Below are 72,089 nucleotides of genomic sequence, written 5' to 3'. Positions count from 1 at the left end.
TGAGCATTTAATCACTTACACTGTGGGCAAAGACAGAAGCTTCTCCCTAATGTCCTGAATTATGTAAAAACTCCAGGATGAAGTGGTGAGGGACCCCCTTTAAGGGTGGTACTTTAATTTCCTTTCTTCCTGATAGAAGGGATCTTGGAATAAATGAAAGTTGATTTAATAAAATAAAAGAATGTGACATTCCACACACCCATATTGTATAGTAAAATCCAAACTATACATATTCTTAGAAGTAGTAATGAAGAAATTGGTATTTTAGAAAAGTAAGGAGCTTACCCAAACTTAGTAGAACTAGGACCCAGCTCGTGATTTCTGATCCAGCATGGTCCACCCTGACTGTATTTGTTCTTAATGTTGACATTAGACATTTGATATCATTTCTAATGAATTAATATCTTAATGATTCATATTCACTAGATCAGGGGTCTCAAACTCACGGCCTGCGGGCTGCATGCGGCCCGCCGAACAATTTTGTGCGGCCCGCAGACTAATCCACGAAGTTCAAAATATTTTGGATAAAATTAAGTAAGCCTAGGGGCCTACTTGTATTTTTCATTTCTCTAGCATCCTAGCTAGATATTAGCTTAGTTAACAGCAGTTGTGATGCGAACTACAGTTTCTGGTTGTTTTGTGACACTGAGTAAACTGCATGTACGATTGTGTTTGTTGTACTGATTTCTTTTTGTTTTCAACTGCAGTGAGAAAAGTGTTGCGTAACAGTTGCCTTTTGTAGACCTAGTGCGGCCCGCCTAACGGCTGTGATCTTGCTCTGCGGCCCACATGCTGAGTTGAGTTTGAGACCCCTGCACTAGATTAAATGTATATGTGGACAAGTCCTGCCGGGGGTGAGGACGACAGAGACCAGGTTCAGTGACGCAGATCCACTTTATTCAGGAAGTAAACTAGCTTATATACATGGGTTCAGACAATAGGATGTTACAGCGTGTTCTTCATAGCCAATGGCTGAAAAAATCAGGGAGCTGCGTGGTTGGTGCTAAGTCACTTCCTTAAAGCGGATGAGCTTCCTTCCTGGGTATGCCCAGGAGGCTTCTGGGAGCTGGAGTATTCTCACAGCATTGCATCAGCCACAGCAGCTAGTAATGTGCTCTGCGCTCCACCCACATCTATACTTGATAAAAATATTATTGTGACAAAGAAGACAGATATATTTATAAAGAAACTAAATATACAATAATATCTGAAATAATATTTATGCACAGGAATTTTTACTAGGTCTTCTTATAAGGTAAGGCTTGGAACAAAAAGATGAAAGGGATGGATTTTTATCCTTACAATATGCTTAAAATATGAAGTGGTTAAAGGCAATTAATAAATGAAAAGAAAATAGTGCATGGATACTCTCAGATAAGTATTTGTTAAACTTAGTTTTGAGATAGATATGCTAAGTTAAACCAAGTGTATCTCCAAGATAAAGACACACATATCTCTAAAACTTTCTAAACCTCATAACTCTTTCTCACAAAATATCCAACAGGACTAGTATAGATGAAGAAGAACTTGTCACAGTTTTTTTTTTGTTGTTTTTTTTTTTTTGTATTTTTCTGAAGCTGGAAACGGGGAGAGACAGTCAGACAGACTCCTGCATGCGCCTGACCAGGATCCACCCTGCACGCCCACCAGGGGCAACGGTCTGCCCACCAGGGGGCAATGCTCTGCCCCTCCGGGGCGTCGCTCTGCCGCGACCAGAGCCACTCTAGCGCCTGGGGCAGAGGCCAAGGAGCCATCCCCAGCGCCCAGGCCATCTTTGCTCCAATGGAGCCTTGGCTGCGGGAGGGGAAGAGAGAGACAGAGAGGAAGGAGGGGGTGGGGGTGGAGAAGCAAATGGGTGCTTCTCCTATGTGTCCTGGCCGGGAATCGAACCTGGGTGCCCCGCATGCCAGGCCGACGCTCTACCGCTGAGCCAACCGGCCAGGGCATTGTCACAGTTTTTTATATCAATCATGTAAAATAACTGAGGACCACTCTTTAATTCCCCAAAAGTAAAATAATAACTTCCTAAAATAATTATTAAGAAAATAGTATCAGAGATAAAATTACTTAAACTTCAACCCATAATAATTTGACATGACAGACTTAATAAAATGTTTCTTTAATATTAGTACCTATAACATATTGATAAAGCAGTAAACAAGAAAAAAAACATTAGCACTATATTTAAAATCTTATTTGATATTCCAAATAAAAAAATTTTAAATCCTATTATTTCAGTTATCGTTAATAATAATAATTGACCTGAGACACCCATTATAATTAGTTATCAGTGCTTATGGTGATTTCACTGCATTTAAATTTCCAAAAATATGTTTGATTTTAACATATTTTGACAATCATTTCTTATGTTTTATGTTACACGTGGAGTACTCATTCAAACAAACCTTCAACAAGTTGTTATTCAGTTCTTATTAAACACAAAGTATTTTTATAAAGTAAACCAATCATATGTCTGTTTAAACATAGAATAATATTTGTTAGGGAAAAGAAAGAAAACTTCTCAGATAACATTTAAGAAGGTTGATAACAAAGTAGAAGGGTGTTAGCCATTTTCTGTATTTTACTTAAACTCTCTTCCTAGGATGCCAAGATCACCTGATCTCAACCAGCCAAAGCTTGGAATTAATGCACTTCATTCTATGGGCTACCACTTTGAAGTGATAAACCTGATAATGAACCAATGCAGATTATCTTTGCAGTAGAAGTTAGAGGATTGGAAAAGATGAGCAATTTTCTGGCAATCTGGCGGCTGCTCAGAGGAGCTAGAAGTTTGGTGGCGATTGGTGTCATTTGCTGGCAGTTGCCAACCAACTGTGCATTACCTTGTAGAAGAAAAGAGTTTGGGATAGTGGGAGAAGGGAGTGGTTTATATATAAAGCAAACTCTTATAACTTCAGAAGATCAAAGCCTGAACCAACTAGGCGAGAAATGTTCACTTAGAGGGTCATCCAAGAAAAGCTATCAAGGGGAGTTACAAAGCTTGCTAATTCCATTTGAGATTTGACACTAACCAAGAAAAAAAAAAATAGAAACCAAGGGGCCTATTTCCAAATAGTTTAAGAGAATGTGTTACATTTGTCTTTCTTCTGTGGCAAGCACCAGCTATGTGGCCACATTGCTCGAAGACATATGCCTTTTTACACACTGGTTTATCTGAAAGGATGATTTCCTAAGTAGAATAGTGATAATAATTCAGAAAGAAAGTCAGAAAATCATGACTCTGATTACCCAATGAAGACTCAGAACCATAACAAAAAAATTTTTAGTAAAAAAAAGCACTTTTGTAAGTGTGCGCAGAAGAGAAAAAGAAAACAAAATAGTCCCACTAAAGAACCACTGACATACAGGGATCATACGTAAAGAATAATTCTTATTTTTAAGAGAAAGATGCTTTCCTACAGAATCTGCATATAAAAGTTCCTCAAAGAACATTTGCTGAAGGAATAAATGGCATGTAAATAAGGAGGAACCACTCCTAAATTCTAGACAATTTGATGTGCTCTGGGAAAAATAAATATATGGAAGGTGATTGACATTGTCAAATTCTCATTGGACCAATGGGCCAATATTGAAATGTGTTGCTTTTCTAAAGCACTTTTCCTGGAAGTAGCAGCTCACAAGAACCACTGTCCATTCCTTTTGGTATGAATGAGAATCGACAATACTAATGCAAATTAAAACCACAATGAGATATCACCTCACACAGGTTAGAATGGCGCTCATCAACAAAACAACACAGAATAAGTGCTGGTGAGGATGTGGAGAAAAAGGAACCCTCCTGCATTGCTGGTGGGAATGCAGACTGGTGCAGCCTCTGTGGAAAACAGTATGGATATTCCTCAAAAAATTGAAAATTGAAATGCCTTTTGACCCAGCCATCCCACTTTTAGGAATATACCCCAAGGACACCATAGAATGGTTCCAGAAGGAGAAATGCACCCTCATGTTTATAGCAGCATTGTTCACAATAGCGAAGATCTGGAAACAGCCCAAGTGTCCATCAGAGGACGAGTGGATTAAAAAGCTTTGGTACATATATACTATGGAATACTACTCAGCCTAAGAAATGATGACATCAGATCATTTACAATAACATGGATGGACCTTGATAACATTATACGGAGTGAAATAAGTAAATCAGAAAAAACTAAGAACTATATGAACCCATGCATAGATGGGACATAAAAATGAGACTCAGAGACATGGACAAAAATGTGATGATAACAGGGAGTGGGATGGAGGGGTGGGGAGGGGGCGAGGAAGGAGAGGAAGGGAGTGGGGGGAGGGTAGGGGCACAAAGAAAACCAGATAGAAGGTGACGGAGGACGATTTGACTTTGAGTGAGGGGTATGCAGCATAATCAAAGTTCAAAATAATCTGGAGATATTTTCTCGGAACATATGTACCCTGATTTATCAATGTCACTGCATTATAATTAATAAAATAATAATAATAACGTTAAAAATATGAAAAAAATAAAATAAAATAAAGGGGAAACTCACGCTAAAAAAAAAAAAAAGAAAAAGTAGTACATATAATGGCCTGACCTGTGGTGGCACAATGAATAGAGCATTGACCTGGAGTGCTTGCTAAAGTCTCTGGTTTAAGACCCCGAGCTTGTCAGGTCAAGGCACAATACGAGAAGCAACAACTACGAGTTGATGAGTTGATGATTACTGCTCCTCCCCTCCTTCTCTCTTTTTCTCGCTTTCTCTCTCCCCTCTAAAATCAGTAAAATAAAAATTAAAGTAGCCTGACCAGGCTGTGGCACAGTGGATAGAGCGTTAGACTGGGATGCCGAGGACCCAGGTTTGAGACCTTGAGGTTGCCAGTTTGAGCATGGTCTCATCTGGTTTGAGCAAAAGCTCACCAGCTTGGACCCGAGGTCTCTGGCTCAAGCAAGGGGTTACTTGGTCTGCCAAAGGCCCACGGTCAAGGAACATGTGAGAAAGCAATCAATGAACAACTAAGGTATCACAAGGAAAAACTGATGATTGATGTTTCTCATCTCTCTCCATTCCTGTCTCTCTGTCCCTATCTATCCCTCTCTCTGACTCTCTGTCTCTGTAAAAAAATAAAAAAATAAAATAAATAAATAAAAGTATTCAGTAATACACATAAGAAACAATTTATTTGGAAGAGGACCAAAAAGAATACAGATACTTCTAATCTCAATTCTTTAATAACTATACATAGAGCTTGAAAAAAATAAAGTGAAAGTGAGGTTTTATATACTGACTCTAAGTCTTTAGAATAAAACTTAAAATTTGTATAAGATAATGTAAATGTTTGCATTATGTATAGAAACAGATATTTTGGGAGAAAAACAGGTAGATTGGTGCTATATGTCTAAAATTTATCTTATTCCAGGTAAGGGATACATAATCTGACATATTATAGGTAATAAATACATATTTACTGAGTAGAGAAATAAGAAAAAAATCAATAAAACAAGTGAGATTTTAAAATATTAAAAAACAAGCTAGTGAAAGACGTTAAACAAAAAAAATTCAAAAAAGTTAATTTAAAAATTAAAATATAAGTGAGAAAATATTTGACAAAATATATCAAAATACTGAAAATCAATATCATTGGGTAGTGGAGCGTAAACAGGAACATTAAGAGATATGTTAACATATACTAAATCATCCAAAAGAAAACAAAAGTTTAAAACATAAGATAATTGAAATGAAGAATTTAAAGAAGGAAAAGGAAAAAAATAACTCCAGACAAGCCATATGTATCCATAGGGAATTTCTAGGGACAGTCAAACTTCCTGGATTAATACTTTGCAGCTGAGGCAGCTGGTGTTTATTCTTCCAGGGTGGGAAACAAAGGGAGAAAGATACATATGTGATCCTTATGCTTTTCACCTTTATATTTGTGCAGAGAGTCTCACATCTGATCCATCATATCTCTGGTGACTTTATCATTTTGTAGGAACCACTGCAGAGGAGCCAGGGGTATTGTTGATTCCTGTGCTTGTACTGCTGAATAGTAGTAAGACAGTAAGGCCACTACCATCACGATGACTATAATAGCATGTCCTCAGAAAACTCCTCAGGTCTCTTAGATCCCTAAGAAAATCAGTACACAGTGTGTAGAAATTCATGATCAGAAACACTGAAGCATACTGGAGGTTACTGACTACAAAGAAAACAAAGGATTGATACAGGCTATCTGACCAAATGAGGAACCTTGATGTTATACTACACTAAGATTGCCAGGGAGTAAAGTTCTAGCAGTAAGGAAGGACTCCAACTCAAGTTGTTAAACCAAAAGCGTCGGCCTGGCCCTGGCCAGTTGGCTCAGTGGTAGAGTGTCGGCCTGGCGTGCAGAAGTCCCAGGTTTGATTCCCGGCCAGGGCACACAGGAGAGGCACCCATCTGCTTCTCCACCCCTCCCCCTCTCCTTCCTCTCTGTCTCTCTCTCTTCCCCTCCTGCAACCCAGGCTCCATTGGAGCAAAGATGGCCCGGGGGCTGGGGATGGCTCCTCGGCCTCTGCCTCAGGCGCTAGAGTGGCTCTGGTCGTGACAGAGTGATGCCCCGGAGGGGCAGAGCATCATCCCCTGGTGGGCAGAGCCTTGCCCCTGATGGGCGTGCCGGGTTGATCCAGGCCGGGCGCATGCGGGAGTCTGTCTGACTGTCTCTCCCGTTTCCAGCTTCAGAAAAATACAAAAGCGTCGGCCTGGCATGCAGGAGTCCCAGGTTTGATTCCCGGCCAGGGCACACAGGAGAGGCGCCCATCTGCTTCTCCACCCTTCCCCCTCTCCTTCCTCTCTGTCTCTCTCTTCCCCTCCCGCAGCCAAGGCTCCATTGGAGCAAAGTTGGCCCGGGCGCTGAGGATGGCTCTGTGGCCTCTGCCTCAGGCGCTAGAATGGCTCTGATTGTGGCAGAGCGACACCCCAGATGGGCAGAGCATCGCCCCCTGGTGGGCGTGCCGGGTGGATCCCGGTCGGGCACATGCGGGAGTCTGTCTGACTGCCTCCCCGTTTCCAACTTTAGAAAAATGCAAAAAAAAAAAAAAAATTAATTAATTAAAAAAAAAACGAGCATATCAGACAGGTTCTTATGTTTTCACTTCACTCATGAAGAAGACACAGAAATAATAAGAAAACGTTATGCTGCTGCACAGACGAGAGTTTGTTGTAAAGCTGAATGAGAATGAGTGAGCGTGGTAGAAATGGGGCATGTGAACAGAGACAGTTGATTTCAAATTTTGAAGAAAGAATAATCATGACTTTATATCTTGAGATTCTAAAATGAAAGAACTCAAATAGAGTTTAGAATCTTTATAATGCAAGACTAAATTATCTGCAAAAGGAAGAAATCAAGGAAGTACCTAAGAAAAATGGAACCTTAAAAAAATATGTTCAGAAAGAAAGAAAAGGGACAAAACAAAGAATAATTTTTCAAATGTTCATTGCTTTAATAAATGCGTCATGAAAGTCATAGCAAAATGACATGATTTTCCCCAAACCTGCAATTAAGAATAAAATTAAGAGAAAAGCAGAATAATGAATGAAATAAGTCATTTTCAGGAAGAACTCACTTTAATTGATAATCTGTAAATATGAAGGCTGACTAGAGTGGCCTTCAGAAAGGTGTGTCTGAAATGTGATTATAAATAACAAAAGCTTAAACCTACCCAACTAGATGCACTCTAGAGAGCTGAATATGTTACTAGAAGGTGATGGCTGCTCCATACAGAGCTAAAACATTATGGCGCTAGAAACCAGGTGCTTCTCACCCTGGCCATAGCTAAATTGGTGAATGTCATCCAGAAGCACAGAGGTTACCGTTTGATACCTAGTCCGGGCACATATAGGAACAGAACAATGTACCTGTCTCTCTGTTTCTCTAAAAATTAATTTAAAAAGTTAAAAAACAAGGATTTAAAACATGTTCATCATTCCTAAAACAAAACGAAAACAAACACAAAAAAGAAACTAAGTGCTTTGACATCCGTATGACTCTTCTGCTCAATGCCTTCCTCTGATTGAAGCATTTTATCTGTCATTACTGTTCCTTTACAAGTTTCTTACTATTGTTGTCCATAAACATTTTTGTTGTTGTTGTTGTTTTTTGTTTTGTTTTGTTTTGTTTTGTGACAGAGACAGACAGAGTCAGAAAGAGGGACAGATAGGGACAGACAGACAGGGAGGCAGAGAGAGATGAGAAACATTATTTCTTCGTTGCGGCTCCCTAGCTGTTCATTGATTGCCTCCTCATATGTGCCTTGACCCGGGAGTTACAGCAGACCGAGTGACCCCTTGCTCAAGGCAGTGTCCTTGGGCTCAAGCTGGTAAGCCTGGCTCAAACCACACTCAAGCTGGCAACCTCGGGGTCTCGAACCTTGGTCCTCCACATCCCAGTCCGAAGCTCTATCCACTGCGACACTGCTTGGTCAGGCCTTAAACATTTTTTTTTGAAATGTATTTTATTGATCTAGTACAGTGTTTTTCAACCACCAGTCACAGACCCATCCACCAGAAATTTTGTGTCATAGGCAAGAGTTAATTACCCTGGTTTTGTATAAAGGCTATAGACCAAATGATCTTAGTTGAATTCGGTTATGCTCAGGGTGACTTCTGTCTTAGGGATCCCTGAAATAATTCTCTTATTTTCACCAGTCTCCAAATGTAAAAAAGTTGAAAACCACTGGGCACATGTAGAAGTATCATTGCACTCAACAGACCAAGATGAAAGCCTTTATTTTTCTATTTATCAACTGTGTAGTCTGAGAGTGAGTTACTTAACCTAAGTTAAGTAAGGTTGTTATGAGCAAATGAAAGGGTATGTGTGAAAATATTTTGAAAACTATAAAACACTATCTTGAGATCAAGCATTTTTACTTTAATTTTTGTAATTTTCTGAGTTAGATATCTATGATTTTAAAGGATTGTTTTTAACTTTCATAGCTGAAGTAGATAAGAAACATGTTTCTATAATGTGACCAAGCCTTATGCATAATACTAAATATTGGAATTTTGCAGACCTGAGTCAAGCTGGGTATGGTCTATGGCTGCTGTGACAACGTGTTTCTGTGCCCATTTCTGAAAGGAACCTACCTGCAATGTGGGTTGGCCTTCTCCAAAAATTAATTCCTCCCCACTGAATGCTGGCAGAAGCTGAAGAAATGACTTTATGTCACTAAAGGCACACCAAGCATAAGCTACCTAATTAATAATTTTCAGGGTTGTTTTCCTTTTCCTCTTTGCAGATGTTGAATGGAGTGGTTCTGATTAAGCCATACCACATTGTGAGAAATGTCGCTTCACAAGGGTGCTACATTCTGTATTTTCTCCCACTTTGATCCCTGCTCATTGTCCCCTTTGATCTCTGAACAGGATGTACAAGGTTCACTAATCAATGCTTTCCCTCATTTTGGTTTCTTTGTCTATTAACTGTTTATATTTAAATCATTGACTAGAATAGGTGAATATGTATGACCCGTGTCTTTTTTCATTTGGTGTTTATGTCTTCAAAAGACAAAAGGAATAAAGAGCCTTCTAATTTTCAACCAAACTTTCATTAAAAGCACAGTGAAGCAGAACTGCAGATAGGATGCTCATTCCTTTCTCTTTGAAAATTTGGATCACTTTCTAGGGAGTATGTGAAGAAGTAGAATGGAAAATTAGTTCTATTGTTAACCCATCCCCAACCTGTGCAAACTAGAACCCAAGTCCCTTTCATCTCAGATGCTGATAGAGAGAAGCAGGCTTAGTGATGAAGCTATGCCATTAGTGTCCACTTTCCTAATCACTGAAAGGTTCCCTCTCAGAGATTCACAATGTGCTTAGACAGGTAAGAAGGCCATCACTGAGAAAAGAACCCAAAAGACAAGAAAAAGAGAAAAGCCTAAATACTCAGTGTCAAATGATGAGCACAGAACCCGGTAAGTGTCATAGAGCTTAGGAAATGGAGAGAGAGCCCTGAGAGCTGGGGGGGGGGGGGTCGGGGGAGACTTCTCAGGGGAAACAGGCTTTGTTGGGTCGTCTTTATTCCAGAGACTGTGCAGAGTTCCAGAGATGGGAAAGCAGAAGGTGCAGGGCCAGGCTGGTCAGAGGAACTAAAGGGTTGTTCCAAAGACTGCCAAGCAGACACTTCCAAACAACAAATAATCTTTAGCTATTATTTTTAACTAGATATGGAAAAATAAGCGAGTTACTGTAACCACTGGGAGCTACAACTTTCTTTAAGGATGGATCGATTACTGATTACTCTCAAATTTGTATATATTAAGTAAAAGAACACATGCTCTTACTGTCTTTTCTCCCTCTTTTTTTTTTTTCTTCTTGATTTTATGAACTTGATGATTTCAATGGTAATGTTCCAGACAATTGTCAAGGACTGTTTCCAATACATGCAGATATTTTTATACTATTCGTACTCTTCATTAACATATGAAAAACCAACCCTTGTCTAAAGGTGATAAATCTGTTGCTATCCCCCACCTTCAAATTTTTATTAGAAAAAAATAAGGGCAGATGTCAGCAGTCTTGAATTACTCTATGAAATATCCTGTTTTCCATATGCCCTCCATCAATAAAAGCTCATCAAATCAGGCATGGCAGGTGGCTGATGATTGGACACTTTCACCTTTGATTCTGCACACCTACATTCAAAGTAGTCCTTGAGGGCCCTGGCCGGTTGGCTCAATGGTAGAGCATTGGCCTGGCATGCAGAAGTCCCGGGTTTGATTCCCGGCCAGGGCACACAGGAGAAGCGCCCATCTGCTTCTCCACCCCTCCCCCTCTCCTTCCTCTCTGTTTCTCTCTTCCCCTCCCGCAGCCGAGGCTCCATTGGAGCAGGGATGGCCCGGGTGCTGGGGATGGCTCTGTGGCCTCTGCCTCAGGCGCTGGAGTGGCTCTGGTCGCAACAGAGCGACGCCCCGGAGGGGCAGAGCATCGTCCCCTGGTGGGCAGAGCTTTGCCCCTGGTGGGCGTGCCAGGTGGATCCGGTCGGGCGCATGCGGGAGTCTGTCTGACTGTCTCTCCCCGATTCCAGCTTCAGAAAAATACAAAAAAAATATACAAAAAAAAAAAAAAAAAGTAGTCCTTGAACCTTAACCAAAAGAAAAAAAAGTCAAACTTTATTGTTCTATATGAATAATTGTAATAAAACTACTTAAATTTTTAACTTTCACAAAATTACAAAAGCATTGTTTGTTGGATATTTTGATTATGAGATATAAGTGACACTTGGACCTTATAATGTTCAATTACATGAATTTTCAGATGAGGAAACTAAGTCTCAGAATGGTTACATGATTTGCCCAGAACCTGTTACTAATTAATTCCTAGGTTCTTTATACTGTGCTCTTTCTTCTGAATCAAGTTGTCCTTCTTTATTAAACAAGAGAGTTATATTGCTACGGGTTTATCCAGCATTTAAATGCTATAATCTCCTTCTTTGTGACTCTTGGATAAATCAAAGCCTAAAAAGCAGATGACAGAATTCTAATTTCAGTTTGTGAAGGACCACACTGGACTGGTCCACTGTGGTTCAAATGTTAAGTGCTAAATGGCAGAGCCAGTTAATGCCCTGGTTGTTTGCCTTTGGAAGTAAAAATATATCTGTCGGTCTCGGCCAAGTTCCTGTGGATATTTGTCCACATCCCTAAAATACCACACACATTTGGCAAGAATGACAGATTATGTCAAGCAAGGCCTAGATCTTGAATAGCAAGAGTATTTCGAGTAAAGAACAACATGCAATGGCAAAGCTCTCATTCTTAGGTATGCCATTTACCTTCCTAAATTTCTATAATATTCTCTTCCTCTTTACTTTTTCTGGCTCTCCCTACCCTCATTCCAAACTCTACAAAATTGACTTCCCTCTTATGTTTTATTTGAGATAACAATTCATTGCTTTTTCTTCTTTCTCCTTTTCTGTATCTTCTAAATTTTCTCTAAAATGACAATATATATCAATTGTGCTATTTTTCTTCTTTCCATTATTTCTTTCCCTTTCTCTTCCTCTCCACTAGTTCTCTATATGAGTATATATGTGTGTGAGCATGTATGTGCATGTATATGTGTATGCCTGTAGGTATTTGTTAGGGTTTATTGGATTTTCTCGGTAGTTACTTTGGTTTAGCAAATGCGCAATTCCAGAGCTGCAAATTGTCAAGAAGAAAAAAATATGTGCCTGGTACTATATCTCATTTTGTTGTACCTATTTTTCCTTCTTGCCTGAAAAGCCATAACTTTGTCAGGCCTCCTTGACTGGCCTTGCTTCAACTCTCCCAATTCATTATTCATTTGATAATTTGTTATTTAATTCACACTGTGTGTCAGTCTCATGCTAAATGGGTCTTCTTCAGAAATGTTTCTATTCTCCAAGTTCATGATTTTTCAGGTGTCTTCCTCAAAACACTTACTTAAAAATAAGTGCTTTCTGGGCCCTGGCTGGTTGGCTCAGTGGTAGAGCGTCGGCCTGGCGTGCAGAGGTCCTGGGTTCGATTCCCGGCCAGGGCACACAGGAGAAGCGTCCATCTGCTTCTCCACCCCTCCCCCTCTCCTTCCTCTCTGTCTCTCTCTTCCCCTCCCACAGCCAAGGCTCCATTGGAGCAAGGATGGCCTGGGCGCTGGGGATGGCTCCTTGGCCTCTGCCCCAGGCGCTAGAGTGGCTCTGGTCGCAGCAGGGCGATGCCCCGGAGGGGCAGAGCATCGCACCATGGTGGTCAGAGCATCGCCCCTGGTGGGCATGCCGGGTGGATCCCGGTCCGGCGCATGCGGGAGTCTGTCTGACTGTCTCTCCCCGTTTCCAGCTTCAGAAATATACAAAAAAAAAAAAAAAAAGTGCTCTTTGGAGGAGGGGAGACTTGGGTCATCAAATAAGTTTAAATCAACTGAACCCAGTCTGATTCCTGGTTCCAAACAAAGTAAAAAAACAAAACCTACTATTAAAAAGTTTTTCTACAACTGGAAAAACTGAGTGAATTGAGTCAAGTGGGTATTAGAACATATTAGAAATTATTGTTATGTTTTTCAGGTGTGATCATTATAATATGGTTATAAAGAAAAATAACCCTATTCTTAGAAAATATAGGCCATGTTTAAAGGTGAAATATTTCAAGTATTATGATGCCTAAAACTTTATTTCAAATGGTTGTAATATAATAAACAAATTTACCTTTTATATCTACAAGTAGTATATTTACATAAACAAAATATGGTTCTGGAAAAATACTTATATATTTAAATACTATATACATACTTATATGTACTATGAATAATAATATATTATCTATAAATACATATTATACATTAATATAAATACATGTTCATAATATATGTTTATTAATGTAAGTCAGTATGTATATTATACATATAGTATATAAATATATATTTGGCATAATACATACATTTATATATTAGATATGTCTATAATATATGCATATGCTATATAGCTGCATATAATAGAATACAAGTATTCTATATATGTATATCATATAAAATTAATGCATAAACATAATATCAAAATGTGTAGTTTTTTTAACTGGATAATATATCGTTTATATAAATACATCAGTAAATATATAATATAAACCCACACAAAACATGGCTGTGAAGATTAAGTAAACATTTTTATTTTCTGAAATACATCTACTTATTTTTGCTAAAACATTTGAAAGTAGGTTACATGCTGGATTCTGACTAGCTCTGGACACATAGCATTTATAGGTACTGGGAAACAGTTTGTGTAGTATGAGGAAGGGAGTGGGGCTAACTATTAAAGAGAGAATCTCTTCATGGATAACTGAATTAATTTTCAAGGAATGAAAATGCTCTTACCCATTAGACTTTTTGATTCAGAAGAGAAAGACCTATTTGTGAGGGGGGGAGGGGCATGTTGTTAGTAGACCCAATTTGGGGACTTCTAGACTTCCACAGGAAGTAACTCTCTCCTTACCGCACCCCTTAAACTACTGCTTACAGGGAACGCACTACTAATTGCAGAGTGGTAAAGGTTGGGATGCATGATGAAAAGGTTTGTTTTTAGAAAGAAAGTTCCTTATGTCACTTACGTTTTTGTGAAAGATATTTCTGATGCGGGCAAATGAGCCAGACAAAGGCTCCAAACATCTAGAATGTAAAGCAGAATTCAAATGTTAAATGGTCATCCGAAACAAAATTCCAACAAAAGCAACCTTACAACATGTCTATGATAGTAAGGTGCTGCAATTTTATTTTACCTTTTTTTTTTTTTTTTTCTTTTTAGTAGAAGGAAGAGGTTGGGAACATACAGCTTTAGGGAAAGCAAGGTCTCCGAGGTAGTTTCTTTTTTGAAGACTTAGGCAAATGATATGACTTTAGTTAACTACCTTTGTTTTACTGTTTATGAAATGGAGATAATATCAATTTAACTGAGACAGTTGTGAATTATAAATTACTTATAAAAGTAATTATAAACTACTTTGTAAATACAAAGTGCTATATAAATGTTTAATAATAGTCCTTTGAATCACATGGGACCCTCTAATAGAAACTTATTAAAGAGTTCCTGTTTAGCTTGGATTAATTCTTTAAAAAAAAAAAATTTCCCCTCACATGAAGCAAGGTTCTAAGACTCAGAAAACAGCTACACAGTTATAGAATATTTTCATGAATCAGAAAACATGAAATCCATGGATTGTGCTCCATCCTTCCTTGAAATATGTTTTTTTTCCTAAAACAGAACTGAAATTAACTTCAAAATGGGTCCCGCAGTCTTAGGAGGAAAAAGATGATTAGAAGACTTAGCACAGGATCTATCTCCCTGATATTTCTTAGAACCCAAGAAAGTGAATTAATGGGATGGAACTAAAGCACCCTACTCATTGGCACAGAGAAAGGGGACTCAACACTCATATAAGCATGCCTATAAATTCTCTGTTCATGGAGTAGGTGGCAATAATTTTAGCATTTCCCTTTGTAAGTTATTTGATTTAATCCTCACATCCACCATTTGAGGGAAACATTATGTTTCCCAAATCCTAGAAAAGAAAGTTGAGGCTCTGAGTAGCCAAGTAATTTACTCAACTTCACGTGGACAGTACACAGTTGATCTAGGATGAAAACAGGTTTTTTTCTCTGTACAAAATTTCTTAAGATGAGAACATAATTTAAAAACTAAACCACATAAATCAAACACTAACCCATGGAATGTGCAAGCTTAAGACTCTTCCTTTGGGCATTGTTGATAATGAAATATTTACAATCTTACCTTTCCAAATAAATCTCGGGAGAGGCATAATAAATATTTCTTATGGAATATATGTGAATACACTGGACAAAAGAGATGATTCACATCTCAAGCAAGACAGTACAAGACAGCGTGAGATTTCATTATGCTACTAAGAATGATGCACAATTTATTTTTGGAATTTTCTATTTAATATTATCACACTGTGGTTGACCTCAGGTAACGGAAACCTCAGAGAGTAAAACCGCAGGTAAGGAGAAGACTACTGTAATGCATATAAGTGGAAGAAAATACATAATTTTTTATATCCAATTTTCTCTTTTCTATTCAGAAGATAACTCATCAAAGTGAAAAAAAAGTTAGGAGAGTATAGAAATCTAAAATGCAAAGAAAGTATAAAGCCCAATAAAATGTGTTTAATTTTATGAACTCAGATGAGTCACACCCAAGATATTGAAATATTTTTGAAATAAAGTAAAATTGGAGAAAAGCCAAAGACTAGTGATGGGCAGATGTTATGTTTTTTTTAAAAAATGGTACGTATCTGAAATTGAAAATATCATAGTTTCATAATTTTCAAGCAATTCTGACAAAGTTACTGTAATTAAAATCTTGGTTTATAAGCTTACTAGAAGCAAATATAGATTTGTTAAACATTATATCATGCAAGGTAGTGATTTTTTTATTAATAGTATTATTACCATAGAACAGTAAATCAAGGAAATAATGTTAATACAATGAATCTTGATTTCAACGATACAATGATCAAAGTTAAACATTGTTTTGTGGAATGCTGAAGATATACTATGACTAAGGAGCCAGAGTATATGATGCCATGTCCCCATATTCACTATATCTGGGCAAGATACAGATGTAATTGGAGTGCAAGAATTAGTGCACCTTGTGTGCAAGGCTACTCTGCCTTCTACCTCACAGGAAAAGGTGCCCCTTTTTCAAGACACTTCAGTGCCATCTGCCTGAAAATAGAATAACTAGAAATCCATGACAACTATGACCTGCTAGAACTGTACAAAGCCTGTTGTGTATAATCATAAGCAGATCCATTGTGTGTTCCTTCAGTCCAAAACTCTAGAAATCAAATGGCAGATACTGTCAATTTATCTCAGTCCTTCAAGCTATTTACTAAATGAAAACATTTGTTTTTTTATCTAACTCAGTAGGCTCCAAACTATTCATTTCTGACACTTTTTCCCTCTTCTTTTCCAAATGAGAGGAGAGGAAATAGAAAGATCGACTTCCACATGCACCCCAACAGGGATCTACCAGGCAACCCCTTCTGGGGCCAATGCTCTGCCCACTTGGGACCATACTTGCAACCCAGCTATTTTTAGTGCCTGAGGCACAGACTCCACAGAGCCATCTTCAGTGGCCGGGGCTGATGTGCTCTAGCTAATCAAGCCATGGTTGCAGGAGGAGAAACAGACAGAAAGAGAGAGAGAAGGGGGAGAGGAAGGAGTGAAAAAAAACAGATGGTTGCTTCTCCTGTGTGTCCTGGACGGAATCAAACCTGGGACATCCACACACCAGGCTGATGTTCTATTACTGAGCCAACCAGCCAGGTCCTATGGCACTTTTTTTTTTAATCAAATTTAACAGTGACATTGGTCAACAAGAGTACATAGATTTTGGTTAAACATATCCACATAATTTGGACAGTAAATTATGTTGTATATCCATCACACAAAGTCAAATCATCCTCTGTCACTTTATATTTGTCCCTTTTCCCCCAACTCCCTTCCCCCTCCCCTTCCCCCATCCTCCTTCCTCTGGTAACTACTGCACTCATATGTGTGTCCACGTGTCTCAATTTTGTATTCCACCTATGTTTGGAATCATACAGTTTTTAGCTTTTTCTGATTTACTTATTTCACTTAGTATAATGTTATCAAGGTCCATCCATGTTGTTGTAAATGATACTATATCATCGTTTCTTATGGCTGAGTAGTATATACGTATGACATCTTCTTTATCCAATCTTTTATCAAAGGGCACATTCGAGAGATATGGTGGTTTCCATATCTTGGTCACTGTGAATAATGCTGTGATGGTGCATGTGTCTTTATGTACCAGTGTTTTTGAGTTTTGGGGGTATATACCCAATACAGAGATTGCTGGGTCATGTGGTAATTTTATTCTTAATTTTTTAAGGAACTATCATACTTTCTTCCATAATGGTTGTATTAAGTTACATTCCCACCAATAGTGAACGAGTGTTTCTTTTTCTCCACAGCCTCTCCAACACTTGTTATTACCTGTCTTCTTGATAATAGCTAATCTAACAGGTGTGAGGTAGTATCTCGTAGGGTTTTTTTTTGGTTTTTGGTTTTTGGGTTTTTTTGTATTTTTTCCCCTAAGTTAGAAGCGGGGAGGCAGAGACACAGACTCCCACATGCACCCCATCAGGATCCACCCAGCGTGCCCACCAGGGAGCATTGCTCTGTTGCCGCAGGAGCCATTTTAGCGCCTTAGGCAGAGGGCATGGAGCCGTCCTCGTGGCCCAGGCCAACTTTGCTCCAATGAAGCCTTGATTGCGGGAGCCTGAGAGAGAGAGAGAGAAGGTAGAGGGGGAGGGGCGGAGAAGCATATGGGCACTTCTCCTGTGTGCCCTGAGCGGGAATCAAACCCGGGACTTCCACATCTGGGCCGACGTTCTACCGCTGAGCCAGCAGGCCAGGGCCTCATTGTAGTTTTAATTTGCATTTCTCTAATAGCTAGTGAAGATGAGCATTTTTTCATATATCTGTTGGTCATTTGTATTTATTCTTGGGAGAAGTATCTGTTCATGTCCTCTGCCCACTTTTTTAATTTTATTGTTTGTTTGTTGCTGATTTTTGTTAGTTCTTTATATTTATATATTTTGGATATTAACCCCTTATCTGAGCTGTTTTTTGCAAATGTCATCTACCATTTAGTTGGCTGTCTGTTTGTTTTGTTGTCAGTTTCTTTTGCTGTGCAGAAGCTTCTTAGTTTGATACAGTTCCATTCATTTATTTTTGCCTTTGCTTCCCTTGCCTTTGGGGTCAAATTCATAAAATGTTCTCTGTGGCCAAGGTCCATGAATTTAGTATCTGTGTTTTTTTCTATGTAATTTATTGTTTCAGATTTTATATTTAGGTCTTTGATCCATTTTGAACTAATTTTTTGTGCAAGGGGACAAACGGTAGTCAAGTTTTATTTTTTTGCATGTGGCTTTCCAATTTTCCCAGCACCATTTATTAAAGAGGCTTTCTTTACTCAATTGTGTGTTTTTGTCTGGCTCCTTTGTCAAAGGTGATTTGCCCATATATATGTGGTTTTCTTTTGGGATTTTGATTCTGATATATTGATCTATCTATTTTTCTGCCCATACCATGCTTTTTTGATTATTGTGGCTTTGTAGTATAATTTGAAGTCAGGTGTTATAATGCCTCTAACTTCATTTATTTTTCCTCAAGATTACTTTGGCTATTTGGGGTTTTTTGTGGTTCCATTTCTTTAAAAAATGACATTGGGTTTTGGTGAGAATTGCATTAATTTTGTATTTTGCTTTGGGTAATATGGTCATTTTAACTATATTTATTCTTCCTATCCAAGAACATGGGATATTTTTCTATTTCATTGTGTCTTTTTAAATTTTCTTTAGTAATGCTTTGTAGTTGTCAGTATAGAGATCCATTACATTCTTTATTATGTTTATTCCTAGGTATTTTATTTTTTTAGTTGCAACTGTAAAAGAGATTATTTTTTTAGTTTGTTTTCAGAAGTTTCATTGTTGGCGTATATGAAACCAATAGACTTTTGTATATTAATTTTGTATCCTGTGACCTTACTGTGTTGGTTTATTGTTCCTAGCATTCTTTTTATTGTTTCTATTGTCTGTTGTTTCTATAGTGTCTAATATTGTTTCTAATATTCTTTGGGGTTTTCTCTATACAAGATTATGTCAGACACTTTTTAATATGTGTATATTTATTTATAAATAGGAATGTACTACTTACTAATATATTTTTCACTTTAAGAAACATTAAAATGAAAATTATGACAAAAGAGTCTGACCAGGCTGTGGCGCAGTGGATAGAGCATCAGACTGAGACACTGAGGACCCAGATTCGAAACCCTGAGGTTGCCAGCTTGAGCATGGGCTCATCTGGTTTGAGCAAGGCTCACCAGCTTGAGCTCAAGGTTGTTGGCTTGAGCATAGAGTCACTTGGTGTCCTGTAACCCCCTGGTCAAGGCACATATAAGAAAGCAATCAATTAGCAACTAAGGTGCCGCAACGAAGAATTGATGTTTCTCATCTCTCTCCCTTCCTGCCTGTCTATCCCTATCTGTTTCTCTTTCTCTCTCTTTCTGTCTCTGTCACATACACATATACACACACAAAAAAAAGACAAAAGAAATATGAACAGTTCTAGTATTTTATTCTCCCATTCTACTTTGAAGACTACTGATTTGAACTCCCTAGACTTCTAATGGAAGGATGAAGGTAGTCCTTATTCCTTGTCAGAGAAAAACATTTTCTTTCCCACAACCCTGTCTGAATGCATGTGTGTGACTGTGTGTGTGTGTGAATCCACACATGCACAAGCACTCACCCAAGCAAGAAAATATGGGTGGGGGAGCATGCAGTAGCTATAATAGATGATTTCCTCAGAATAACTACTTTACTAATCTGCAGGTACTTCACAAATGGAGATTCATATTGGTAAACTACAGAGCTGAATGTTTCGGTACACATGCTTAATTTTGTGGGATGGCCTAGTCTCTAAAAATCACGCTATTTTCTCTAGAAGTAAACTACCTACCCAAGACAATGAGTTTGTTACATCAAGGAAAAATAATCCATCACAGTTCATTTACTCACCATAAAAAAAAAAAACACATTTTTTTCATGAGCTATGCTGTCTACCTATTCACAAATGTTCTTACAGCAATCATTCCACACTAAACATTCCCAGTGTCACAGTTTATAATGTAGCAAACAAAAGGATTATGACCTCTTTCAGCAGGCTTCCTGCTAGATGGAAGCAGGAATGGGAGATGGATTATATGGAGAGTAGGCCTTGTTTAAAAAATATTAATCTTTGGTAATTAGTAATTAAAGAAGGAAATAAAACCAATACATGAAAGTTAAATCAGCTTCTAAAAAAAAATCAATTTTGGAAGCTGATTGAGTCTGACAATTTATCTTCTAAGATAAAACAACTGAAAATATAAAAATAAATTTTCTAACAATTATTCAGTCAACCTCAAATAAAACAATCTGAATCAGAAGACTCTGAGGAGCTCTATAAACAATAAATTTATATGTTGTGTGCATGAGTGTTTATTTTTCAATGAATACAGTTAATAAAATTAATATTACTTCAGGTGCCAGGAAAAGAGAAGCAAAAAAAGTACTTGAATCCAGTTTACTGCTTATTTTACATATTTAAAAATATGTTTTGAATAAACCTCCCTTCTTTAATCTTAATGTTGTTTCTTTTCAAAATATATTTCCATGTATCACAAAGGCCCCATACTTATTCCACTCAGCTTTTACTTTTGTCTGTTTTGTAAGTGCATATTCTGAATTTGAGGGAAGATATCTAATTGAATCTGGTAATAACTGAATAATATATATTTTTAAGTAGTTAGCAATATGCTCATTAAAAATAGTCTCCTCAAAATGTGAAAATACAGGTGCTGAAAAAGATAAAACCACTAGCTGCTAAATTTGCAACTTAAAAAGGCAGATTCAAGATGTGTCAGATTTAACTAAGTCACTACTAGGCTACTAATTTTAGAAATAAAAGATAAAAGGCCATCAATCCACTTTACCCCCAGCAGTTTATTGAAAGTTGTGTGATTCTTATTGATTTGTGGGGGACAAAGTAGTTTACTCCCAGTAAGTCTGCTGTTTTGTGGGTTCTAAGTATCTGACTGTGAAATGAAACGGGCCTATTTGAGTGAGAAAAATGAGATCTAAAACTTCTATGCTCAATTCTAACACATAGCCACTGAAAGACTACAACTACTACTAACACCTGAACTCAAACATCTATAGACCAAACTTCTGGTAGAGTGCTTGAAAATTTGCATTACACATGAATTTGCTACTTTTCCTGTCTCCCCAGTTTTAGCCAAAGTTTCTTTTTTTGTTACTTGTTTCAATTTATACTATTAGCTGAGCTTTTCAGTTTTTATTTTGTCCTGGTGTGTCTAAAATTCAGAATCACATTGTAGTACGCAAAACTAAATGACACTTCTAATCATTCTTCTGGCAGCTGAGAATTATCTTTGTGGATCAATTGAATTGTTCAATTGTCAAAATTAGATGCATCTATGACTTGCTTAGTTAACTTTCATCTTGTTGGGAAGTCCCTGAAATCCTGACTAAAGTATTCATTAAAATTGTGGGCCAGAGTTCAATTTTGTTCCTTTTGACAAAATGAGCTCCATGTTCAAACAACAGATGTAATGTTGAAAGTTTGCATCCTTGGAGACAGTCTAGGAGACAGGTGGAAAAGTTGTAAACAAGCCTGTGAAGTGCTTTGGTGGACACAGATTTACTTTGAAGATTTCACTGAATCTTTTTAACTTGTAAGCCACTCATGGCACAAGAAAGCAAATTTACTGTGCAAACCTTAGCCAGATACCAGCTACAATGGAGGGAACTCAATAAATTTAGATGTGTGGTTCAGATAATTCTCTTGAAAGTTTAGATAATTGCCTAAAGCTTATTTCAATCTATGGAAAGACTTTACCCCCTCTCATCTTTTCTTCTTTTTTCATAATCCTTCCCACCCCACTCTGATCTTTTTGTCATTCTCCAGATCACCCTCCTTTAAACCTCCTTGTTTTATCCTGAATTCCCACCTGACTTTTGAAAAGACCTTCCTGTGCTGGCAAATTCCTGAAGTCAGAACGTAATGGGTTTCCTTGTTAGGCATCTCTAATGTATTCAATGTTTTCTAGAGTCAGATCTTTGGAAACTTTGTTAGTAGGTTTCTAGAAAAAAAAACATTTATAAAGAAAGATTCTAATAAAGAGGCACGAGTCAGAGTGCCTATCTTCCAAAATTTGTTATGAAAAAAAAATATATTGACTGGCTAAAGGAAACATTCACAACTACTGTAAATCAAAGACATTTTTGCCTTGCACTGTTTCAAATGTCAAATGAGTTACTGTGAATAATGTTTAGGATTCAGATTCAAATAATTTACATTTAAATACAATATTCCTCACATTTAACTTTCTGAAATATCTTATAATTTTGAGGGGTTGGGGGGACAAAAGTCTTTGATCTTTATGTTAAAAAACAGTCACTGAGCCCTTCCTTGGAATACAGCAGTAAGAGTCCAATCTGATAAAAAGAAGCACATTTTAATCAAACTCAGTAACTTTCTCTCGATAAAAGATGGTTAAACTTTCCTCCTGAAGAATTAGCAAAGTTCCTGGGGTTTGGATTCAGATAGTACATTGTGTTTGAATATCCTCAAACTACTTATCTTTAAACATGTAAGGGCAGTAATATTTGTTCACTCATTCATTTAGGAAAATACTGATGTAGGATCAATTATATGCAAATCAAACCCTCTCTCCATAGAACAGTTAAACTCCATAATGGGGATAAAGCATTTTCAGAAACAATTATAATGCAAAGTATAAAGTGCCACATATCCTAAGAGGAGCGAGATGAGAGCCTTGGGTACACAAAGAGGAAAAGATTACATCTAGTAAAGAAGACCTCTAAGAGGTCACTGAGCTGGATTTCAAATGAATGGGTAAGATTTAAATATCGGAATATCTAGGGAGAAAAAATGCTATAAATCAAGTAACCAGCTTGAACTGGCAAGTGCAATACAGGCTAAAAATAAAATAATTTAGGTTAATTTTGTTACTCAGAGTACCGGAAAGAAAGTAGTCAAAGATTGTATTAGGTTTGAATAAGTTGTGATGAGTCCCTGAGTTTTTGGCTTTGGAGAGCTTTAGTGTCAAGTGTGTGAACTGAATGAGTAGGTAGTATGGAACCATCAAAAGCTTCTGAGAGTTCAGTAATTTTCCACAAGTGGAGAAAAACAGGTTTTATTAACAAATAATTCTTGAAACAACTGGATGTCCGCATGCAAAAAGATGAAAATTAATTAAAACCTTTACCTCACGTCTTACACAAAAATTAGCTCATAGACCTACATGTAAAGGTCAAAGCTATGAAACTTCTAGAAGAAACAAGAGAAAACTGTTATATACCTACTTGAGGCAAATAATTCTTTGACTGGACACAAAATGTATAATAAATACCTAAATGAAAATATTAACAAGTTGGATTAACTAACAAGTTGGACATTATTAAAACTAAAAATTTATTATTTTTTTATTATAAATAAATTTTTATTTTAATGGGGTGACATCAATAAATCAGGGTACATATATTCAAAGAAAACATTTCGAGGTAATCTTGTCATTAAGTTCTGTTGCATACTCATCACCCAAAGAGAGATCGTCCTCCGTCACCCTCTATCCAGTTTTCTTTGTACCCCTCCACCTCCCCCTCCCCTAAAAATTTATTATTTAAAGTTAAAATCACCAGCACAAAAATGTACAGCCAAAGCATATTGGAAGAAACTATTTAGAAATCATTAATCCAATGAAGGACTTGTACCCAGAATAATAATAGGCTCTTACAACTTGATAATAAGACAAATGATACATTAAAAAAGGGGGCAGATTTGAATAGACATTTTACTAAAGAAGATACACTAATGGCTATCGCAAGAAAAGATGCTCAACCTCAGTAATCATTAGAGAAAATAAAATTAAAACCACAGTGCACTAGAATCTCACACCCATTAGAATGGCTATAATTAAGACTGTAACAGGCATTGGTAAAGATGGAAAGAAACAAACTCTCATACACTACTGTAGGAAATGCAAAATCACGCAGCCACTCTGGGAAACAGTCTGGCAGTTCTTCAAATGGTTAAATATATCATATGATCCATCAATTCTACTTCTAAGTATATATCCAAAAGAAATAACAACATGTGTCTACATAAAAACTTGTAAATATATTTTTACAGCAGGATTGTTCGTAACAGCCCCAAACTGGAAACAATCCAAACGTCTATCAATTTCTGAATAGATCAACAAAATACAGTATATCTATACAATGGGATATTATCAACTATTGATAAATTCTACCACATGACTAAATCTTAAAAATATCATGCTAAGAAGCCAGAATGAAATTCCACAAACTGTATGATTTTATTTATACAAACTATTCAGAAAAGGTAAATCTATAGAGATAGAATTATATTTGCCAAGGGCTGCAGGAAGAGAGTAAGGATTAAATACAAACACACGTAAAAGTTTTTTTAGGAATGCTAAGAAGGTTCTAAAGCTGGATTCAGTGATTGTTACACAACTTCATAAATTACCAAAAATTATCAGTTTGTATATTTAAAATAGGAGAATTTTATGGTATATAAATTATACTTTAATAAACTTATTTGGAAAAGTTTATGAGAGAAATAAATAGGCAAAACTGTGTTCTAGGAAATTAATCTGGAAGGGAATGTTTATAGCATTGGTGGGGTTGGGGGAAGCCAGGGGTTTAGAGAGCTATGGAGAAGGCTCTTACAACTGTCCACATAAGAGGAATGGAAATCTGAACTGGGAGAGCAGCAGAACAAGAAAGGAGAGATTAGATTAGAGGTGGGAAGACATCCCAAACAATTAGATGGGTAGGGTCTAAGAAGGAGAGTGGCCAAAGATAGCTCAACAGTTTTAAGACTTAATGATTTTGAATAATCTATTCATTGGGAGAGAAAAATGATACGTGTTCAATGTTATTTATGTTTTACAAGCACCCCTGGCTCCATGAAAAAACTTCTGGCTTACTAATAACTCAATTTTTTTTATATCTAGCCTGCTTCATATTTACTTTAAAATACCCATTTTTTTTAAATAAAACTTTCTTAGTTAGATATATACCAAATTATTACTCTTTGGGAAAAACAAAAGGTTAGAGTAAATGAATGGTGGTGGTAGAGAAGGGGACAGTCTCAATCATCTTTTAATGTCATTTATTTTTTAAAAACGTGCACTATTTTTATAGTAAAATTATTTTTATTTATTTTATATTTACCTACTTTTACATAGCAAGAAAAAGATAATGTAATATGCTAAGGGAACTCTTAAGTACATTTGCAATCTTTATTAATATTTACCTTTTTGTCTTCATTAGGGCAGAAATATTTCTTTTACAGAAAAGTTAAGTGAAACCAGCTTGTTCAAAACCAAAAAAAAAAAAAAAACAACAACAAAAAAACCCTGCTTGTTCATTCATAGAACTGTTTGTGAAGATGTTTTTGTCACTGTTCTTGAAAACTCATAGTGTCTTCTCAATGGGTCACATCCAAATCTAGTCCGCTCTGCTGCCCTAGTCACTTCTGTAGGCCTAAAATGCTCTATTTCTTTTCTTTTTTTTCTTTTTTTTCTATTTTTTCCCCCTTCATGATCTTACAGGCCAGGTTCTGACGTCATACACATGTGTGCTGGAGTCATGGATCTCTCACTTTGGGAAAAAGTATTCATTCTCAAAACCTCTCTTTCTCTCTTTGATCAATAGGTGATAACATTTATCCTGCTGAATTATGGTAAAGACTATAGATGATAGAAACATTAGGCTCATAAAAAATGCTTAATGAATATCAGCTGCTATATAGTTTCCTTTTGAACAAAAGAACAAAATCATAAAGAACATTACATTCTTTAATATTATGGTCAGATGATTTGCAGAGACAAAACTAAGGACCAAATTCCTGACAAGAGCAGAAGTCAATTTGGAGCTATTTCTTCTTCCTCTCCTATTTATATTTGTCTACACTCTGAATCTTGTTTAGGAAAAAAGTCCTGGTTAAAGTGACAATATCAGCATTGAATCGACCTCATCAGGGAGGAATGTGGTTTTGGGGTATATAACTCCTTGCAGAAAAATACATGCTTACAATTTAAAAAAAAAAAAAACTTTTTAATTTCAATGTTTCAGTCTAATAAATGCATTTTATGGCATTTATTGGTAAAGCTCCAATTATTGTGGAGCAAAGAAAAAACATGAACTTTGATGTCTCACCGACCTTGATTTCACTCCTGACTTTGACACTAGTGTTAGGATCTAGGGCAGGGGTCCCCAAACTACAGGCCCGCGGGCTACATGCGGCCCCCTGAGGCCATTTATCCGGCCCCCGCTGCACTTCCGGAAGGGGTACCTCTTTCATTGGTGGTCAGTGAGAGGAGCATAGTTTCCATTGAAATACTGGTCAGTTGGTTGATTTAAATTTACTTGTTCTTTATTTTAAATATTGTATTTGTTCCCGTTTTGTTTTTTTTTACTTTAAAATAAGGTCTGTGCAGTGTGCATAGGGATTTGTTCATAGTTTTTTTTTTATAGTCTGGCCCTCCAACGGTCTGAGGGACAGTGAACTGGCCCCCTGTGTAAAAAGTTTGGGGACCCCTGATCTAGGGCATGATACAGGCATCTCTACTCCTCTATTTTTTTACCTGTAAGATAGAAATAATAATGCCTATCTTTTAGGGTATTGACTTCATTGACTACATGAGATCATTTTATAAAAATCTGAACATAGGGCCTGACACTGAATCAAGAATACCATTTCTTCACTCGTCCTTGTTATTCTCCCCTTCCTTAAGTAATAGTAAAAAAAAAAAAAAGAGAGAGAGATATATAATGATAGCTAAAATATCCTAAATTTTTCAAAAACAATTTCAAATGTATTTTACATTATCCTTATAAATGAACATTCATATTTGTCATTTCTTATGGCTCTATCTTTGATTCTTAAAGCAGTCTTACAATATGAAGCGGTAAGATTTATTTCACTTGTTAAAATGATGCCTGCTTTTCTCTACTTTTATGCTTTCCAAATTACAAACAGAACACATGCTTGACATAGTGAAATAATGCAATTCAGAGATTCGTAAACATAACAGTAATTTTTGACACACTCCCTTGTTCCAATTATAGCCTCTTGTGGTAGCCAATGCTATGCATTCCTCTCTCCTTTCTTTTTTTTTCCCTTCTTTGTTTCCAAATGAGAGGAGGGAAAATAGACTCCCACAATGCACTCCAACCAGGATCCACCCCTGATGTCCTGTCCATCTAAGGCCATGCTTGCAACCGAGCTATTTTTAACACCTGAGGCATAGGCTCTACAGAGCCTTCCTCAGTGTCCAGGCAATGTGCTCAAATCAGTCGAGCCATGACTGTGGAAGGAGAGAGAGAGAGAGAGAGAGAGAGAGAGAGAGAGAAGAGAGAGTGGGCAGAGTCTGGAAGCAGATGGTTGCTTCTCTTGTGTGCCCTGACCGAAAATCGAACCCAGGACATCCACCCAAGGAGCTACCACCGAGCCAACAGGCCAGGTCCTCCTCTTTCCTTTCACACATAACCCACATATATGTCTTAGGGGGAAACTTTATTTGCTTATTTTTCTGGGGAGAGAATGGTTCAAAACACGTTATTCTATATCTTGCTTTCGTAAGCTTAATATATTATAAAATTATTTACAATCCTTGTTTAGCATATTGTTTAAGATGAAGACCAAAAAACATAATTTTCTTTCTATGCTTCCCTTTCAGTATTGCTCTTTGCTTTTGTTTGCTGCTTATATTTTATGCAAATTGTTTCTAGAGAGTCTTCTAGAGAAGAAAACTTTGGTTAATTTACTTTTGGAGAATGGGGTTGAGGACAAGGTACAGGAAAAAAAAATGTTGGTTTGTTTTTTTCAGCCACTTAGTAGAGCTAGAACTCTGGGCTAATTTCTCTGCATTAACTCCTTATTACATAACATAATTTTCTTTTTCTTTTTTTTTTTTTTTTTTTTTTTTTTTTTTTTGTATTTTTCTGAAGCTGGAAACGGGGAGAGACAGTCAGACAGACTCCTGCATGCGCCCGACCGGGATCCACCCGGCACATCCACCAGGGGGCGACGCTCTGCCCACCAGGGGGCAATGCTCTGCCCCCCCCCCCCCCCCCGGACGTCGCTCTGTTGCTACCAGAGACACTCTAGCGCCTGGGGCAGAGGCCAAGGAGCCATCCCCAGCACCCGGGCCATCTTTGCTCCAATGGAGCCTCGGCTGCGGGAGGGGAAGAGAGAGACAGAGAGGAAGGAGAGGGGGAGGGGGGAGAAGCAGATGGGCGCTTCTCCTGTGTGCCCTGGCCGTGAATCAAACCCTGGACTTCTGCACGCCAGGCCGACGCTCTACCACTAAGCCAACCAGCCAAGGCCTGTAACATAATTTTCTTTCTCTTGTCAACCTCCATTCTTGATCTATAGAATTTTTGAAGTGAAGGATAGCCTCATATCATCTTCTTACCTCAGTAAAACAAAGGAGGATATATAGAAACCTTTATAATAATCAGTTGAGGGTAATGGTTAAGAACTCTAATTTTTGAGATCAGAGTGAATTAGGTTTAAATTCTCCCTCTTTTATTTTCTACTAATATGTGATCTTAGCCTCTCTAAAACATTTTTATTACATAGTGCCTGACCAGTGGTGCAGCAGTGGGTAGAGCATCAACCTGGGATGCTGAAGTCCCAAATTTGAAACCACAAAGTTGCCAGCTTAAAAGCGGGCTAATCGGCTTGAGCACAGGCTCACCAGCTTGAGCGCAGGGTCACTGACTTGAGCGTGGGATCAGGGACATGATCCCATGGTCACTGGCTTGAGCAAGGCATCACTAGTTGGGCTGGGTGGAGTGCTCCACTCTCGGTAAAGGCACATGTGAGAATCAATCAATCAGTGAACAACTAAAGTGCCGCAACTATGAGCTGATGCTTCTTATCCCTCTCCCTTCTTGTCTGTCTCTCTCTGGCAAAAATAAATAAATAAACCAAAAAGAAAACAACAGCATCAAACTCATGTAATTATAAAGAGTAAATGGAAAATGAATATATATCACTGGGTTCAATAAGTGGTCAATTTAATAATGAAGATGAAAAGGAAAAAAGGGAGGCATTTTTTTTTTTTTTGTATTTTTCTGAAGCTGGAAACAGGGAGGCAGTCAGACAGACTCCCGCATGCGCCCCACCGGGATCCACCCGGCACGCCCACCAGGGGGCGATGCTCTGCCCATCTGGGGCGTCGCTCTGTCGTGACCAGAGCCACTCTAGGGTCTGGGGCAGAGGCCAAGGAGCCATCCCCAGCACCCGGGCCATCTTTGCTCCAATGGAGCCTCGGCTGCGGGAGGGGAAGAGAGAGAGAGAGAGAGAGAGGAAGGAGAGGGGGAGGGGTGGATAAGCAGATGGGCGCCTCTCCTGTGTGCCCTGGCCGGAATCGAACCCGGGACTTCCGCACGCCAGGCCGACGCTCTACCACTGAGCTAACCGGCCAGGGCCAAGGGAGGCATTTTAGATATAACAACTTGGGAAGTCAGAAGACCTTTGGGTGCTTCCTAAATCTTCGGCAATTAATGTTTTGCTGTTCTTAAATTTCTGTTACTCCTGAGAGGCCTAGTCAATTCCCTTCTTGTCTTAGGCATTCTCTGGACCTACTTTGCAAGATATGTTCAAATTCTTCTCTGCCTTTTTTCAAAAACTTGTTTTATCTTAAATATTACCTCCTGCCTTTAAATTTGAGGTCACAATTAATCTTTCCTAATAGTAAGTAGCCAAAACTCCACCTTTAATATCTAGCTGAGAGCTCAGACAATGCTAATTTTCCCATAGTTTAAGCCCAGAGCTTTACTGCAAGGTGTCAAAAAAAAAAAGACTACTGAGACAAGAACCATATTTCTGGTCAACTCAGATTCATTAAGAAATCTTGAAGAAAATGAAGCCAGCACAAAGAATTTATCATGCTACTAAGAGAGAAGAAAGAGCAATAAGTGAGATAAAAGATAAGTTGCTATTAATAGGAGGCTGTGTGATATGGAACAAATCACAAGTAAATTATCTGCATTCGGTTTCTTCAGTTGATGAGTGGGGTTGGTACTTAGGTACACAGTTGTTAGAATTAAACATCATTATTTACATAAAGTGGCTGGTATCTAATAGACAATCAATAAATATAGGTAATATTAAAGTATGTTTTTTTAGATAGTAGTATACATTTTATATTACATAACAGCCTTCCTGGGAAATTAGTCGGAAGATAAACACATGGTACGTCAAATGTACACCTTGATTTCTGTCTCCTGGGAACCGCAAGTTTGCTTGTTAGATGGAGTTTTTAAACTTCACTTGGAAAGAGAAAAAATCCTTTTAGTGCTTTAATGAAAACCTCAGAAACAAAATATGATTCTTGCAGTGAGAAGGCAAGCAGGGAGAGGGAAATCAAGAAGTTTAAAGCGAACAAAAGAAAACACTAAAAGTAGACCTAATCAGCATATGTGCTTTGGCAAAGACCAAAGAGATAGGGCTTCAGAGACTGCTGGGAAAGAAATAAAAGGATTTGGTGACAGCCTGGATAAGGAAGAAGAAAGAGATGCTGTGTGTTTAAAGGATATATGTGATAACAAAGTCCATAGTCATGACAGAAAGCTAAGCTGGTAGTGCCTTCTTTACAACGGAAATAAATTGATCTAAATAAAGTGACTATTCAATGCATCTTACTACTGCTCAAGAAAAGGAGGGCACACATTTTAAGTGATATTGAGGAAAAGAGGAAAATGTATTATTTGCTTGTCATCAGTGAAGAAAAAGTACAGCAAAGTATTCAGATTTTGGCTCATTCTAGTAGTTATATACAGTTTGATTAGAATAACAGATTAATTAGTCTAATCTCCACACTATGCTAACTGAAACTATTTCTTTACAAGTACAGGGGGTCCTCAAGATATGACAGTCTTGACACATGACATATCAAATTTATGATGCTCACTCCCATAAAAGCTTTAAAAAATTGAAACGTGAGTCTTTCGGCTTACATTGTTAGAGTCATACTAATTTTCACACTCATTTTTTTTGTCATTTCTTCTGTTACTACAATACAATGTACAGTACAGTATATTTATGTCCATTTCATTTTTCTGTGGCTTAGTCATGCTTTTATGTTCTAGATTTTGATTGTACGATTGTGTTAGGATAGGTAAGTGACTTAGACTAGGGTGTTTTTTGCCTTACAAGAAAAATTCGGGTTACATCACTGTCACAGGAATGGAACTGGATTGTAACCTGAGGACCCCCTGTATTACTTTTTTAGTTCTTCAGCAATTGCTATTACTTTTTTTGGAGAAGCTAGGAATGTGGGAGGAATTTTGTGGCAAATGAAAGCAGAGATTGACCTCTAGAATTTCATTAGTCTGCCTGACCAGGCGGTGATGCAGTGGATAGAGCGTCGGACTGGGATGCAGAGGACCCGGGTTCGAGACCCCGAGCTCGCCAGCTTAAGCGCGGGCTCATTTGTTTGAGCAAAGCTCATCAGCTTGGACCCAAGGTCGCTGGCTTGAGCAAGGGGTTACTTGGTCTGCTGTAGCCCCATGGTCAAGGCACATATGAGAAAGCAATCAATGAACAACTAAGGTGTCGCAATGAAAAACTGATGATTGATGCTTCTCATCTCTCTCCATTCCTGTCTGTCTGTCCCTATCTATCCCTCTCTCTGACTCTCTCTCTGTCTCTGTAAAATAAATAAATAAATAAATAAAAATTTTTAAAAAAAGAAATTAAAAAAAAGAATTTCATTAGTCTTTCATCTGCATTGTTTTATTTTTTAAGATACTGTATAATCTCAATTCAGCTATGGATTAAGTCAATGTACAACAGAAGAATAAAAAAGTATGGTCAGTATGAATTTACTTGCTTTAAATAACCAAGAAACCTGAAAACTTTTTGATTTATTTTCTTAAATAATAGTGGGTTTATAGATGGTTAAGACACCAGTAAGATATTGCTTACTGAATTTTTTTTTCTATCTAAATAGAAAAAGCGTCTCAAAGGAAAAAGCACCATGTTTGCTTAGACAGCAGCAGAGTAATCCTGGATTGAATCTCAGATTTATTCAGTCTCCAGTCTTTATGAAAGGTAATATAAAAATCATTTAAATCCCACTATTTACCACTCTACAAACATTTTAAAAATTAGTCAATTGTTTTGTTTGTATAATGGCAACTATTTGATTTTACTACCTAACCTCCCACCACCACACACATACACTTATTTATTAATTGTTTTGGATTTCACTGACATGTTGACTGGCAATCAGAACCTTACTATGTCATTCAAAAGAATGCAACACTGTACCTATTGACTGGCAAGTTATTTGACTTAACTTTATTTGTGTTTTCTCATCTTGATTAGACTTATCCTTATCTCTCTACAAGACTGTTTAGAAAAAGAAAGAAAGAAAGAAAAAGAATTAGATAAAATGTGTAAGCTCTAAAGAACCACTTGAAAGTCCTGGATGATGTCATTATTCCTGGCCTTGATGGGATAAAAATATTATCTTAATCCACTAACGACTAATTATTGGTAAATAAATGTCTAATATATTGCTAGTCTCCTTTGTTAAGTAAAAAAGAAAAAAGAAGGCATGCTAAGAGATTAGCAGGACAGGGATCAAACCCAGAAATGTAGGGCACTAAATGCTCGTAAAGGTTATCAAGAGCATACCAAAGATTAAAAACAGAAGAGTTTAACTCCTTAATCAGGTATAGAGTAGTTTTCTGGAAAAATATAAATGAACAGAAGGAAGCACAATTAGTGTTCACAGCCCTTTCCTATAAAAGCCCATGATAAATCCTGGCCTTATATGGGATTTACCAATGCTCTTTTATGTTTTAATCAAAACTACATTCCTTATTCTTATCACTTCATTTTTTTCTTGGTGTGATCTGCCGCAAGAGAAGACCTTCTCTTTTTCAGCCTTCTCCTGCAGTTAAAACCCAATATTAAAGGATTCATTGGCCTTGTTCCTGGCTTTCAGTGGGTAATTCCATCTATTTTTCTTAGGAGGTAAATATGAAGATAGGAAGGAGTGAAGACTGTGAAACAGATGCCCATACATGGACTAGGGCAAATGTTACCTAAAGACAGAAAATTTACACCCTATTTGTGGTAGAAAGTGAATTGTACCTCCCTTATCTCTCTATGAAAAGATTTTTTTTTAATTTTTTTTTTTTTTATTTTTAGAGAGGAGAGAGAGAAGGGGGGAGGAGCTGGAAGCATCAACTCCCATATGTGCCTTGACCAGGCAAGCCCAGGGTTTTGAACCGGCGACCTCAGTATTTCCAGGTCGACACTTTATCCACTGCGCCACCACAGGTCAGGTGAAAAGATTTTTTTTACCTTAGTTAACATGAAAGGTGTGTGTGTGTGTGTGTGTGTGTGTGTGTGTGTGTGTGTGTAACAAGATTTTAGGGTTTAGAGATATTCTGCATAATGTCCCCAGATCAGGAAGTTAATCAGTCCCATCTTTTCCTTCCCATCATGAAATGCCCAAACTTCCTCTCATGTGACCTTCTTTATCTGTGACATCTCCTGAGATAATGCAGACATTAGGTTGGTGGCCTTTGGCAAATTCTAGACCAGGGGTCCCCAAACTTTTTACACAGAGGGCCAGTTCACTGTCCCTCAGACCGTTGGAGGGCCGGACTATATAAAAAAAACTATGAACAAATCCCTATGCACACTGCACATATCTTATTTTAAAGTAAAAAAACAAAACAGGAACAAATACAATATTTAAAATAAAGAACAAGTAAGTTTAAATCAACTAACTGACCAGTATTTCAATGAGAACTATGCTCCTCTCACTGACCACCAATGAAAGAGGTGCCCCTTCCGGAAGTGCGGCGGGGGCCGGATAAATGGCTTCAGAGGGCCGCATGTGGCCCGCAGGCCATAGTTTGGGGACCCCTGTTCTAGACTTCTCCCAGGGACAGGATCTGCTAAGTAAAAATGAATGTGTTACTACTTGTCTCCTTAGGACTTGTCTTGAGGCATTTCTTTTTCTTTTCCCAGCTTTATTGAGATATAATTGAATAAAATCATAGAAGTTTAAGAGGTATAATTGATATATGAATATATTGTGAAATTATTATCACAATAAAGTTAATTAACATATATATCACCTCACATAATTATCATTGTGTGTATATGAGAGAGAACATTTAAGTTCTACTTTCTTAGCAAATTTCAAGCATAAAATATGGTATTGTTAACTATAACCACCATGTTATACATTACATCCCCAGAACTTTTTATTTGTCTGTTTACTTATTTATTTGTTTGTTTATTTATTTATACTTGATTTTAGAAATAGGAAAAGAGAAAGAGAGAGAAACATCCATCTATTCTCGTATGCACCTTGACTGGGGATCAAACCCGCCACCTCTGCTTCTGGGGTGATGCTCTAACCAACTGAGCTATCCAGCTAACTGAATGTGCCCTTTAACCAACTTTTCCCCATTCCCCCGGCCCCTCTGTCCCTGTCAACCACCATTCTGATCTCTGTTTCTATTAGTTTCATTTTTTTAGATTCCACATATAAGTGAGATCATATAGTATTTGTCTTTCTCAAACTTATTTCACTTAACATAATGCCCTCAAGATTTAGCCCATGTTGTCTCAAATAGTAGGATTTCCTTTTTTTTTTTTTTCTTTTTCTGAAGCTGGAAACAGGGAGAGACAGCCAGACAGACTCCCGCATGCGCCCGACCGGAATCCACCTGGCATGCCCACCAGGGGCGATGCTCTGCCCCTCTGGGGTGTCGCTCTGCCGCGACCAGAGCCACTCTAGCGCCTGGGGCAGAGGCCAAGGAGCCATCCCCAGCACCCGGGCCATCTTTGCTCCAATGGAGCCTCGGCTGCGGGAGGGGAAGAGAGAGACAGAGAGGAAGGGGGGGGGGTGGAGAAGCAAATGGGTGCCTCTCCTATGTGCCCTGGCCGGGAATCGAACCCAGGTCCCCCACACGCCAGGCCGACGCTCTACCGCTGAGCCAACCGGCCAGGGCCTCCTTCTTTTCTATAGCTGAATAATATTCCATTTTATACCTATACCACAACTTTTTTAACTTATTCATTGATGGAAATTTAGGTTGTGTTCATGTCTTGGATACTAAGAATAATGCTGAGCCCTGGCCGAGGGCTCAGTGGATAGAATGTCAGCCTGGCTTATGGATGACTTGGGTTTGATTTCTGTTCAGGACACACAGGAGAAGTGATCATCTGCTTCTCTCCCCTCCCCTCTCTCTCTCTCCCTTTCCATTTCCTGAAACCAGTGACTCAGTTGGTTTGAACATGGCCTTAGGCATTGAAGATAGCTCGGTTGGTCCCAAGTGCATCAGCCTCAGGCACTAAAAGTAGCTCGGTTGATTCAAACATTGGCTCCAAGATGGGGTTGCTGGGTGTCTCCTGTTCAGGATACATGCATGAGTTTGCCTCACAGTTTCCCCTTTTTTCACCTAAAAAAATAAATAAAGAGAATGCTGAAATAAAAAGGGGAATGAAGATCTCTCTTTGAGATAATGCTTTTATTTCCTTCATATATTTACCTAGAAGTAGGATTACTGGATCATATGATTGTTCTATTTTTCAGTTTGAGGAACCTCTGTACTGTTTTCCAGAGTGGCATTGCCAGCCAATTTACTTTGGTGCCAACAATGAACATTTGATCCCCTTTCTCCATATCTTCAGCAACATTTGTTTCTCTCTTTCTTCTGTATTTTATATATTGGCCACACTAACAGGTGTAAAATGATATCTTATTGTGGTTTTGATGTGCATTTCCCTGATAATTAGTGATGTTGAGAACCTTTTCATGTTGTCCATTTGTATGTTCTCACTGAAAAATATCCATGCTGTTTTCTCTAAATCTATGTATTCTGATTGACCAATATCACCCTGTTAAATTTAATTGTCTAAACTAAAAAATTAAAAAGTATATCTATGCAACTCTTTTGTCTGCTATTAATTTTTTGTTTTATGAGTTCATTATACATTTTTAATATTAACTTCTCATCAGATATATGATTGCAGATAATTTTTCTTACTCCTTAGGTTGATTTTTTATGTTGTTCATGGCTTCTTTTATTGTACAGTAGCTCACTTGTTTGTTTTTACTTTTATTGCTTGTGTGACACTTAAATGGCTGGGCAATATGACTGATACAAAGCAAGCAGAAAATATAGTATAGTAATTTTTCCTGATTACTTTTGCTCACTCCCATTTTTGTATTCAACAATCTGATTGGCTTTTCAAATCATTCACACTATTTTTCAGGTTCTCACTAAGAAAAAAATGTGTACTGTTTTAAATAAAATAATAAATTTTAGAAATCTGTAACCTCATTGAAAAAAGTTAAAAAAGAAATTAAATATTGACTTAAATAAGATCATGTTAAAAAAAATAAGATTATGTTGGTTGAGTAAACAAGAATGAATTACCACAAAAAGTTTGAACCTTCCTTTTTACTCTCCCTGCCTAATTTACCTCTTTTACTGTGGCTGTTGCAATGGCTCTTCAACTAGTCTCCTTTCTTTTGTATCATCTTTCGAATCTAAGCTGGCTGCTGAAAGTCATCTTTTAAAAAATGTGGATTTAATCCTGTCATTACCCAACTGTCCCTTAAAAATTTCTGTGACTACTAATTTCCTTCAGGATGAAATTCAACCTCCTAACCCTGGCATACAAAGCTCTTGGCCTGGGCAGATGGCCAGCCTCATTGCACAACAGCCTCATTTCTCCATGTTTTCCCCAACCTCTGACAACTTCTAAACTATTTTGCAGTGCCCCTTTCCATTTCTCTGACACACTAGTCGCTCTCTGATCTCTGGGACTATTCAGTGATTTCCTTCTGTCTTCTTTATTAAATCCTTCAGAATTCATCACCTCTCCTTCACAGTCTTGCCTGATACCATCTTTCTCAATCTCAGATTGAATTAGATCATTGCCCTTAAATCTCTCATAGCATCTACTGATTTGAATCTTGTTTTGTAAGAAATCATGTTACTTCTTCTAACATGAGATCATCTCGAGGACAAGAATGACAGTTTTTTTATCTTTAGGCATTATGCAAAATAGATATTTGCTGAATGGCATAATTAGGGCAGTATCTTAAAAATGATAACTACATTTTATAAAGTACTTATTAAATGCCAGGAACTATGTGTGAATTTTTAAATTCTGTCCTCTCAAAAATTCTCAAAGGAGTTTACTATTATTATCCTCATTTTAATAAAGGAAGAAATTTAAAAATAAGAAAGAGGCAAGAGTAGAATTCTGTTTTGTTGTGCCAGACTGTCGTCTCTAAAAAAGGTTGCTAATTAGAATACATTGTATACGCTGTAATGAATTATTTCCAGAAATATATTACAATCCAAACTTTTCTCAACCATTGTGAATAACCAGTATTGAATGCATCTCATACAAAGAGCTTAGTCCTTATCCTGATCATAGAAGGCCAGTAGGAAAGAGAGTGGGTCGAATAGCAGGTTACAGAATTTTACTCAGAAATTGAAGATGAAAGTGTTTAGGACCAAATGGGAAGGAAGAATTACTAGTTAAATACCTCAATTGGAAGTTTCCTAGTTCTTTTAAGGATCATCACCATTGTAAATTTAAGAGCTCTTCTTCTCTTTTTCTTCCATTTTATTACCAAGTTGCCTTTTTTATTTATTGACTATCTAGGGCTTGAAATGTTGACAGGAAGTCCCATGGAAGTATAATGATTTTTGAATCGGTTTTGCTGGTACTCGGTTAAAGAAATATGGTCCCTCCTGAGCACCTTGCCATTTTCTCTGTTAACATCAATTCTGAGCCAGAAATAGCACACAGGTCACACTTTCCAATGAGAGCATCCCCTTTCACTGCCCTATTTCATACTTGCATAATACAGGATGTGTCAATGATCAAACAGTCATGGACATCACTGTCTGTTTCCCTAAGTTCCATCAACCAACATGGAATAGGTTACACAACCAAAACATTTACACTGTTATTTGTGTCTCACTATATTTAGTTTTGGATCACAAATTTTAGTACATCAGCTCTCCTGTATTTATAAGAAGAAAACAAGAAAATATTCAAGCAGGTTAGCATTTTTTCTGACAGTTGGCAAGCTTTGGGTACTTATTTCCTGCTCTAATTTTTTCAGCTACTTTTAAATTTGTTTGTTACTGTGGTAGGTTCTTAATAACAGACATTTCCTTGGTTATTTGTGCAGAAAAACCTCTAAGACTGCACAGTGTAGTCATTCTCAGCATGGTAGTATGTGGCCTACTTATTGGTAGAGGACAAATTTTCAAGTGATGAATTTTCTAGTCTTCAGTAAACTCAAAGTCAGTAATTATTAAACTTCTGCCATTTCTGAAGTATGCATTTTATTTAATTATAAATTTTAATTCATATATCATTTAATATAAGTAATTAAATAGTTACCATTCTTTTTTAATAAAAAGGTACAGGTGAAATTTATTTTAATAAAATATCATTTCAATAATTATTAAAATCAATTATAAAAAAACATGTAATCAATGTAAAAGACTCTTAGGTATTTTACATTCTTTTTGTTGTTGTTATTGTATCAAGTCTTGGAAATCTAGTATGTATTTTATCTCTAAACCACATCTTAATTCAGACAATAATTTTTTTTATCTATATATAGAGTTTATAAAATTTAGTTGGAAGTAGCCAAGTTGTTACTATTTATTTTTGTGCTAGCTCTGGATTGATCTCTTTATATACTTTGTTGCATTTTAGTCTCACAATAAACCTTCAAGGTGAGTATGTCTTACCTTCCTCCCCATTTTATAAGCAAGCCTATGATTCCGTCAAGTTAAGATACTTGCTTGAGGTCACATAATAAATAGATTGAGATTAATCCTGCCCTAAAGCTTATGTTCTTCACATTAAAGAAACAATAAAGAGAGAGCAGTTATGTGAACAAAGTGTTATGTTGGCTCAAGTGGTTAGAGATCCTTTTGACATGGGGAATTAATCAGGATTTACTGGAGATGGATATTTGTAAAATATCTTAAGGATACAGAAATGATTTGAAGCATACTTTAGAGAGTCATGCAAAGAGCCAGAGCAAAGGCATAGATGAGAAATGCTCAAATTATTCTTGAAGACAGTGAGTGGTCAGATTAGTAGTAGTACTAAAATAGTAAGGTAGAGACTATAAACAGATAGTTAGGACTGGAGTATTAAATTGAAGCCATGTCATCCTGCTTCATGAAGATTGAATCAGTAGTGAAGTAAGATGCATCAAGTAGGAAGAGACTAGAAATAGTTTTAATAGATTAGAAGGATTTTTGCCATAAAACCCCATCCTGAAGTGTAATGAAACACTCTTGTTTTCCTTTACTCACCATTCACTGAATATTCTTTTTATTTTTCTTTTTTTTCCAAGTGAGAGAAGGGGATTTAAAGAGACAGACTCTCACTTGCGCCCCAACCTGATCCACTGGGCAACACCATCTGGGGCCATGCTCACAATTGAGTTACTTTTAGCCCTGAGGTGGAGGCTCCACTGAGCCATCATCAGTGCCCCCGGTTAATGCACTCAAACCAATCGAGCCATGGCTCCAGGAAGGAAAAGAGAGTGAGAGAGAGACAGGGGAGGGGAAGGGGTGGAAAAGCAGATGAAGCAGATGTGTGCCCTGACCAGAATCGAACCCTGGACATCCACATGCTGGGCCAACATGCTACTACTGAGCCAACTGGCCAGAGCAAATATTCTATACTGCAAATTTATGTGGGATTTTTCCATACCAACAAGTCTATAACATCAGTTGTGTATTCTATGATCAATTTATTTCTGATACTAGCTGGAATTAGCTTCAGGTTCCACAAACTAAAAGCTCAGTTCCACAAGACTCCCCTTGACACCTCACTTCAGACACCAATTGCAAAACCGGGTTGTTAACCATGTATGTGATTGACTGACTATAAAGGAAACATTTCCACAACACCCTCCTTGGGTTAGGTTAATTTGCTAGAGCAGCTCATAGAACTCAGGAAAACAACGTACACACTAGATTACCAGTTTATTACAAAAGATATTAAAGAGTAAAAGACAAACAGTCAGACGAAGAGATACATAACGTAAGGTCCAGAAGGATCACAGGCACAGGAGCTTCTGTCTCTGTAGAGTTGGGTGTGCCACTCTCTGACCACGTGGATATGTTCTTGTTCGCCAACCAAGAAGCTCTCCAAACTCTGGAGAGATATGAAGGCCTAGATGTAATCCACATGGAATGAGCAGTAGAGATGTGTATGAGGGATTTTTTTAAATTAAAAAATATAATTATTTAGCACTTGAGTAGGGGGCAGGATGATAGTAGTAATAACAGAAAGAAGCACTTTAAAGTGGTGAGCTCTGGACATCCTGAATTCATAGAATGGGTAAGTGGTTTAACCACAGCCATATAGGTGGTTAGGTCTCCTGACACATACTCCTGTGATGAGCACCATTCTCTTCTTACCAATTCTTGACACTGTCCTTTAAAGGAAGAATTATAAGCCCTGGCCAACTGGCTCAGTGTATAGTGTCGGCCTGGTGTGTGATGTCTTGGGTTCAATTTCCGGGTCAGGTCATCCAGGAGAAGCAGCTATCTGATTCTCCACCTGTCTTCCTCCCTCTTCTCACTCTCTCTCTTCCCCTCCCATAAGAGGTGGGGAAAAGGGGAAAATCCAAATACTGTATTTTTCACTCCATAAGACGTACCTGACCATAAGACGCACCTAGAGTTTTAAGAAGGAAAATAAAGAAAAAATATTGTGAACCAAATGGTGTGTTAAAATATTTAATAAAATATGCCACAATAATATTTCAACAATGTAAACTCAATAGCAGAATTAACAACCATTAGCACTGTTATTAGCAAATGAGAAGAGACTTTAATGTTCAAATACTCTTCTAGTTGTACGGGAACCCGTAGCAGCTAAAAAAAAAAAATGAACATTTGCTCCATAAAATGCACGGGCATTTTCCCCTCCACTTTTGGGGAAAAAAAGTTCATCTTATGGACTGAAAAATACAGTAAATAAACTGAGAAGACCCCACCTGTAATATCTCTATCTATATATATCTATAGATAGATATATCTATACAGATATAGATATATCATGAAAGTCATGTTGGGAATGAGACTATTCACTTTAGTTGCTTAAAATTCACTTTACAATACCCACTCAATAATCTAGATTTTATTTCAGTGTACTTGGGATTGAGCTGTTAATAATATCTAAATGTCATATAAATCTAAATAACTATGGATTTAAGTTTGGGTGTGGTAAGACTATAAATATATATAATTACATTTTTCTTATATGTGTATATTTATTCTATACTGTTCACATGAATATTTTTAAAATACCCTTTCACCACTATAACATGAAAAATTTTCTACTTGCTTTCATACTGAGTTTTCAAATGATTCAGTGCTTCTTTTCAATTTAATTTTACAAGCCAAGAGAAACACAAGTAGTCAGAATTTGTTTTACATTATAAAGTAACAGTGTGTTTCTAAGTTATAAAAAGGAGTTAGCAAATTATCTAATTAATGCATATGGCATGGAGAATTTTTCACAAATGTAGTGGAAAGTGAGAAAAAATACTTGTCTAAATTTTATTGTATTAAGCACTATTTGCTCTGTCATTCTCAATAAGAAGTGAATATTTTGGTTAAAACACCATTACTAATAAGCAACTTGTTTGCTTTCATCTTCATGACAAGAAGACTATCCCATTTTGAAAAGAGAAAATTCCTAGGTGTGATTTAAGATTCCATATTTTTATTTTAGAGTAGAAATATGATTTTTTTTCCTCATTCTTCTAGAGATCAGGATTTGGGAACACAAAAAAATCCACTTTATTTTTTTCTGAGACCTTCAGTCTCCTTTAAACAGAATATGGTCAATTCCTAGTTGTGGAATAACCGCAAGACAATTAGAAGTTAAATTGTTGAGCAGCCCGCATCTAATTAAAGTCTCTCCGTTTTAACTATTTTATTTTTAGCATCTGAAGCAGTTTGTAGCTTTTCTAGGCTATAATCATGTTTATTTAAGAGTAGTGCAGTCCTTGGTGAGAAAATAAAAACCTACCCGAACTGCTATACTGACTAGAAGAAAACAGGGAAATGAATGGTATGTTTAGTGTACTTTTCAGTTTATGATTTCCTTCAATTTACTGTACAAATATTTCACTTTGAGTTCTGGAACTCTATGTCTGAATAGGTTTTCTTTATATAATGTCATGAACATGTGTGTCTACATTGATTTAAGAAGTTATCCAAGCTCCTTACTTGGCAGAAAGTTAGAGCCCATAACGTTCTGAAAATGCTGAGTAAGTTTCATTTTACAAGTCATTTTAGGGAGTCACCATGTTTAAAATTCTCAGTTTTTAAAAAATATACAGAAAAAAAAGAACGAAGATTTTTTTCCATATTTCCCAGAGAGTAAGGACCATAACCTCTGAGTTTTTGTTTATTCAGAAGGAGAACCTTCTGAATATCACATTAGCAAACATTTCTTAATTGCCTACTTGACAGGGTCCCAGCCTCCGACCTACACCCTTCCTATGGATTTTTCTCTTTAATTGTTAAAACCACTCTATGAAAACTTTTTTTTTTTAACTAAAATGATGTTTTGAATCTAGCAGTTAAACCTTATAATTATACACTTCTAACCACTCAATATTATTTTTAATGTAAAGAGTGCCAAAATAAACATTTTGTCAAGAGAAATAGTTGAAAAATGTCGTTATTGCCAGTAGGTCTATCTAAATGGAAGAAGCATAAAGAAGTTTAGTGCTTGATCTCTTGAGTCAAGTCCCTACCAATGAGCACTGTTTCTTTAGACAAGTCCCATGCCTTTGCTGTTTCATCATCTGTCAAATGGGATACTGTGAGTACTTTCTCCCTGGGTTGTTGTGAGGACTATAAATGTTCACATAAATTAAACCTAAAGTAAAATTAAACACTTAGCATACTGTCCAGTGCATAAAGAGTTTTCAAATACTCTTATATTTTGTTGGTATTATTATTATTACCATCATTATATATTTCAAAAAGTAAGCTCATACCATAATTCAGTTTGGCTCGCCAGGTACTGTGGGATTAATAGTATTCTATTCTGGTTCTAGCGCTGGCCAGTTGGCTCAGCAGTAGAGAATCAACTCTGTGTGTGGGTTATCCCAGGTTCAATTCTCAGGCCACATAGGAAAAGCAACCATCTGCTTTTCCACCCCTCCACCCACACCCCTCTTCCTCTCCCGCAGCCATAGCTCTATTTGTTTGAGCGCATTGGCCCAAGTTCTGCGGAAGGCTCCATGGAGCCTCTGCCTCAGGCACTAAAAATGGGGTGGTTGCAAGCATGGCTCCAGATGGGCAGAGCTTCAGCCCCAGACTAGGGTTGCCAGGTGGATCCTGGTCAGGGCACATGCAGGAGTCTGTCTAACTTCCCTCTTCTAACTTAGAAAAGAAGGAAAAAAAATATTGTAGTTCCAGTGATAGATATTTATTAAACATATAAATGTGCTTTTCAGTTTGGAAAAAATGAGTATTTAAAAAAATAAAGAGCATTCTAAGGATGGTATTTTAGAAACTGCTAAATTGAACATAAGCTAAATATAGTAAAGGTGGTGAGTGAACAGGAATGAGACTTACAAAAGGTGTTATTGAAGTGATTACTCCTGAGATGGGACAAAAAAGACTTCTAACCCCTCAAGTAAAAGTCAAGTGATTAACTTAACCATGAATTTAATCTTTTGTTCTTATAACACAGTGAGGCTATTACAAGCATGGGTTTACTTGCATCAGAATTCTTTAGGGTGCTTCCAAAAAAACCCAACCAGATTTCTGGACTCTATTCCATGCCTACTAAATCAGAATCTCTGGAACTGATCTCTTGAATTCATAGTTTTAACATGCTCCCCAAATTACTGTTACATACGCCAGAGCTTGAGAACCACTGTTTCCTGGAGATGAGTTCAGAAGAGAAAGGAACCAGGCTGTGCACCTACATTAGCCTGTATGCTTTTTAAATACAACCTATCAATTTGCTCTAACCACACAGATTTTGTATTGCTTTAAAGAGCAAATCATTTCTTTTTTATCTTCACAGTGTTGTGGGTATATGAAGGTTTGACAGATCTTGGTTGGGCAGAGCACAGCTTCTGGCTTTTAGTCCAGCTGAGTTGGCTTCATGTGTCTCATTCTGAAATGTTTTATTGCAATTGCAGAAACACAAGCACATTTCAAGCGTCTGTCTTACTCAAGTCTGCTAATATCCCCTTGGCCAGAGCAAGCCCAAAGTTAAGGAGTGAGGAATTACACCCAACCTGCCATAAAGTCAAGGCAAGGGTGTGAGTTTGTAATTCCAGAGGAAAATGATAACTTGAGACCCATAAATCCATCTACTGCAGTTGGGGACTATGTTTTAATCATGCTTGTCTTCATGCTTTCCTAGTGATTCCTTGGCACCTGGAGGTGATTTTAAAAAGCACTTTGAACTGACCAGCATAGCTGTTATTTCTATCACCTGTGTGGCAAAAAGGAAATGATGAGACATAACATGGAAATGGCACGTGAGCCGGGGGTATTCACTACACAGTGTGCATGTTGATACCAGTCTGGGTCTTAGGATTCATGTGTAAAATTTTAAATGATTTTTTTAATTTATCTTTACTAATGGTAAAATACATAGCATAAAATTCACCATCCTAACCATTTTTCAAGTGGACAGTTTAATAGTGTTAAGTACATTCACATTGTTGTGCAAGCAGTCTCAAGAACACTTTTCATCTTAAAACTGAAACTCTGTACCCATGAAAGGACAAACTCTTCCCTCCCAATCCCCTTTCCCCCAGCGTCCAACAACCACTAGTCTACTTTCTTTGCCTATGAACTTAACTACTCCAGGTAACATGTACAAATGAAATCATACAGTATTTGTCTTTCTGTTACTGGCTTATTTTACTTAGCATAATGCAGGGGTCCCCAAATGTTTTACACAGGGGGCCAGTTCACTGTCCCTCAGACCGTTGAAGGGCTGGACTATCAAAAAAACTATGAACAAATGCCTATGCACACTGCACATATCTTATTTTAAAGTAAAAAAACAAAACGGGAACAAATACAATATTTAAAATAAAGAACAAGTAAGTTTAAATCAACAAACTGACCAATATTTCAATGGGAACTATGGGCTTGCTTTTGGCTAATGAGATGGTCAATGTCCAGTTCCATATTTGTCACTGCTAGCCATAACAAGTGATATGACACGCTTCTGGAGCCCTGGCCTGACACGTGCGTCCTGCAGCACTGGAAATAGTACTGTACATGAGCAACGCCGTGCTTTGCGGCGCTGCCACATACAGTACTCCAGAAGCACAAGATGTGAGTGCATCTTGTGCTCCTCTCACTGACCACCAATGAAAGAGGTGCCCCTTCCAGAAGTACGGCGGGGGCTGGATAAATGGCCTCAGGGGGCCACATGCAGCCCGTGGCCGTAGTTTGGGGACCCCTGGCATAATGTTTCCAATGCTCATCTATGTTATAACAAGTCTCAGAATTTCCTTCTTTCTAGAGACTATATAATATTCCATTGTATGTAACTATCACATTTTGTTTATCCATTCATTATTGATGGACACGTGGGTTGTTTTCACCTTTTGGCTGTTATAAACATGGGTATACAAGCTATCTTCTTTCTTTTTTTTTAATTTTAGTTTTTAATTATAGTCTATGTTCAGTATTATTTTGCAGTCATTTCAGTTGTACAGCATAGTGGTTAAATAATCTTATATTTACAAATATTTACTTTATATCCAGTACCCACCTGGCACCATACATAGTAATTACAATATTATTGACTATATTCTCTATGTTGTATTTTACACCCTCGTGTCTATTTTTTAAAAGATTTTATTGATTGATTTTACAGAGAGAGGAGGCGGGAGTGAAAAGTATCAACTCATAGTTGCTTCACTTTAGTTGTTCATTGATTGCTTGTCATATGTACCTTGATGGGGCAAACTCCAGGTTTCAAACTAGTTCCTTAGCATTCCAGGTTGACGCTTTATCCACTGCACTATCACAGGTCAGGCTATTCATGACTATTTTGTAACTATCAATTTGTACTTCTTAATCCCTTCACATTTTTACTCAGTCCCCTAACACCTTCTCCCTCTGGCAACATGTTAGATTGTCTGTTCTCTGTGTCTATGAGCCTATTTCAATTTTGTTTATTTGTCTGTTTTGCTCTTTAGATTCCACATATAAGTGAAATTGTATAGTCTTTATCTTTCTCTGACTGATTTATTTCACTTAGCATAATACCCTTTAGGTCCATCCCATCCATGCTGTTGCAAATGGTAACATTTTATTTTTTTATGACTAATACTCCAATGTATATATGTACCACCACATTTGTATCCACTCATCTATTGATGGGCACTGGATTGCTTTCATATTCTGGCTATTTTAAATAATGCTGTGATAAACTTAAGAGTACATATATTCTTTCAAATTAGTGTTTTGGGTCCCTTCAAATAGATATATATACCCAGAAGTGGAATTAGTGGGTCATGAGTCAAGGTGCTTCATTTCTTATACTCACATTGTATACTGTGACCAGACTCTGCCATTTGCTGCCATTCAGGCAGCTCCCTTCATATTATTAAAAACAAAACAACAAGAAAAATAATAAAATTTAGAACAGGGGCTGACACTCATTTATTTACATACTATCAAAAGCTGCTTTTGCACTTCAACAGCTGAGTGAACAGACTGAGATAATATGGCCTGTGGAGTCTAAATTCTAGCTGTCCCTTTACAGAAAGTTTGCTAATTCCTGTGTTAGCAATTAGTCAGCAAAGAACAGCTTGCATTCATTCTTACGTATCACTGATGTAGCATTTTAGCAAAACATTATTTTGACCGACTTATAGTGAATCTGAGAAAAAGTAGTTCTACTTCTGTGACATTTCATTGAAACCTTTGAAGCTAAGTTACTTGTATAAATGCTTACCGTGTTTCATTAAATTGTCTTGTGGTATAAGCTGTGTTGAAAAATATTACCGTGGTTCTAGAACATTCATCTAACTGGAGCTGTTAGAATGGAAGGGGTACCAGGCCAGTCAGAGCAAGCATGGAGGTAGGAGAGGAGACTTGAACCAGCTTAGAATGAGAAAATCTAGGGCTGGGAGCCCTGTCTGTGAACTTGGACTGACAGGAGCGTCACAGCAATAGCTCCCAATTTTATTTTCCACGGGTTATTAAAAATCTTCTCATTCACAATATCCTTGGCACTTTAGGAATTAAAAGAATTAATGATCCTTAACTATGTGGCAGCCACTGCCTAAACCTCTTGCACGTAGGTATTGTTTCACTTTATCCTATCCCTAAACCCTGTAAAGATAGGTGTCATCTATTATTATTCCCATTTATATTAATGCATAGTGAGGACTCACAGCCAGTCTAAGGTAGGGTTAGGGCTTGATTTGTGTCAGGCTAAGTTGATGCTGGTACTTCAACTACAGGGATCAGGACCTATGCCTAGCCAAGCTCCTTGCAGTGATTCCCACACGGACCCACCTAAGATGGTCTACCAATACAGACAGCAGCTGCAAAACACTGAAGCAGCCCCTAGAAATGCCACGCAGCTGGATCAAAACGTGACAAACTGGTCTCGCCCAGAGATTTCTTCAAACAGTAATAAAGTGAATTTGTGCTTGTGACTAAACTGTCAAAATGCAAAGCTGGGAAGAGAATATACTATAGACAGGCGAGGGTGGGGAGGGCTGAGGCTTTGAGACTGTAGCGTTTAATATTCAACGTCAGTGACCATCCTCTGAGATTAGGCTTGAAGGTTTTTTAGCAACATCATTCTGTGATTCCGAGGCCTCCCACTCTTTAACCTGTTTACTTTTTTCTTTCGCCCAGGTCAGCCTTACCAGGAATTTGCTTCACACAATTCCTGTTGATCTTCCATTGTTGGCCAGTCATTTCACATCTTCCAATCGCTCTCCACTAAAGCTTCTTGAACAAAACGTTAAGCCCACTGAAGGACAGGCACTTTATTTCCTAAGCTTTTGGAATCTGCTTTCACTCCTTTGCTCGTTCCTTCCCCTACAGCCTCCCTCCTCGTACTTTCCAATTTATGGGATATATATATATATATAAACTAATAAAAATTAAGAAATATTTCAAAATGAATATAAAGTGATAAAAAAAGAAGCATTTCATTTTTTTTATTAAACAAGAACATCAGAAAAGCAAATGACTAGTCAGAGAGCTCTTTGATTATGCAAATGAGATGCGAAACTAACTTTTATTTCATTGGTGAAAATGCACTACACAAAAGGCTGAAAGTACTGGACTATCTGCACGTTCCCTGATCCCCTCATTTTTGTGTGTGTGTGAGAGAGAAGTATCAACTCATTTTTCCACTTAATTATATACCTATTGATTGCTTATCAGATGTGTTCTGACCAGGGTTGAAACCAAAGACTTTGGGGTGGAGCCCATGACCTCAGAACCCCAGGACTACGCTCTATCCATCGAAACACCAACCAGGGCTCCAATTCTTCAATTTGGGATATTGATAGGTACAAATGTTTTATAGTATCCTTTGGCCTTGAACACCCATCTACACACAAATACTTCTCTCTGCAAATTTCTTTGTTACTCTGCTCTCCAGCTCAGGCATGCTCCTCCTAGCATTTGTGATGGCATCCTAAAAGATCTTTCCTCTCTTGGCTAATTTTCACTCTAATTCACTCACCTTAGACACTGTGCCAAAGTGCCCTCTGAAGCTTACCACTCAATCAAGCTCTCCCCTATCTGCTGTGTTAAATACTTCATTTTATTGTACTTCACAGATGTTGGCATTTTCTAAAAAATGAAAGTAGGACACTTCATCAACAAAAAGATCTTGGCTAGCTTTATTTTTCTTTTTTTTTTTTAGTGAGGGAGAGAGAGAGAGGCAGTCAGAGGGACAGACAGGGACAGACTGACAAGAAGGGAGAGAGATGAGAAGCATCAACTTGTTGCAGCACTTTACTTGTTCATTGATTGCTTTCTCATATGTGCCTTGACCAGGGGCTCCAGCTGAGACTGTGATCCCTTGCTCAATGGTAACCCTGTGCTCTAGCTGGAGAGCCTGTGCTCAAACCAGATAAACCCACGCTCAAGCTGGTGATCTTGGGGGTTTGAATCTGGGTCCTCAGCATCCCAGGTTGACGCTCTATCCATTGTGCCACTGCCTGGTTATGCTGGCTAGTTTTATTCTTATACTTGCTTTATTGTGGTGGCCTGAAACTGAACCTGCAATGAATCTGAGGAATGGCTGTACTGTATAAACTTGTAATCTCTACATTAGCATGTGACAGGCAGTGTAGCTGAACTCTTAAGAGTATAGTTCTGCACTCAAAATGCTTATAATTTAATTCTGGTTTTACTATTTACCTGTGAGACTTGAGCATGTTGCTTAATGTCTTTAAGCTTCAACTTCCTCATTTGTAAAATGGAGCTAATAACTACCTTCCTTATAGGACAGTTATGAGAATTCAATGTGAAAATATCTATTTAGCAATTTAAGCACCATTCTGTGTTACCTTCCTCATAGAAATTGTTAGTGACTAGTGCTCATTATTACTATAAGCATCATTATAGCTTTAACATAGTGACTGAATTTATAGTCTGAGCATCTTATATTCATCTCTGAAATTATCTGAATTTCAGCTCTGAATCCAGTCAAATACAGCCCAATGGTGTTTCCTCAGTAGGTGTTTCTGTGTTTTTTGGTTGCCTGTGTCTGGATGACTTCAAAAGCCCTATCTGAGTTTGTCTAAGACTTTACCAATTTTATAAGAAGGCCACATCTTCCAAGCAGCCATTTCAGATCTTTCCAAGTGGATATGATTCTTTATATCCCTTCTTTAAGCACTTTTTTTTTGGTAACTTCCCTTAATAAAGTAATTTGTAATATCTAGTAATATGTAAGGTTGTATAAACATAATTTATTCCTAATATTTATTGTCAGATCTCTGCAAATAATGGAAAGGGAGACTGAGGTGGTGCTATTCAGAATTTTACTTTTTCTAATTCCACAATAGAGGCACAGCACAAATAGTTTGTCTCTAGCACTTAACATTAATTAGGACTTTTGTTACATGCAATACTTTTTTATTTAAAGAAAGAAGAAATTTTATCATAAGGTTTCAAGACTGAATTACAGAATCTAGTTCTCAAATAAGAGAACCAAAATTTGTAAAATTGTAAGAACTCTCTTTTCTCTCTCTCCATACCTTTTTTCTCTCCCTCCTTTTCCTCCTCCCTTTCCCTCCCCAATCCTCATACACAGAATTAAACTGCCCCTGCTGATATATTGCACTGTTCCAGTGAATTGCAGAGATTAATTTGCTCCAGCTGAGGCTTAATTGCAAATCTTTGGAAATAGAATCCAATGGGCCAGATTTAGATCAGATGCCCATCCTTAATCCCATTGCAGTGCCAGGTAGTAAGGGTCTCACCCCTTTAGATCAAGGGGCTGATGGTCAAAGGTAACTACTAAATTTTTCAACGACTTCTGTCAAGTAATAGACATCATTAATAACATCTACTATCTTTAGGAATACTGTCACAGTGTTTTTACTGTTTCACACATTTTGGAGGTGGGGAAAAATTATTTCCTAACTATGGGTTTAATATTCATGTTAATAAAGGTTCTGCTTTTCATTTATTATAAAAACAAATGATAGGCTTTAGTAAGATAATACTAAATCAATGATAGTATCCTAAATAAGTCCCAGGGTATATTTATACTGATGGTTTTATATCATGACCCAGCCCTTTCTTAAACTATGCAAATGGCTCTACACAGGTGGGCTCTACCACAAAAACTAGTTAACTAAAATTTCTCTAAAACATTCAATTATTAAAAAGCAGTGATTTGCTACCCACTCCCCAACACAGCATAATAATGCACTCTCCCAAATTGCACCCTAGAATGTCTACAGGTCTGGCATCTTGGGAGCTTCTACACACAGTGATAGTATTTAATTGAGGAATTTAAGTGCTGCGGGAAGACAGCAGTGGGAACTATAGGAGGCAGCAGGGTATGCTCAGCTGATGCAGAAATACTTAGGAGAAGGAGAAGTCACATTCAGCAAAGGCTTCTGGGCCCTAAGGCAGCCTAAAGAATCAGCATCACAGCCCAGATGGGTATCACATGATAATTGATTCATTTGGGAGTAGACATAAAAAACTATAACCTTCTGTTATCAGAATTATTTATGGAAGAAATTGAAGATTAAATAAGCTAAATTTGTGACCCATATGTGCCCATAGAGTGAGGCGTAGGAGAAATTATACTATTATTCATCCTTTCATTCTAAGAAATGGAGCAAATAGAACTTAAAGTTGTAATGAAAACCTCAATTGCTACCTACATAGGGGTAGGCAATCCCGACCTAGACAACCAAACACTTCTAGTGCTTGGCATACCACAGTATCTTTAACAGCATTCATTATAATCACCTATATTATCCCAAGACAATTGCTGGTTATATTTGTTGAAATTAAGAGGGTAGATATCAGATCTAGGAACACAGGCTAATACTTAATGCATGCCTTATTGACGATGCATTCCAAAACCTGGTAACCTATTCTTGCAGTCTTTATAAACATCTTGCATTTTTTTATCCCCTTATCTTTTGGGCATTATGAAAACCTAGATCATCTTTTCCCTATTCTTACATTCTAGCATTTGTCACATCAGATTGTCTCTGTTTATCATTTACCTTCCACTGATAGCAAAGTCCTTAAGAACAAAGCTTCTTTTTTACTGTTGTTTTATAACACATACACACATACTCACACCCTAAATTAGTGTTTTCCAAACTTTTATTTCCCTGTGAATATTTTTTCCTCATCTTTGTCCCTGTCTCTGTGCTGCTGGGTACCTCCTGCCCCGAGGATCTGGCTCTCATTGTGCTCTTGCTTGTTTTCAAGGTGAGAAATCACAATGGCCTCCTGCCTCTCTTTCCTACTGAGGGTTATTTCTCAATATTCTTTGGTGATTCTTTTTTTTTTTTTTATAAATTTTTATTAATGTTAATGGGATGACATTAATAAATCAGGGTACATATATTCAAAGAAAACATGTCTAGGTTATCTTGTCATTAAATTATGTTGCATACCCCTCGCCCAGAGTCAGATTGTCCTCCGTCACCCTCTATCTAGTTCTCTGTGCCCCTCCCCCTCCCCCCTAACTCTCTCCCTCCCTCCCTCCTATGTCCTCCCTCCTCCCACCCCTGGTAACCACCACACTCTTGTCCATGTCTCTTAGTCTCATTTTTATGTTCCACCAATGTATGGAATCATGTAGTTCTTGTTTTTTTCTGATTTACTTATTTCACTCTGTATAATGTTATCAAGATCCCACCATTTTGCTGTAAATGATCTGATGTCATCATTTCTTATGGCTGAGTAGTATTCCATAGTGTATATGTGCCACATCTTCTTTATCCAGTGATCCTCACCTCTGCCCGCAACTCTATGACAAGCCCCTTCATTAAATTATTTTCAGTAAAACCCATGAGTGAAATTCTGTTTCCAGCTGTCAATTTCTCTGAAGCAGAATGGCTTTGTTTTTTTTCCTACTACTTTGAACATGTGATTCATCTTTCCTCCTAATTTGTAATATATTTTAATATTCAGTATCCTCAAAATTTCTACTATTAGCCCATAAGATTGGTTCCAAGATAAAAAAAAGAGAGAGATTTTCAACTACCTTACTTTAGAGTTTGAAACATATTTGTGCTCAGTATTATCAGTTTGGAAGTGTTAAGACCACCTGTTAATAAAATTAACATTTTATTTTTTCCTCATAGTGATGAGAAAGATAAGGTAAACCGGAAGCCATCCTACGTTCTCTGTCCTATATATGCCACTATTAAATCAGCAGGTCAAATTTCAAAAAGTGGCTAACATAGTTCCTTAAAACCCTAAATTAATTTTTTTAAATTATTTTCTTTTTTTCTACACATTGTGCCGTTATTGAATAATATAGTATTTTTTTATGCTCAAATTTGGCCAATAAGAGCCCCTCTGGGCTGACTGCTTTATCCTTCTGACATGTCCCATTAGTGTCTTAGCACCTCCTGTTTTTTGGCCCAGCAGAACATCTGTGGCTTACTTTGTCCTTTGCCTGTCCCGGACCTGGAATCAGAAATTTCTTTCTTTTTTTTTTTTTTTTTTTTTACCATTTTTATTTTATTTATTTATTTATTTTTGTATTTTTCTGAAGCTGGAAACGGGGAGAGACAGTCAGACAGACTCCCGCATGCGCCTGACCGGGATCCATCCGGCACGCCCACCAGGGGCGAAGCTCTGCCCACCAGATGGCGATGCTCTGCCCCTCCGGGGCGTCGCTCTGCCGCGACCAGAGCCACTCCAGCGCCTGGGGCAGAGGCCAAGGAGCCATCCCCAACCTCCTGGGCCATCTTTGCTCCAATGGAGCCTTGGCTGCGGGAGGGGAAGAGAGGGACAGAGAGGAAGGAGGGGTGGTGGGGAAGCAGATGGGCGCTTCTCCTGTGTGCCCTGGCTGGGAATCGAACCCGGGTCCCCTGCACACCAGGCCGACGCTCTACCGCTGAGCCAACCGGCCAGGGCCAAGGAATCAGAAATTTCTTAAAGAGTGTCCTCTTCCCACCAATATTTTTCCAAAGAGGTAGATTATGTTTACAAATCAATATCTGTACACTAGGGTATGCTTGTTGCTACTGGACTGTCACAACTTTTAGATTTTTTTTTTATACAGATGCTAGGAAAAAAATAAATATTTTTTAAAACATGAACTCATAGTGATATCTCTGATAAAAATCATCAATGGACATTAAGACATTGTTGGGGACAGGAAATTCACATGGTCTCAAATCATCACTCCTCAGGTAACTTATTGATCATAATGGGGAAAGAGACTTTTTATAACGGAAAGGAATTAGTGTGTACCACCTGCAAGAGGTCATCAGTAAAGGAACTGTTCAAGAAGGTAGCTAATCAGACATGAGCCAGGAGAGGGGGCAAGAAAGGGGAAAAGAATATTACCTTAAACATAACCATCATCTGATAACCAGATGGCTAACAGAGGGTCCCAAACCCCTGAGCCCAGGGCAGTTACACACCCTGGGAAGCATGTTCAAAGGGATTGACAAACAAGGCAGTGACCTATATATGACCTTCCACTTGGCACACTAGACTGAAGAAGGGCAAAAGTATAGAAAGGAGCATGCTTCAAAATGCAAACATTTCAGACATAGGACTTCCCACTATAGGCAGAGATGTGCACCTGTGATGGTCAGGAGCAAGTTGGCAGGGAGGGTGGGGAGCCAGAGGCAGAGAGGGTGCACAGTTCAGCGTAATAACCGAACTACCAAGTCAGTACTCAGACCGGGCTGAGCTGCCCTCTTGAGAATTCACCAAGTGTACTTTCTCTTTGCTAACTAAGCAGCTAATTGCTTTGCTATCTCTCATCTGAAATATTTCTCTTGAGAAGACAGAAGCCAAGGAACCCAGAAAAATACTGCAGAACAAGCAAATCCTGTGGGCCTCCTAAAGTGATACAGCTGGAAGTCACACCAGCTATGTAGTAAATTTGCCCAAAATATTTCATCAGAAATCATCACAAGTAAATTCTCAGATTAATACAAAACCATTAACTGGCCTGACCTCTTCTTAAATTTCTCCTTATAGTGTCAAGAAAAAGTTAAAAAGTGGGGCGACTTCACCACTACACAGAGTAAAAAGACATGACAATAAAATGACAATTATGGTTGTTTTTTCTGTTCAGTTTTATTTTAGAACTAGAATGAAAAGTAAAAGTGATAAAGGGTATTTGGTGGGGGGGCTGGGGAAATCTGACTACAGGCAGTATATTAGGTAATATTCTTTATCTAGGTGAACTAGATTGGGTTTGATAATGCTATTCTTATTAGGTAGGAGCGTGTTCCCATTCAGAAGAAAGAAATATTTGCTTAAATGTTTAAGGTGGGACATGGCATTATGTTTGTGGATCTATTTTAAATGTTTTAGCAAAATGTACATAGAAAAGAGAAAAATCAAATGGTAAAATGTTTACAGTTATGAATCTAGGTGATAGATGTTCATTGTAAAACTTTTTCAACTTTTCCAAAATAGAAAAAGTTAGAGGAAAAGTGTAGAATCATGCTGAATATTTTCAAAATAGGGGAAATTCAGAAGCATTAGTCAACTTGGAGCACTTGCAACATTTGATTCCGGGGCGGGGGGAGAAACTCATAGAGCCAAAAGGAAAAAGATTAATATTGTTTTTCAGATTAACATTTTGAAAATCACATATTAACCTAGTTAACATTTACTAAGTACTTATAGTGTTCCATAATTACAGAAGGTACTTCATAAGCAGAGTTAGGGTACAGGTTACCTAAACTTTGCAAAAGTCCTATGTGGTAGGTACTATTATTCCTAATATAAGGATGAAGAACATAAAGATTAGTGGATTTGGTAACTTGCCTTAGGTCCAAATCAAGTCTATGATAAAGACAGAGACAGAGCTCAGCCAGAGACTTAAAGTGTTTCTTCATTTTATTCTATTAGATGAGAAAGGCCAGTTAAGGGCCAAGGCCTTGAATTCTCAGTTGAAACTGCTTCAGTCTACCATCAACTATTTTTTCTGATCTGGGGAAAATTGCCTAGAATGAGCATAATAATGATAATACCTACACTGTAGATTTATTTGAAAGAACTAAGTTTATTAAAAATCTTAGGATAGTACTTAGCATGTTGTAAAGGCTTGATAAACAGCCATGAGCATGGACCATGCTCATCATTTTCATATATGTTCTCATTCTTAATGTATTCTGTGCAACAACCATGGAAATAGGTTCTTCACTTCCTTTTTATAGCTACTAAAAGAAGGCAAAAGGTACCTACCATAAGTAGAGCCCAAATTTAGACCTCTGTCAAAACAAAGTCCATGTTCTTTCTGCTATAGCACAGGATTCTCCAAGTATATTATCACCCTAGCACGTTCCTTTAAGTTTTGACTTTTATTCTTTCATTTAGTGAAAGGGGTACTCCAAAAAGAGTTCATTACTCTTTAAACTTTATATCATCTTTCCTTAATTATATAACAAAGGATTATCCATAAACCCTCTCTTTGTTTTTAGTTCAAGAGAATTAACTTTCACAAGATAGGAGTTAGTATAAGATTTTATAAAGTAAAAATTATAGTGGGAATTAACGATTTTTAGAATAGCTCGTTCTGGTTTAAACTTTAAATCCAGGAATATGCAGCATCCATTAAAGTGCTTTTAACTCAGAAGCATTTGAAGGCAACTTAGCAGCATTTATTTTATAAACGTAATAATGAAGGCCAAATAACAATCATGATTAGAGCCTATAATTAGAAGTTCAAGGTTATATCGCTAAACATACTTATACTTACATCATTGAAATTTAAAATATGGCAACAGAATCAATAAATGTTTTGAAGATACTCTTTTAGCTGTGAAGTGGTAAATGCATGAAATTAGAATTAGTGAACTTGCTGGAGCTTATATGCTATGTGGGTCCTGACGCACAAGACCCTTTTGCTGAAATATATGAGTGTTTTATTGTGGTTTTTCCTCAAAAAATCAGTAGAAATTATTAACCTTTTTTTTCCTCCTGCAGTTTCATGGCAATATTTTTTCTATACCTGTTTCTAGTATGCTACATTATGTCTAGGAGCTGTTGCTTCATATTGGAGAAGAGATAAAGAAGCTTAAAGATGAGAGGATGCAAGAATCAGCACATTATTTATTAAGATGTCAGGTGTCAGTTATTTTTTTTTAAATACTAATTATAGCAATGGCCGTCTCCTCGGAGTTCATATTTGGTGACCTGACACTTCATTCAATACGATCAGTTAGCATATATTTTCTATCTAATCCATTCATGGCATTTATCAGTTTACATTTGGGTCATTGGAAAATCCATATTAAAGTAATAAGGGCTGAGATATGAAGATGATGGTAAGATTATGATAGCATAGACAGTAAATCACCCATCAAAAGCCATTCTTGTTTCAATAGCTAACTCCTCCTTTTTAAATTTTCTAGTTTAATTTCTAGGATAATTTATCAGTGAAAATATATGCAATAATAAAAGTACCAATTGCTAATGCTCTGTACAGACTTTCAGCTAAGAAATGGAACAGTGCAAATGAGTATCAGAAGTTAATAAAATGTTAGTCAAAAGTGACAGAAATCAGTCACAATAAAAGGCTTAAAAATATACAATTATTTTCATGAAAACTAACCATTCACCATTAATTAAAAAGAATATCTGATGTGTTCCTAATAGATTGTTTTTACTACTTCTTTCCCCCATTCTCAGTTTTTGTTTCCTGTCCTCTCCCTCTGGTTCTTGCTCCTCAGTGACATCTCTGCTCTGCAGATGTCCCAGCCCTCCTTTCTTGTCTGTCTGAGCCAGAGCTTGTCATCCCATCACAGGCTTTGTTAGACTCAGAGCTCAGCATCTCTCTTTTCATTCCCAGCACCTCTGCTTCAAATATGAAATTCTGCTAGCAATTAGAATGCTACACAAACAGCTTTTTTTTTAAAAGAAGGTTTGTCTCTGAGATTAGAATGTTTCTATTAATTATGGAAATAAAAGCAATTACTTGATCAGTACTCGCAGGAAGCAAGCTATTTTACATTTTTAAATGTAAATTTTTAAGTGTCCACTTGGAGAGAACTTATAAATGTTATTAAATTTCATATCTATGTCATTCTCCATCCCCCATGGCAACGTAAGACTTTGTGTCTTCTTTAATCCTCATATCCTCTACTTTGCTTTTTATAAAAATAAATACAAGTCCAAAGCATGTCTAATGAATTCCTTATGAATATACTATTCATCAGAATTTTCTGGGAGGTTTATTTAAAATGCAGATCTTACGTCCTCCTACCTACATACTGTGATTCATTCAAAAGCTATGTACTTTACATTTAATGTAGGCACCAGGGTGATTCTAATGCAGGCAACTCACTTGGAGAAATTCTCACACTCTTAGTAGGATCGTGAGATCAAGACAAATATTATCAGAAAATTTGTTGCTTTAGTAAATAACTGTGTGTTGGTTCCTAATAAAAATTTGAAAATCTTGCCAAAAAGATTAATCTTAATTAGAATGCTGGTATGAAAACCAACAACCATAGAAGGGATTAAAGAATTCAATTCTGTAATAAAGACAAGAGAAGTATGAATGGGCAATAAAAAAAATCTAAATAATGTTAACTTCATTACTAAATAGTGAAATGTTAATTAAATAATATGTGCGCTATTTCGCATTTGTTTGTAAAAAAAAAAAAAAAAAAAGTAAAGCTTGGTGGTATCTACCACTGGGAAATTTGCAAGGAATTGAGTCCCCTTGCAAACATTGATAATATAAATGTAACAAGGCAGAGACTATGGGAAAGCAATTAGCAATATCTATCTAATGTTTAAGACTCGTTTAAGCAAAACTTGTAAATATGCACACACAAAAAATATAAGAATGTTTAGCAGTACATTGCTTGAAAGAATGTAAAATAAGAAACATGTGTTCATGATTAGGGAAATGATTAATAACCTAGGAACATCCATGCTATAGAATAGTATGAAACCTTTATAGAAGAATGTGGCAAGCATCCATATATTTTATTTTGAGTACTCTCCAAGACATATTTAGTGAATAAAAAAACTAATCAAAGACAATACAGGACTGTCCCATTTATGCAAGAAGGAGAGATATAAAACACTTAATAGTTCTGACTAGGAAAGTGAAAGGGTTTGGGGAAAGGGAAGGAAATCATGAAGGAAGACTTTCAATCTATATCTTTTACAATATTTCTACCAAAAACATATTCATGTATCATTTTTGAGTTAAAAGAAAATGAAGTGAAAGACAATAAACACGAAAGCCCCAATATAAGCAGAAATTAAACTATAGCAAGCTACACTAATTCTTAGAAACTGAAAGAGGTTTGCTTATGGGACAATCTTTTCTTTTTAATATGTTTTATTACTAATTTTTCAAATGTAGTAGTCCTTATAAATTAAGATATAACTATTAATAAATAAAATGAAGCATATCAATAAAAATTTGGTAAGCCCAGTTCTATATAAAAATTATCACTACCACCTGACTAGGTAGTGGTACAGTGGATAGAGCATTGGACTGGGATGTGGAGGACCCAGGTTCAAAACCCTGAGGTCCTTGGCTTGAGTGTGGGAATATCCAGCTTGAGCTCGGTCTCATCCGGCTTGAGTGTGGGCTCATCCCGTTTGAGTGCAGGCTCACCAGCTTGAGCGTGGGGTTGCTGGCTTGAGTGTGGGATCCTAAACATGACCCCATGGTCGCTGGCTTGAGCCCAAAGGTTGCTGGCTTGAAGCCCAAGATCGCTGGCTTGAGCCCAAGGTCACTGGCTTGAGCAAGGGGTTATTTGCTCTACTGTAGCTCCCAGGTCAAGGCATATATGAGAAAGCAGTCAATGAACAACTAAGAAGCCACAACAAAGAATTGAAGCTTCTCATCTCTCTCCTTCCTGTCTGTCTGTCCCTATCTGTCTCTCTCTCTCTCACTGTCTCTCTCTCTGTCTCTGTCACACACACACACACACACACACACACACACACACACAAATTATCACTACCAGAAAAATAATTTTTGCCTGCAGGAATTATTGGTAAGATATTTGATTATAGATCTGAGGATAGCAACAGAACCTACAACTATGAAAATACTATGCTTTGTTGGGATATTATGGCTGACTCAAATCTTTTCATTTTGGTTTATATTGTTATAATAGAGTATTTATCCAATAACTCTAAAGAAATAAATCAACCTAGAATTTTTATTTTATTAAAACCAGTTTAAAAACAATGATTTTGTTCTGAATTGTTCTTGTTTCAAGAAATTCCACAGATTATAAAATGTCACTTTAAATTCAGTAAAATATATCTAGACCATTTCAGTATTGCAAAGTATGAATCAGTAAAACCTGGGTTAATATAGTTTTACTATACTTTCCTAATTAAAGGTTTGTCTTTAAGTCGTTGCTCATTCTCAAGATAGGGACAAACTTGTATTCTTACTGTACAATCATTGGTGGTTTTCTCATTCTAATATTATTTAGAGTCAGAAACAGAAGTAGGTATAGCCCTCTCTGTGTGTGCTTAACATTTCATTTCTTTTTATTTATTTACATTACCGGATAAGCAGTTGTGTTCTAGAATCTTCTGCACTGTATGATAAATAAAGATCCTACAGTATTTCTATAATGCAAACCACAAGCCCACTCTATACGAAAATTAAATGCAGTAGGTTTATGTAACACATTTAACACATTGCCTAAGCTGACAATCCCCTCCTATGATGTGCTCTTATTGAAAAGCAAAACTGACCAAATCTTCACAAATGCTAGTTTTAGATAGGAAAGGTCAGCACTGCAAAATGAAACCAGTATCAGATTCCACTCCTAGAATAGCAGTTCTTGAACTTTGCAGCATGTTGGAATCATCTGGGATGTTTTAAAAACACCCTCTCCTCAGGCTTCACTCTATTCCAGTTACATCAGAATCTCCACGTGTGGCCCTGGACATCAGTACAGGCATACCTCATGTTATTGCACTTGGCTTTATTGCTCTTCACATCCATGTTTTTACAAATTGAAAACAAGACTCCACCAGTGAAAAGATTACAATGCATTTTATTGCAATACATACTTTACTGTAGTGTTCTAGTACCAGACCCACCATATCTCTGAGATATGCTTGTAGTTTTTAGAGCTGCCCAGGTGATTCAATAATCAGCAAAAGTTGAGAACCAAAGTGCTAGAGAACATTAAAGACTTTCAAAGCAGCAACAGCAGCAGACACAGCAAATGAGAACATCCAGAGGTAGTATAAGTGGTAATGCAAGGTAAAAGGAGCCAGAGACCTTGCTTTGGATTAACAGAACAGTTGGTGTTGTGTTTGAAAAAAAAAAAAAGATTTAGTGCACTAAGAAACATAACCCTTAAGACTTTGACACCTGTGCCTTTTATTGAAAATGAAATAATTAGAAGTTAGGCCACCTGTGTGTATTTTCCCCACCTCAAATGAGATCAAGGTTCAATTATTTAAAGACTAGAGTCCAAAGAATTAGAAGACACTAGAGATCAGCTTAAGCAGGTGGTTTACTGTTTCTCTTTCTTGGATACTTAAACAACTTTCTGCGTTCAACTCTGTGCCTTCTGCAACCGGCCCAAGTCACCTGGTGGCCACTGAGCACCGTTTTCTTGGTGATGGACTATGTGTCTGCACAGTCACAAAAGGCCTCTCTCCCTTTCCTTCCTTCCTTCCTTCCTTCCTTCCTTCCTTCCTTCCTTCCTTCCTTCCTTCCTTCCTTTCCTCCCTCCCTCCCTTCTTCCTTCCTTCCTTCCTTCCTTCCTTCCTTCCTTCCTTCCTTCCTTCCTTCCTTCCTTCCATCCTTCCTTTCCTTTCTCCCTCCCTCCCTCCCTCCCTCCCTCCCTCCTTCTTTCCTTCCTTCCTTCCTTCCTTCCTTCCTTCCTTCCTTCCTTCCTTCCTTCCTTCCTTCCTTCCTTCCTTTCTTCCTTCCTTCCTAGCAGGGAGAGAGAGATGAGATCATCGAGCTGCTCCTGTATGTGCCCTGACTGGGGAATCAACCACCAACCTCTGCTCTTTGGGACGATGGTTCAACCAACCAAGCTATCTATCTTGACTGATTTTTAGAAAAACAGAGGGAAGAGAGAGAGGGGAGGGGAAGGAAAGCATTCATTTGTTGTTCAGCTCAGTTGTGTGTTCTTTGTTGTTGTTGTTGTTTTTTGTTACTTCCTGTGTGAGCCCTGACTGGGAATTGAACCCACAACCTTTTTCTTTGGGGCTAATGCTCTTAATCTACTGAGCTAACTAGCCAGAGCCTATTTTTATTTTCCTCAATAAATTTTCAGAAGTGTAATTGCTGGAATATAGGATGTTTCTATTTTTAATTTTTCAGGAAACTCCATACTGTTTTTCACTGTGGCTGGAATTTACATCACACTAACAGTGTATAACTGTTTTTTTTTTCTCCACATGTTCACCAGTAGCTTATTTCTTGTCTTTTTAATAATAACTATTCTAACAGGTATAAGGTGATATCTCATTGTGCTTTGGATTTGCATTTCCCACATGACTAGTGATGTTGAGTATCTTTTTTCACAACAGTCTCTTGATATCCTTTGTATTTCTATGGTATCAGTTGTAATGTGTCCTCTTTTATTTCTGATTTTATTAGAGTCTTCTCTCTTTTTCTCTTGGTGAGTCTAACTAAGGTTTGTCAACTTCATTTAATATTTTTTAAAAAACAGCTCTTGTTTTTTTTGTTGTTGTTTGTTTTTGCCTTTATACTCTCTGGTTTGAAAAACTGCTGATCTTCAAATTGCACTCTATGCTCTGGGAAGAACCTCCTTAAAGTCTGTACACAGCAATATTAATAAATATTAATGTGTGTATTCTCTCTCAGACCATAAATTTCTCTGTTAATAATCATTTAATTAGTACTTCATTAAATCTTGCTAGGATGGATATCTTCAGTCTTCAATGAATAAATCATATCATGCTAAATTCATTTTTGTGTGTGTGTTTTCCTTAAGTGAGAAGTGGGGAGGCATAGAGACAGACTCCTGCATGCACCCGACCAGGATCCACCTGGCAAGCCCAGTAAGGGGCATGATTTTACCCATCTGAGGTTGTTGCTCCCTTGCAATCAGAGCCATTTTAGCACCTGGGGTGAGGCCATGGTGCCATCCTCAGCACCAGACCAACTTGTTCCATTGGAGCCTTGGCTGAGAGAGGGGAAGAGAGAGATAGAGAGAAGAAAGAGGCAGAAGGGTGGAGAAGCAGATAATTGCTTCTCCTGTGTGCCCTGACCAGGAATCAAACCCGGGACATCTGCATGCTGGGCCAACGCTCTACCACTGAGCCAACTGGCCAGAGCCAAAGGTGGGTTTTAAAGTGAATTTAACATGCCCTGGCCAGTAGGCTCAGTGATAGAGCATTGGCCTGATGATGGCCTGGTGGTAGACATCCAAGGTTAGATTCTTGGTCAGGGCACACATGAGAAGTGACAATCTGCTTCTCTTCTCTCTCTCTCTGTCTTTTCTCTCTCTTCCTCTCTCACAGCCAATGACTTGGCTTATTTGAGTGTTGGCCTAGGCACTGAGAATAGCTCCGTTGATTCAAGCATCTACCCCAGAAGGGGGTGCCAGGTGGATCTCAGTCAGTGTGCATGTGGAAGTCTGCCTTTCTATCTTCCCTCTTCTCAAAACAAAACAAAACAAACAAAAAAACAAACAACACCCCCCTGCCTACCTTTCAACTAATAGAGATATAATTCATCCTGTTAATTCAGTTATGTTTTAAGGGATAGGGATTGGATGGGTTTTTAAAAACCTATATATTATTCTTGTTCTTTTTCACTTTTCCCATTCCGTGGTAAACTTGCTATTAGAACTATTGGAATTGGTCCCAGTCTTGACACATAGTTCATAAAAACTTCCCAAGTTAAGAAGTGCCTTAATCATTTCACACCTAGCTGCAATTCTTTGCAGGCAAGCCCAGGAAAATCAGAGTCAACATGGTGTTCCACAAATACACCTCAATTTGAGGTGGAAACCTCAATACTTCTGCTACTTTGTCTGAAGACAGAAACTGATAGTCATGGTTTCCAAACCTGTCCCCATTAGGAATACCCGTCAAAATTCCTAAGCCGATGCCACAACCATAGACCAATCAATTACAATCTCTAGGAATTAGTCACAGTTATTTTCAGTTTCTGAAGCTCCCAGGTGGTCCCAATGTGAGGACAAAATTTGGAAACCACTGATAAATGTCATTCATAGAATTTGTTTCAATTTATTTGGGGCTATTGTTTGAGTTTCTATCCACATGTTGAAAATATTATTCCATTTCTGTTAGTAAAAAGAGATTTCCTAATGATGAAAATATGTTTTATTATCTATCTATGGATACAAGTGACATGAAATGGGTCTCTGTGGTTACTTTATCTCAATAATGAATTAAAAACTGAAGTGAAATTTCTTTTTCTGAAAGCCAGGAAAAGTCAAATCATCTGTCAAAGTCTTCTTAAAGCCATCTAACCATTATACAAGACAAATAGCAAAATATATAAGATTATTTTACAACAGAAGAAACATTTTTTTTAAATTCATTTAAGAAACATTTTAATATATTTTATATATAATTTTAATTTTTTCTTCGTGATTCCTGTTTTTGATTTGTTTATATTTATGTAATATAATACTTACCTAAACACAGAAACAGGACCTTGTCAGTTGGCTCAGATGTCGGGCATCAGCCCAGTGTGTGGAAATCCCAGGTTTGATCCCTGATCAGGGCACATAGGAGAAGCAACCATTTGCTTCTCCATCCTTCTCCCTCCCTCTCCTCTCACTCTTTCTCTCTCTTCTACTCCCACAGCCATGGCTCAAATGGTTTAAGCAACTTGGCCCTGGACACTGAGGATAGTTCCATGGCCTCACCTCAGGCTCTGAAATAGCTTGGTTGCCGAACAATGGAGTAGCAGCCCCAAATGGGCAGAACATTGCCCTGTAGGGGGCTTACCAGGTGGATCCCAGTTAGGACACATGCAGTATTCTGTCTCTCTGCCTCCCTGCCTCTAACTTAATAAAAAATAAAAATATAAAAATAAATAAATCCTGAAACAATGACTAAAAATGTACACAAGAGAGTAATTTTGTCCAAATTTTATTTAATTATAATTTTATTAATTACCTAATTCTTTGTAATTAGATAATTAAAAACTGTTATAGAAAAAATGATGTAGTTACTGAGCCTTATATTTATGTATATTATGAATAATATAGAGGCATATCTATTCAGGGGAAAGAGCACAGGGGTTTACTGACTTGTTCAACAAGTCCTTGATGAGCAAACACTTTAGGTAAACCCAGAACTGACTATATAATAGAAATGAAAAAGATCATTATACTTAGGTAATTTACAGTTTAATAGGAAATATATCCATTTAACAAATAAACATAAAAATAGCTTATTAGCCTTGGAATAAGAGCTAGATAAAGAACTTATGAGAGTGCCTAAAACATGTTAGCTTGACCTGTAATTAAGGATGGTCAGGGAAGAGTATCCTTTAGTAGGTAAACTGAGATTTTGTGAGACAAATTGGTATTAGGTGTAAATGTGGGTGACTTGAGTAAACTGTTTATCTCTGTTTCAGTTAAGCTCACACAAGTCTGAAATTTAATAAAAAGCATTTTTTTTCAGAAGTATCTGCAAACATATAAACTCTAACACCTTAAAAGATTAAAGTTTCAACTTCTATCAGCATTAACATAAAGTAGGCTTTGGAATCATAAGCATTCAGATCTGTCATCACTCTGCTACTTACTAGCTATGTGACATTGTTTGGCAAACATCTGTGTCAGGCTTGCTTGCTGTACTTTGCCTGATTAGTGCATGAGCAGGTAGCTTCACCACGTGTGTATAGTCTATGTAAGGCTATGAGTACTTGCCCTCAGGGCTGATTGCAGACTGCCTGGCCACCACTGTGAGGGGTAGTTTTTTCTGTTCATTCACCTGCTGCTGTGAGAAGTGGTTTTCCTCTGCTGGTTTGCTCATCCACCATTGTGAAACTCTGTTAAACAGGAATAACTCACCACTTTCTGTTTTCACAATTTCTCTACCATCTGCCCGAATCCAGTGTGGACCTGCCTGACCTTGGCCACTGGCATTACATCTGGCATAGTGGACAGGATTTTGATCAGATTAGTATGGAACCACCAACACCCTTGAAGGGTGGGGTAGAGGAGTGGTCATTGTTCTCCAGCATATGGTTCCCTGTGGTTATCCTTTTGGGGAATGTGGGCTGGCTGTTTTTTACAGCCCTGAGAGAAGAAACTGAGATCTCTGTGCGAGAGGTTATCCAAGGTCAAAAGCTCCAGGACAAGCTACAGACTAAACACTGACAGTGGCATGAACTGCAACAGTTGCTTGAGAAGGAGGAAGACTGCTCTTGAGAGCTGCAGTGTGATAAGCAGGCTGAACTCCAGTGGTGCCTAGAATTGGAACAGTTTCTTGAGAAGGAATTGCAGTTTTGTGAACTCCAGTTTGTCCTACAAGCAGAATGTTGGCAGCAACAGTTGTTGGAAAAACAATTGTGTATTCAGGAGCTTGAGTTCCAGCTTCAGGACGAGAAATGGCAGCTGCATGAACTGGAGCTGGCGTTGAAAATGGAGCTGCATTCATGCCAGCAGAGTGGCTCTGAGTTGGCAAAGAAAAGTGTTTCTTCCTTCTCTTCTGAGGAAGAGGTTTGAGCTGAAACTGCCATGCGCAGATTCAGAGCCTGGCCAGTGGTCACCCAGAAAATAAAAACCTAGCAGCTAAGAGTGCCTCAGGGGCAGGCACAACCCTCTCCACAGGTAGTTAAGCACTCTGTCATCCAGCGCTACACCCAGGCAGAGCTGATGGAGTTAGGGGTGAAATTTAGGCAGAAACCCACCGAACCTCTGCCAGCCTGGTTGCTGCAGTTGTGGGACATAGAGGTGGGTGGCATCATGCTCTCCAAAACAGAGATAGAGAAATCGGCTGCCATTACCATGCAGTCCTCCTTGAGGAAGCATCTTTAGAATTGCCATGACAACCCAGGAAACCATACCCTATTAGGATGGGTGATGGATGCCATTTGTAAGATCTGGCAGAATGCTGGTGACTTGCTGAGGGCAGTGAATCAGTGGCAGACATTTATGAAGCTGCAGCAAGTCCTCTAGGAATTAGGTCTCAGAAATGCTTCTTTCAACTCGAGGTCCCATGGGTCAGATGAGGAAGTGATTATGGCAGGGATGAGGGACTTGATTCTCTGTAGCACCCTGTCAGCCCTTTTTGGGTCACTAGTGGCTGTCTTTGACCTCTTTGTGACAGCCTATTAGTGCAGTTACACAGATGGTAGCAGATTTGGGCAAGTTGGAGACAACATGGAATTAAAAAGCTGTGCAAGTTGCTGCCTGTGCTGTCCCCCGGCTAACAAGAGAAACAGGTAGGTAGATTTGATTGTGGCTGGAGCAGATAAAGAGACATTAGATGGCAGGTCTAATAGAGTTCTGTTAGAACTTTGATGGCAGCTTAAGCCACAACATAGATTCCAGTCGCTGAAAAAGTAGGGGAACTGGGAAGCCCCAGCAGCTGCCAAGAAAATGGCTGGCATTCAGGTGGCATGGTTGCAAGATTACTTGTTAAAGACAGCTGAGGAATAAGAAGATCCCCAAGACCCGTTGTTCCAATTTGAAGAGGGAGAAGGCCAAAGGACCCATCTAATAAGGATGGGTAGGGGGGCCAGAGACCCCATGTAAAATTGGCAATTCAATTCATTGATCCCCTTCTTTTTTTTTTGTATTTTTCTGAAGCTGGAAACGGGGAGGTAGTCAGACAGACTCCCGCATGCGCCCAACCGCGATCCACCCGGCACGCCCACCAAGGGGCGATGCTCTGCCCATCCGGGGCGTCGCTCTGTTGCACCCAGAGCCACTCTAGTGCCTGAGGCAGAGGCCATGGAGCCTCCCCAGCACCCGGGCCATCTTTTGCTCCAATGGAGCCTCGGCTGCGGGAGGGGAAGAGAGAGACAGAGAGGAAGGAGAGGGGGAGGGGTGGAGAAGCAGACGGGCGCTTCTCCTGTGTGCCCTGGCCGGGAATCGAACCCAGGACTCCTGCACGCCAGGCCGATGCTCTACCACTGAGCCAACCGGCCAGGGCCCATTGATCCCCTTCTGATGTGCTGCAGATGTTGGCATTAGAAGATAATACAGGGAGTCCTTGGGTTATAACAATGTTCTGTTCCTACAACAGCAATGTAACCTAAATTTTGGTGTAAGTCAAAACACACCCTAGCCTAAGTCATTTACCTATCCTAACACAGTTTTAAAATCACAATCTAGAACATAAAAACACAACTAAGCCACAGAAAAAAGAAAATAACATAAATATACTGTACTATACACTGTACTGTAGTAAAAGAAAAAAGTGACAAAAAAAGAGTGTAAAAAAATTCTTACCTTTATTTCTGTGGTTGGCTTACATACTGGAAGGGGCATCACAAGGAGGAAGAGAATGAGCTATTGGGAGGAGGAAGCTGGAGATGCAGGAGAAGCTGCAGAAGGTGCTGGAGATACTGGGTCAGGTGAATCAGGATTGCCTAAGGAACATGCAAGAGATGCTGGAGGTGTTTCTACTTGTACTACAGGTATTTCTCCTTGAGAGGCAGCTGATGTAAAGGGTACAGGATCTGTTACAGGCCTCTCTACCTTCTTAAAGAATTGTTCCAGCCTTAGCCTGGAAGGTTGATGACTTTTCTTCCAAAATCTGCCTTAACACTCATGTCTCAATTTTTTCCAAATTTTTATGGGAGTGAGCATTGTAAACTTGAAATGTCATATGTCAAGACTGTCGTAACCTGAGTAAGCCCTGTAGGTGCTTTGGCAACAGCTCAAAGAACTGTCAAGAAGACACAGATCTTGAATATATTTGACTCTGCCAGTCCCTGTGGGCTTGAACCTCTGAGTTGTTTGAATGGAGCTTGTGGCAACAGACAGAGTGCTTATGAAAAGGCACTGAGGTCCATTATCAAGGAGCTGTGTGGCTAGTTGCCTGTAATAGACTTTCACTTTTGGTATTTGCAGAGACAGCTGGGCTGTCTATCATGGACTGATCACTGAGCCATTGTAATGGACTCGAACTATAAACAAAGGGGGGCACTGGCTCCCTTATTGGATAGACATGCCACTTGTGGACAGTATGAGAGACCCTGATGGGAAGCTGCTTTTACCGAGTTGCAGATACACACAAAGGACATTTTTTGGCTTCAGTGGACATAGCCCTGGACTCTACAGGCCTATCATGGGCTAAGGGGCTAGAGGTAGGGCCCAGTTAATTCTCTGGGCAGAGTGCTCAGGGAGACATTGTGAAGGGCACCTTTCTAAATTCTTGTAATTTTTGTATAGCTTGGGCTGTTGCTGTAGTCTGTTTGTTTATGTAATGTACTTCACTCTTCACACAGGGACCATCACAGAAGATACCTGTCCTGTAGATTGTGAAGCGACCAACCCTAAAGCAGTGGAATGTTGGGAAAACAGCTGTATTAGACTTGCTTGCTCGTACTCTACCTGATTATAGCAGGAGCACATGGCAGTGCCATGTGTACATAGCCTATGTAAGGCTATGAGTGCTTTCTCAGACTCATAGACTGTGGATTGCTTGCCCACCACTGTGAAGGATCCTTTTGCATTTAGTTTGCCTGCTGCCATGAGATGTGGTTTTCCTCTGCCTGTTTGCTCGGCCACTGTTGTGAGACTTTATTAAATGAGAATGACCCACAGCTTTCTGGCTCCGCAGTTTCTCTGCCATCTGCCTGAATTCGATGTGGACCTGACTAGCCTCAGTCACCCACATTACAGACATTAAGGACACCAGTTAAGGACTCTCAGCATTTCTTGTTTCATTGCCTGTTGAACATTTACATATAGTGAACATATATAGTAAATAAGTATATATATCTGCTGAGGTAGTGAAAGAATCATATGAAGTAACATACCTACCCAAGCTCAAGTACTGGTGTATGAGTCCTCAACCAATAGTTATTCTTTCCACATATCCCTTGTATGGATATTCTGTTGGGAGTAAAGCATTTTCTTTAAAGGATGTGTAGTAGTAGGTTCCAAAATTAGTTGTACAACATCAATCACAGTGAAAAAGCTTTAAGAAAACACAGATGTATAGACCCAATCCCAAGAGATCTTGGAAGGGGCCCAGGTATCTAACTGTATTTAAGCTTCCCTGGTATTTCAGATGATGAGCTGAGTTTAGGAACCACTTATCTAAGAAAGCTACAAAATAATTATCCCTTTTGAAATGTAATCAGAAGCAAATATAGAACTGAAATTTAATACCTTGATTTCTTGAACCTAAACTAGCATAGAAAAAGCCCTCCCTGATGGCACAGGACATACACTCTTATAGTTTAATTATAGCATCCTGGACTGACAAGTACACTGAAATAGTTTTCACTCAAGGACACACTGAAAGCTCATCCACATTGGAATCAATGCATAGTTGTAGCACAAGGACCACTTGTTAAGCCCTTACTTCATGCCAAGCACTATCCTAAAATCTAAAACTATGCAAAAAAGTCAACCCTCACTCCAAGTTCTATCTAAGTGCTTTGAGTTCATCATCAATTTCTTGCTCTAAGAAAAACAGTCACTTAAACACCAAAGTTAGGTATCTTCCAAGTCTCAGCTATTTTTAGCTCTTTACAAAGAACCCATGATCTTATTATATCAGACTGTTTTCTTCTTTTTATAAAAGATCAAACCACTCAGCCCTCATTTGTTAATAAATAGCAAATGGCAACCATAAATGTAGTTGACACCACATGAGGTATAATTTGAAGAATGGACTTTAAAAAAAGAAAACTATAATCAGAATAAAAAGCAACATTTTCCCTGGCCAGTTGGCTCCCAGGTAGAGCACTGGCCTGGTGTGTGGATGTCCTAGGTTTGATTTCTGGTCAGTGCACACAGGAGAAACGACCATCTGGTTTTCCACCTATCCCCCTTTCCCTTTTCTCTCTCTATCTCTCTCTTCCCCTCCCACAGCCATGGCTCAGTTAGAGCAAGTTGGTCCCAGGCACTGAGGATAGCTTCATGACCTTGCCACAGATGCTAAGATAGCTAGGGTGCCAAGCAATGAAGCAATGACCCCAGATGGGCAGAGCATTGCCTCATAGGGGTCTTGCTGGGTGAATCCTAGTCAGGACACATGAAGGAATCTGTCTCTCTGTCTCCCTGTTTCTCATTTAAGAAAAAAATAATTTATGAAACACAGGATACTTTGTATATAAATGACTCCATAACTGGCTTTAAATGCAAAATTTTTATCGTACTATAGTTTGTTATATAATAATGTGCATAAATAAAGATGAGAAAAATAGTATAAAAATCTAACAGTGACTCTAGTAGATTAAATACCAAAAAAGTTTTTTTTAAAGTCTCTCTCTAATCAAGAAAGAGATTATACTATTTATAAATTTTAAAAGTTTTCACAATTTCATTAATCTATTCTTTGACTCCTTTTATTTTTCATTTAAACACAGGTCATTGCATTTTAAATATATTCTTAAATTTCATTTAAAATGACCACAGGTCATTGCATTTTAAATATATTCTTAAATTTTATTTAAAATGAGAAACTTGAAATGCTGAATTTTTCCAAGTCACCAGATAAATCTTTAGCATATTTATAATGTAGCTATTAAATAACTTAAGGGGTACAGGAGTTTAATGGTTGAATACCCAACCCTATTAGTAATGGTTAAGGGCCCGAATTTTGGAGCAGAATATTTTGTTTCAAAATCTGGGTCTGTAACTTAGCAGCTATATGACCTCAAGTAAACAAAGCATCTTAAGCTTTCTTTTCCTAAGTTTCCTCATCTATAAAATTAAGGTGACCAACTTTTTTACAATGAAAAGGACAAAAATAAATTGAAGAAAACAATATTGTAAATAAAAGAAACATTTTATTCATTGCAACAATAAAACACATATAATACGATAATTCTGTAATAAAAACATTTGTAATATTTTGTTGTAATTATACTTACATGCTTATTAAATTTTAATAATAATTATAAGAAAAAGTACTCATTTAGATAGATTCTACTGAATGAATATTTTTTGTCAATGTATCATCTTGTAACAATATATTGGAAATATCTGAACAAGAAATATCTTTCATATTGAATTTTATGGCAGGTGCTGCAGCTAAAGTATCAACA

General features: G+C 37.8%; 1 long non-coding RNA gene across 1 annotated transcript; it reads left to right on the top strand.

The window, feature by feature from the left end:
- Positions 1 to 11,702: 11,702 nt before the first annotated feature.
- Positions 11,703 to 68,459, top strand: LOC136380688 (uncharacterized). Its single transcript, XR_010746979.1, has 3 exons — positions 11,703 to 11,762; positions 32,140 to 32,240; positions 68,347 to 68,459. It is a non-coding gene; the product is annotated as an uncharacterized lncRNA (long non-coding RNA).
- The last annotated feature ends 3,630 nt before the right edge of the window (positions 68,460 to 72,089 follow it).

Source organism: Saccopteryx leptura, chromosome 9, assembly GCF_036850995.1.
Source record: "Saccopteryx leptura isolate mSacLep1 chromosome 9, mSacLep1_pri_phased_curated, whole genome shotgun sequence".
In the NCBI taxonomy this organism is placed as follows: Eukaryota; Metazoa; Chordata; class Mammalia; order Chiroptera; family Emballonuridae; genus Saccopteryx; species Saccopteryx leptura.
The sequence above is the reverse complement of the archived record's forward strand: the minus strand, read 5'-3'. Positions and strand labels throughout refer to the sequence as shown.